General features: G+C 39.8%; 2 protein-coding genes across 5 annotated transcripts; both read right to left on the bottom strand.

The window, feature by feature from the left end:
• Positions 1 to 19905: 19905 nt before the first annotated feature.
• Positions 19906 to 23839, bottom strand: nol12 (nucleolar protein 12). The gene is made up of 6 exons (XM_066673889.1): positions 23648 to 23839; positions 23379 to 23484; positions 23241 to 23289; positions 22222 to 22364; positions 21129 to 21205; positions 19906 to 20937 (listed from the first exon to the last, which is right to left on the bottom strand). The coding sequence occupies exons 1-6, from the start codon at positions 23752 to 23754 to the stop codon at positions 20739 to 20741; spliced, it is 681 nt and encodes a 226-aa protein (XP_066529986.1). The 5' UTR covers positions 23755 to 23839; the 3' UTR covers positions 19906 to 20738.
• A 12648-nt stretch (positions 23840 to 36487) lies between these two features.
• LOC136699292 (uncharacterized) lies at positions 36488 to 52024 on the bottom strand. 4 transcript variants are annotated; one of them, XM_066673884.1, is made up of 14 exons: positions 51881 to 52024; positions 51123 to 51196; positions 50912 to 50998; positions 44827 to 44965; positions 43497 to 43576; positions 42929 to 43040; positions 41927 to 42049; positions 40293 to 40436; positions 40122 to 40146; positions 39873 to 39908; positions 39657 to 39692; positions 39420 to 39519; positions 37943 to 38014; positions 36488 to 36977 (listed from the first exon to the last, which is right to left on the bottom strand). In XM_066673884.1, the coding sequence occupies exons 5-14, from the start codon at positions 43574 to 43576 to the stop codon at positions 36875 to 36877; spliced, it is 831 nt and encodes a 276-aa protein (XP_066529981.1). In that variant the 5' UTR covers positions 44827 to 44965; positions 50912 to 50998; positions 51123 to 51196; positions 51881 to 52024; the 3' UTR covers positions 36488 to 36874. The 4 variants fall into 4 exon arrangements, with proteins under 4 accessions (XP_066529981.1, XP_066529985.1, XP_066529983.1 ...); XM_066673888.1 differs by having other exon boundaries at positions 37881 to 38014; XM_066673886.1 differs by lacking the exon at positions 51123 to 51196.
• Positions 52025 to 72089: the final 20065 nt, after the last annotated feature.

Raw genomic sequence — 72089 nt, forward strand, 5'->3', positions numbered from 1 at the left:
AAACTGATGCTTTCATTTGTGGGCCAGCCGTCCTGCACAGGTGCACTGCACGTGGAGATAAGATATGTTCTCACTTCAGTTGCTAGTTTCAGACTTAGTTTCAAAATGAGTTAAAACCACTAGTATTTGAATGTGTAATGTAATATGATCCATAGCAGCACATCTGTTACCTTTGCAACTAAAGAAAAAGTCTAGGAAAAAGTTCTGAAGGCATCTGAAATTCTGGTCAAAATATTATCACGTTATGATGCTGCCAATGAAGCTTAGAAATCTTATCTGTGAATTACTTTAAATCAATTTACTAACTGACTAACAGATCAATATCAGCACACCAAGCTGTTTATCTCCTTGTCATTAACATTCTTTCACAGAAGATAACACTGATACATAAATATTAATGTTTCATGGCACGGTGGCGCAGCAGGTTAGTGTCGCAGTCACACAGCTCCAGGGACCCGGAGGTTGTGGGTTCGATTCCCGCTCCAGGTGGCTGTGAGGTGTGAGGAGTGTGGTGTGTTCTCCCTGTGTCTGTGTAGGTTTCCTCCCGGTGCTTCGGTTTCCTCCCACAGTCTAAAAACACACGCTGGTAGGTGGATTTGTGACTCAAGGTGTCCATAGGTGTGTGTGTCTGTGTTGCCCTGTGAAGGACTGGCGCCCCCTCCAGGGTGTATTCCCGCCTTGCGCCCAATGATTCCAGGTAGGCTCTACCATGACCCTGAACTGGATAAGGGTTACAGATAATGAATTAATGTTTTATGGTTTGGTTGAAGAATTTTGTTCCCAGAAGTTGAGTCAATGGCAGTGAAACATATTATGAATTGACCTAAGAGGCTTAATAGATTTAAAGTGCACTGCTTTTGCCAGTGGGAAATGTAAGTTATAGTACACAGAATACTATAACTACATGACAGTACAATGGCTTCACCTAATCTAACTGAATTTTTAAGCCATGTATTACAAACATAAAATCCTGGAAGTAATGGTATGTGTGTGTTAAGACTTATTGGCTTATTCCCCTCAATGTGATTCTTAAAGCAACACTAGATAAGGTTTGGTCATTTTGCTCCTGGGCTCCCCCATTCTTGAAGAGTGTAATTCACATTCATAGCATTATATCAAGGGCGAGCGTGAGGGGAGGTGTGGTTTCCTACCTGCCTCCAAATTTGTGGACTGTTGTCCATTGTTTGAAAGTATAAAAACTGCTTTCTTTAAGGATTAATGCTAGAAGATCTTGAAAAAGGAGCATGATTATGAACAACAGTGGAGTGAAAGTAACAGCTGGGTAGCATTGCATGTGTGCCACATAAGAGAGTTCCCTTTTTCACCTTTGAGCCAAAGAGCCCAAAAATGTCTGCGCAGTGTCATAATTATGCAACATATTTGCCACCAAAATAAATAATTTGGTGGTGCAGCAGGAGGTGTCGCAATCACACAGCTCCAGGGACCTGGAGGTTGTGGGTTTGAGTCCCGCTCCGAGTGACTGTCTGTGAAGAGTTTGTTGTGTGTCCGCATGGTTTTCTCCCACAGTCCGAAAACACACATTGGTAGGTGGATTGGTGACTCAAAGGTGTTCACAGGTGTGAGTGAATGTGAATGTGTGTGTGTCGCCCTGTGAAGGACTGGCGCCCCCACTAGGGTGAGTTCCTGCCTTGCACCCAATTATTCTGGGTAATTTCCAGACCCACCGCAACCCTGAATTGGAAAAGCAGTTACAGATAATGAATGAATACATAATTTGATTGAAGTAGTTCAACTTAATCATATGGATCATGTGTTTTAGTTTACTTTACAGTTACAGAATAACATTCAGTACTGCAGCTCTTATTGTATCTGTGCTGGTTCCTGCACCCCCCTACATTCTTTTCATTTCTTGTGCTTAGCTGTGTTCCTTTTCTTTAGAATGAATTGTAACTATATTAGCAGTTTGCTTATCAAATGCCTTAAAGGAATATAATAAACAGAATAAAGGGGCATGTAAAAAAAGTACTGATAAGCAGTGTAGAAAAAATTGACTAACGTTTATTTTGCTAACAGTCTAAGATGATGACTATTTTTAAACCCTTTGGAGGAAGAGAAACAGACTTCTCTAAAAATATGGGTCAATGAGTCTGGCTTAGTTCACAATTGAAAATGATCAAAACTGCAGCAAGGCTGTAGTACTGAAAACTCAGGGTTAAAAATAAACCTTTCTGTCGTTTAGGTTGTTTAGTTGCTTCACAACATTTAGCATGTGACCGTGACACAACACCTGCTGCTTTCTGCTGTTTCAACGCTGTGCAGGTCATCAACTGTAAACTGCTTAAACAAATCCCTTATTTTAGCACAATTTGAGGCATCAGCCAGCAAAGCATTTTAGCTCTTAACAGCTGGCTATGTGGGCGGCATGGTGGCGCAGCAGGTAGGTGTCGCAGTCACACAGCTCCAGGGGAGGTTGTGGGTTCAGTTCCCGCTCCGGGTGACTGTCTGTGAGGAGTGTGGTGTGTTCTCCCTGTGTCTGCATGGGTTTCCTTCGGGTGCTCCGGTTTCCTCTCACATTCCAAAAGCACACGTTGGTAGGTGGATTGGCGACTCAAAAATGTCCATAGGTGTGAGTGAATGTGTGTATGTCTGTGTTGCCCTGTGAAGGACTGGCGCCCCCTCTGGGGTTAGTTCCCGCCTTGCGCCCAAGGATTCCAGGTATGCTCTGGACCCACCGGTTACAGGTGATGAATGAATGAGCTGGCTATGTGTCTTCTTTGTGTGATGCTGCGATAGCAACTGCTAAATGCTAAATACTGAACATCTGTACAGTATGGATGTCAAGGTCAATGCTTTAATAACACATTAAATCAAAAATTTTAACTGCATTATTTAATTAATTAATTTATATTTAGATGACATTAAACACATTTTTTATGTTTTGTCTTGTTATGGTTTAACTGTATCTTTAAGAGGTTTGTATGTAGTGTGCATGTGTGTGTGGCTCTGTTTGTTGGAGAGCTTGGGGTGTAACATTATGGAGATCACCCTCTTGGTCTTTTATTTACTTGTTTGTATGTAATGCAAAGTTGTTGCTTTGGCTGGTCATAATTTGTGTATAAAGGAAACACTGAGAGCCCTGAGACCTGTTTTATATGGTCACTAGTTAATGAATGTGCTAGCCACATATATCCTTAACCATTAGTCTAAAGCAAAACAAAAGGGACAGTGTTCTAAAATGGCGGGTCTGTTTCTCTGTTAGAGAACTGCCTATGCCTTGGAGATGTTATACGTCCACAAAAAAGAGGCAAGTTAAAAATAATATAAAATGTAATAAATGCATTATGATAAAACCCATTATGTCCACATTTATGTTTATATCTAAATGCATTTATTTTAAATAGGAAATATGGGCAAATTAACTGTGTGATTATCACTGTTAACTACATGAATTGGTTAATTGTAACCTCTCTCAATTCTCTAATTTCAAAATAGGAAAAATTACAGAATAATCCAATGTATATAACAAACAAGCCATAATAACTTTAATAACTGAATAATGTGTATGTATGAGAGTTAAGTCTGTGCAGATGATTTACAGGTGTGTTACCTGTGGGTGTGGATTAGATGAGAATGAAGCTTTTGGTTCCCCCGACTCATCCCACACACTATGGACAGCTTTAGTTTGCGAGTGGCTGAGGAACAAAGAGATATAATTCAACATAAGTTGTTTACCCTTACAAATGTTTATTCTTTAGTTTAACACTGGAGCCGCTGTGCTAAGGTAGCTAAAATTCAGTTAAAGCTTCAAATCAAAATTAGGCATGGATCATCACACATGGCTCTTAAACCATGCTGAATTTTTAAATAATCTTGGACTTAAACTTGCATTTCTCATCTCAAAAATACTTTGAGTAAATACTTAATTGGATATATTTGCATATATCTAGAATTTACTTTCATTGTTTTCTTATTTTATTTCAGCTGCTACCAAGTTGTACAGCATTCAAATCCTTTAGTATTTTGCTTGGGTTCAAGTCCCATCTGGGTGGAGTTTCCATGTCCTCTCTGTGTCTGCGTGGGTTTCCTCCGGGGTCTCCGGTTTCCTCCCACAGTCCAAAAACATGGAGGGTAGGTGAATTGTCCTCTCTAATAAAATGTCCTGGTGTGTGAGTGAATGTGTGAGTATGTGAATGAATGTCTGTATGTGTGAGTGAATGTGTGTGTGCCCAGATATGTATTGGCGCTCTGTCTCTGGGTGAAATCCTAGTGCCCAATGCAGTCCTCCAGGTGGACCGTCGTTCCTGGTTGAGAGTACGCTGTGTGTGTTTGGCTGCCGCTTCTCGCCAGTGTGTGTGTGGATTGAGTATTCTGAGCGTTCTGAGCAGTGTGGATTGTAAAGCGTCTTTGGGTGTCTAGAAAGGCGCTATGTAAGTGTAAGTATAGATAGATAGAAAAATGGACTAAAATTAAGGTGAAAATACATTTGTAGGAGTATAAATTAGCCATCAACTCAAGTTGGATGATATTTTAAATCATGGAGGCATTGATTAATACATGTGTGTGATGCATGTAGCATTGAAAGTAGATTTTCCTATGTAGTAGTAACATGGGAATTTATTCAATCGGAAGTAATGCTCTGAATATTAGATAATACATTCTGGACTGATAAATGTACTAATAAAGTAAACAGACTTAACAGCAGAAAGGCTACATGCCACTTGCAGTTTGCAGTTGATTCCTATCATTATTCATCTTTTCGTGGAATTGGAAGGCATATGTGTGAGCTTATTTTTTTTTGAGTTTTGTGTCATTTTATGTAGGAATATATTGTCATTCCTGTCACGGTTAAGGAAATATTGCATTATTATCAGGGTTATGACCTGTTTAAGTTTCTTGGCCAATAATAAGTATGCTGTAGGTTTTGCATTTAGTGATTTCTGCCAGAATTTGTTGTGCATGTGTACTCATATTGATATCATAGCTGTACAGCTATTTATGGCAATAGATTTATTTGTAAAGTTCATATACATATAAAGTTGGTTCAAGAATACTGGCAATTTGGCAAGAGTTAATGTGCAATAAATGTTTCGGTAGAATACTAATAAAGCAAAGTCCTTTAAAGTGAGATCTGATTACATTCATACAATAGTTCTAATTAACATTGTATTAACATTCTTAGGGCAAAATCCTGTCTTGAGCTGAATCCCATGGTCTTTTAAGACTATGTATGCCTCTGCAAGCAAATTGAATATAAGGGCCTTGAATAAAGTTTAAATATTAAATTGTTGTAATGGTATGTATTAGAATAGTGATATTCTACTTTGTAATTTCCAAAAAGCACTGAAAATAATGACTCTTTGAAGTTACCTATATTTCATATCATAGGGGTGCATGGAATTAAATCATCTACATCCAGATATAAAATTTGAGAATGAGTACATGTTGCTCAAATGATATATTTGGATTTTTTAATTTTATGCAACAATTTGTCTTAAAATCTAAGTAAATTCAGAGTCATTTTTCAGTCTGTTCTCATCATATTATTATGGATGTAATGTTAATTATCTAACAATATTGCTAATACTAAAAATATATATTTTGTTTGTCAGAACAGTATAAAAGTATAGTGTAGTATAGAAGATACAGTACAGATTATATATTGCCAAGCTTATGTATTTGTTCCAGTGTGATGTGTTACCTAGCAGGTTTGTAAAGTGAAGGTTCATCTCTGTTTCTGCTTTCGAGTCGCTCAGTCTGGCTTGGCCCCTCCCTCTGTAAGACCGTCTTGACCCTCGGAAGATCAGCCATGATGGCATACTCCTCCCGGTTCAGACCAGATGAGCCGGCCGACAAGTGGCCGGACTCGGAAGAGTCCATGGAGCTCTGAGAGGAGGTGTGTCTTAGAATTTGAGGCGAGGGACTTCTGTTTGGATTTGACAGTCTCCTCGAGTCAGGTGGGGGGCTGTGAGACTCATGACTCCGCCTACTGTGACTACTACTTCTGCTTCCTGTCTGACTGTTTTCCCATGCAACACGGGTAGGTCTCTGAGTGTAATTCATAGGCTTGTTTACCTCGCCTTTTTGGGATGGGGAGGAGCTACGTGAGATTGGCGGGCTGTAAACAGAAGGGGTGGAGCCTCTCCATGAATCAGCACTACTATTGGTTGATTTCCTTGTGTAAGTGGGCATCTCAGATCGGTTACTTTGCAAAATTGACTGTCCAGCTGGCTCATGCCTTCCTTTAGATGGAGAGGAACTCTGATAATCTCGACCACCCTTATAACTGCTGGTCTCAGATTTGTGATGAGGGAATTGGCTAGAACTATTATAACCCTGCCTTGAAGGGGAGGGACTGTGGCGATCAAGCTCATGGACATAAGAGGTCCTGCTTGATTCAGTGTTGCGCAGCACTGAATGGCTTGGTGCATCATAGCTCCTTCTTGAGGGAGAAGAGTGTCGACTGTCACGGCTATGGCTGCGAGTGGAGCTGGTGGTTTCAGATTTGGAGGTTCTGTTTGCTTCAGTGTTGCGCAGCATTGAATGGCTTGGTGTATCATAGCTCTTTCTAGAGGGTGAAGAGTGCCGACTGTCACGGCTGTAGTTGCGAGTGGAGTTGGTGGTTTCAGATTTGGAGGTTCTGTTTGCTTCGGTGTTGCGCAGCATTGAATGGCTTGGTGTATCATAGCTCTTTCTAGAGGGTGAAGAGTGCCGACTGTCACGGCTGTAGTTGCGAGTGGAGTTGGTGGTTTCAGATTTGGAGGTTCTGTTTGCTTCGGTGTTGCGCAGCATTGAATGGCTTGGTGTATCATAGCTCTTTCTAGAGGGTGAAGAGTGCCGACTGTCACGGCTGTAGTTGCGAGTGGAGTTGGTGGTTTCAGATTTGGAGGTTCTGTTTGCTTCAGTGTTGCGCAGCACTGAATGGCTTGGTGTATCATAGCTCCTTCTTGAGGGGGAAGAGTGTCGACTGTCACGGCTATGGCTGCGAGTGGTGCTGGTTGTTTCAGTTTTGGAAGTTCTGTTTGCTTCAGTGTTGCGCAGCACTGAATGGCTTGGTGTATCATAGCTCCTTCTTGAGGGGGAAGAGTGTCGACTGTCATGGCTATGGCTGCGAGTGGTGCTGGTTGTTTCAGATTTGGAGGTCCCCTTTGCTTCAGTGTTGCGCAGCGCTGAATAACTTGTTGTATCATAGCTTCTTCTTGAGGGGGAAGAGGGTCGACTGTCAATGCTATGTCTGTGAGTGGAGCTGGGGGTCTCAGGTTTGTTCAGTGATTGACTCATTGTCTCAAAGCTCCTCCTTGATGGGGAGAAGCTAGTGCTGTTATTACCTTTTACAGTCAACGTTTTACTAGTCTCTGGTGGGCTTGGTGTTCCATAGCCCTTCCTGACAGGGGATGCACAGCGCCGACCTTCAACCCCCTTGCGTAAATACGACTGGCTTTCCTCAGTGACTCTTCTGGATGGGGAGGTGCTACGACTTTCACGGATGTGGCTTTCACGACCATGAGCATTTGAAGAGTTGTTTGCATCAGTCTTCCGCAGAAGTGATTGTCCTGGTGAGTCATTGGTCCTCCATCTTGATGGAGAGCTGTTCTGAGGGTTACTGCTACGTCCACTGTTGTGCTCAGCCTTGCGTAAACCTGCTTTTAGATCTGTGTATGAGTTTGAAAGAGATTTAGAAATGGTATTGACAGTACCCACAGAGCTTGCGAAGGACCTGAAGTTTTTCTGTTGGCCTGTGGACTCAGAATGACGGCTGTAGGTACTCTGAGTGGGGCTTCTGGACCTCTGGTCATGTCTCTGTGACAAACTGCCTGAAATAAATCCTCCAACTGACCCAAATCCCCTGCCTGATCCAAATCCTCCACCAGACCCAACCTCCCGAGAGGCCAGGGAGGAGACAGACTCAGTCCGTTTGAAAGGGGAAGAACTTCGAGCAGGAGAGGAGGAGCGTGAAGGGCTGGAACCTTTTTGGGAAGAAAAGACATTTCCAGACTGTTGGTAGGAAGATCTCAAACCCCTTCGACTAGAGGCCAGCGATTCTGCTTGTTTGAATGGTGTGGGGCTTGGAGACCTGGGGCCTACCTGAGCCTCCACCTCAATGGTGAGGTCCAGAAGTTCTGGAGAGTGGCTTGTTGGTGGTTCTAGATCTGTGTCTAATTCAGTGGTTCTTCTCTGGGAAGGGACGCCCAAGTCTGGGTTACGAAATGGGATGGCAGCTTTGGGTTCTGGTATGCGGTTGTTGGGCAGAGGATGTCCACGTTCAGAATGCCGATGTGGAGGTGGGGGGCTTTTTTCCCGTAACATTCTAGAACCCGCTGCCCGTCCCAGAGAGAAATATCCACTCTCTCTGTCCTGGTCTAACTTTGGGCCCACTAAAAAAAAGAAAAGAAAAAAAAAAGAAAAAGAAAACAGAGATAACCTTAGACAAAGTTTCCAAATATCTGTAATGACATTCCCATGACATTCCCATTTGTGACCTCAGGGATATCCAACCGGTTTTCAGTTGAAATATAATTAAATTATATGATATTAATATAATAATAACAATAATAATAATAATATTTTATATATCGCTCTTCAAGAACTCAGATGGTCACAATCATCAGGTCATAGAAACATTCATTCATTCATTATCTGTAACCGCTTGGTGCAGGGTCACGGTGGGTCCAGAGCCTACCTGGAATCATTGGGCGCAAGGCAGGAATACACCCTGGAGGGGGCGCCAGTCCTTCACAGGGCAACACAGACACACACATTCACTCACACCTACAGACACTTTTTTTTTTTTTTCTCTCTCACAGGGAGAACACACCACACTCTTCACAGTCACCCGGCGGAAACCCACGCAGACACAGGGAGAACACACCACACTCCTCACAGACAGTCAATGTGTGACTGCGACACCTACCTGCTGCGCCAACGTGCCGCCCTTGTAACAAAACTACACAGTTGAATTTCTAGTGCATTTCAGAGGTCTCTTTTGGTATTAGTATAAACCCTTGCTCATGAGGACTGTTCTGTAATTAGTATTGACCACCACTCACTGTGGACAGTTCTATGATTAGTACTGACACCCCCCCACACACACACACAAACCTTTATCCCTGTCAGACTAAGGGTACCATGCAGAGAAACCCAGCACTGAGGAAAACAGAGTAGAATCATTAGAATCGTGTAAACAACACCCATACTTCATCACCCGGTAACTGGAGCTGCTGGAGTGCAGCTTGAAGTCTTCTCACCGTGAGAGCGCAAGGAATGGCGTCCAAAGCTTTCACGACTCCTTGTATCCTCCATCCATGCCCGGGGGTTTGGGCGGTGAGGTGGAGGATCCAAACGTGTCATCTTCAGTTGTTGAAAGGGAAGAAAATCTTCCTCTGGCGTGGCAGAACCACTGGAGTCGTCTTCTCCCTGACTAAATTGATTAAGAAAAAGCAAACTCTGTATGAAGTAAGGTTATGTTAGAGTCAGAACCAAACTATAATCATTTTTAAAGACGTACAGGGCTTTGCTTTAAATTAACAAGTATATACACTGAACGACACACCTACCTTGTATCTTCAGTCATTGTCAATTTGAACTCCTCTGACCATACAGGAGGACTTTGTAGCACTATAATTACCGACTGTAGATCACATGTTTCTCTGCATATTTTCTTGTCCTCATTTCACCCTGCTCTTTAATGGTCACTGGATACTGATGTTGTGGTGATGTTAGTGTGTCCACTCGCTGTCCACACTGTTAGACACACCTATTTCATTAGTCCACCTTGTAGATGTAAAGTCAGAGAAAGTAGTTCATTTTTTGCTGCACAGTTTGTGTTGCCCATCCTCTAGTCCTCCATCAGTGGACACAGGATGCTGTTGGCTGGATCATTTTGATTGGTGAACTATTCTCAGACCAGCTGTGACACTGAGGACTTTAAAAACTCTAGAAGCACTGCTGTGTCTGAGCCACTTGTACCAGCACAACACACACTACCACATCAGTGTCGCTGCAGTTCTGATGCTCCACCACCTAAATCATACCTGCTCTGTGGTGGTCCTGACCATTGAAGAGCAGGGTGAAATGGGGATAAGAAAGTATGCAGAGAAACAGATGGACTGCAGTCTGTAGTAGTAGAACTACAAAGTGCTCCTGAAAAAGGGATAATGAGTGTAGATACAAAGCAGGTGTTCCTACTGCAGTGATCGTTCAGTGTAGACTATTTTGAAAAGTTTAGTAGTATATATTAGTAGTAGTATTTAGGTTTTCAAAATGAATACAATAATTAATAAATACATAAATAACATAAAAAAAGAAAACAGCAATAATGATAACAAATAATAAATTATTATTATAAATACATTATTTCAATATTATTAATTAATTAAACACGGAGAGAACACACCAACTCCTCACACACAGTCACCCTGAGGAAACCCACGCAGACACAGGGAGAACACACCAACTCCTCACAGACAGTCACCCGGAGGAAACCCACGCAGACACAGGGAGAACACACCACACTCCTCACAGACAGTCACCCAGAGGAAACTCACGCGGACACAAGGATAACACACCAACTCCTCACAGACAGTCACCCGGAGGAAACCCACGCAGACACGGAGAACACACCACATTCCTCACAGACAGTCACTCGGAACGGGAATCGAACTGACAAACTCCAGGCCCTTGGAGCTGTGTGACTGCGACAACTAGAAGTTGTTTCTGAACACAGTTGGGAAGTAAATTGTATTGTGCTTTGTACATTATTTGTGCGGTATTAAAGTTAACCAGATCACTAAATTTTAAAGTATGTAAATTAATAAATAGTTTGTTAGTTGGTTCATAATAATCCTTTCGATTTACAATTCTTAAAGCTTTCTTTTGTAGCAAGAAAATTGGTTTAGTTATAGTTTTACAGGTGTTTCCCCATACCTCCACACAGTAGGTAATGTATGGAACTATGAAAGAACAGTACACTATATTATATTTTGTTTTTACATGATTCATATGTGGTTTCCAACCTAATTTATGATCGATTATCACACCCAGAAATTTGTTTTCATACACTTTTTCTATTTCCACATTATTGATCGTACTTTTGACTTCATTCTTGATTTGTTTATTTCTGAATATTATAAACTTTGATTTATTTAAATTCAGTGATAACTTTTTAATATTAAAAAGTATACTAGGACATTGTGACATCAGATAATAATTAGATGCATAATTAGTTTCATGCGCATATGTGTATTTATAAATGTAGATTTACCAACAAACTCTCCAGAACATTTACCAATTTGCAAGAAGCTTTCAATATCAGCTTGTTCACAATAACAACGACAACAAAAAAATATATCCACTATCCTGTGGTGGAGACAGAAAAAACACCACACATTCCGTCAATGTTTCACTCTCAGCAGACAAAAACCAAGATGTCTTTCAATCAAATCAATGTCTTAAGTTTGCAGTCAGTAATGATAGCTACTATTTTAGCCCTGCAGCTGAGAAAACAGGTGAGTGTTACCTGCACGAGCTCTGGTCGTCGTCTCCGTCGCACAGATAGAGGTCACAGCCAGGGCTGAGGATGCAGAAAGAGCCTCCACTCACATCACAGTAACTGCTCACCACTGACAATTCATCAGAGTCCTCCTGATAGGCCGGCAAACGTCAGTCAGCCAATCACAACACAGAACAAGTCATCCAATGTCAGCTGCTATATTTGGATTAACATGCTTAGACAGAAACTTCATTTGATCTGTGTACTTTGACGTATGCAACTCAGGTGAGAAGGTTAAAAATGTAATAGCAGCTTTTACACTCTTTGAAATACAATTACATCAGTACTTTTATATTCAGTTGAAGATATCAGGCCTATATACTCACACAATAAAGAGAACGTAAATCAAGGACTGCTTGAATGCCAGAAATCTCAACAGCCACGATTTTCTGATTGGTTTTCTGAATATAATCTTGATTAGCAGGTTCTCCAGGGCAAGATAGGTATGTCTCAACACTGATCTAGCAGGAGTGCTTACAGAAATAACCTTTATCATAGAACAAAGAAACTGAACACAAGACAGTTTAGCTCCTTTCGTTTAGCTAATTCATATAAGCCTGTGTCTTTCCCTCTATATCTTACACACTTCTTGTGTTGCTAGTGTGCAGCTCGGTTTGCATTACACTGTTGTAATACTAGCAGGGTGCTGCTCTGCTTCATCATTATTTAATCTACCTGGTGTTTCTCTCTCTCTCTCTCTCTCTCTCTCTGCCTACTGTAACATAAATAATAACCAATGTTTAGACATGAGCATCAAACCCAATACTCCTCCTATCAGCCAAAAGCAGCTAAATGAACCTGTTCAACTCAAACTGACATTGAACCTAGGTCACTTTCATTTATATTGCCTCCATGTGGTTGGTGGTCAACACTAAAAAAAATATATAAGCCCATAAATGATAGTTATACACCATCACCATAGTCCAGTATAAGCAGCATATTTCTCTTTATCTCTCTCTCTCTCTCTCTCTCTCTCTGTGTATCTTTGTATAAATGTGTATTGTATTACTTAGGATCCTCAAAAGGGCAGCAAATGATCTACCTTCATTAATTTGTAATTTAAGCACACACACACATGCACATATATACACAAGTGTGCACACACACACACACACACACATGCACATTCTCCATCACTGTAATTTTTTCCTCTCCATCCCCCATAAAATCCTCTGCTTTTTTCAGTATTGATTTTTAGGGAAGCTACACGATATACAGGGGACATTTATGATGGTCTAATCTCATCTAGACCCTGTTAGATTTCCATGAAGAAATTAAGCAACCTTATTTATTATTTTCTTTGTTAAATTAATTCCCCGCAAATATATCAGAATTTTAGTTCATATAGTTTTTAGCTTATTTGTAAAATTTGCCAAATCCAGATCTATATTGCTTTGTATGAATTGGTGTTAATGCTTATACATGCTAAATTTAATGCTAAATACTTACTTACTTAGCTAAGATATATACAATGTAAAAAAATTAAACAAAACACATAGACACTAAGAGGACCCCCCACATATTGGGTAAATATTTGGCATTAAATATCCATATACATCTTGCAAACATACTTTCTGGTATCCTACAACAATATTTTTCATAGTTTCTAGATTTTTTCTAGTTTAAATATTAGAAAACTCCCTTATGTTGTTACTGAATGTTATTGTTATCCTCCGTTTGAGGTAGGTTTTGGAAACTGGGTGTTCCCTGGTGAAAGCAACTGTATAAAAAGATACTGTTCAAAGAAATTGACAGAAATTGAACCTATTTAGTTAACTGACTTTACTTTGGGTTGTTTTTCTGACAGAAGAGGAACGCACAAACAATATGGCACTTAAGAAAGCATGTTACTTTATCATTTTACATTAATGCTCTGATTATATTAACTAACTTAGCTTCAAATGCTAGCCTAGTTCAGATGCTAGATTAGCACTTAGTGCTAGCTGACAACACAGGGTCTCTCAATGGTTGATGCCTGCTGAGCATTAAAGAGAGAGAACACTGATCAATGAAAACATGGAAATGCTAAAAAACATCAGCTATGTCAAATTGACATCAAGCTGAAGGATACAGCATTATTCTACAGTTCTAGTTTTAGACTGGAATACCCTTCAGTGAAGATTCTCAAGCTGTTGGTTATTTTCCAAGCCTGGAAAAAACCTAAGAGTCCTGTTTATCTATAATATATGAGAGGGAGTGTTAAACACTTCCATCTAATTAGAATCAAACATCTGAGCAGCAGAATGACAAAGGCAAAAAAAAAAAAAACTGCACACAAAGCCTTTGAAATCATTGGATGTAATGTGTTTTTATAGTTTTAGATAAGATTGATTTAAATATATTTAAAAAAAAAGATATGTGTGGTTAGTGTTGGTGATACCCAGCACATGAAAGGCTCAAGTCTTTATAAATACCAGAGAGTCTTGGCTGTAATTTCTCTGAATTTCTCTGTAAAATTAGTTTTCAGTTTAAACAAGACCTTTCAGAGATTTAAAACAACTCAGTTGTAGCGATAGGAATCCGATTGGAGAAGTGTTTAATAATTTTCATAGGAAGTAATTATATATTACATATAATCTTACATTTAGTGTAAAATGTAATGTTTAAACATATGCCACAGAGGTAAGTTAAGAGGTTGTTTTAATTAGCCACTATTATCTACATGGCACAATTTCTTATTTATTTAGAAAATAATAAAAATGTTTTGGTCTTTTCTGGTAGTAAATATCGTGACCCCGGGTGGTATAATATCACAAGATCCCTCTTCGAAGTTCTGGAGAAATGTCCATCTTCAGTTAGTTGTATAACAATAAATTACTGGTAGTTTTTCATTCAGTCACTATCCACATATAATGAATTATTTATAGTTTCTTGTTCACCACGTTCTGATAATCCTAATTCTAACATTCCCTGTTACATCTGAATAACAGAAATGCTGCTGCCCAGTCTCAAAATGGCACATTAATTGCTGCAGTCTTAAATTGCGTGTGCATGTGAGGGCTGTGAGGTGTCTCCTTTTTCATCTTGGCTTTCCAAGTGTGTTCATTGGCGCCCCCTATGTACCGTCAGTGTCTTTAGGACAATGTGGACATTATCCCAAATGCATGCATTTAAACTAAGCACCCTGAAAGTGTCTTGCCCTATAGGTCTGCAGGTTGTTGACTCCCCCCCAAAAAGAGGCCAGAGGGCTAACTAAGTGTACCATTCAGGACTGGGCTGGCTATTTCTGGTTCATTCTGACACTATTCTGATTCTGTTCATTCTGGTGTCGATACTGATTCTCTATTTCAGTGCTGAGTTTCTCAGTCATTCAACAACATTTAATCACCTCTTCCTTTCTCTCTCTCTCTCTCTCTCTCTCTCTCTCTCTCTGTCACACAGACACACACACACCTTGTTGCTGGTTTCTTTCTCCTCTTCTCTTGATACCTGAGTTGTGCTGGAGCTGCCGTTTTTCTCCACAGGGAGGTTTACCTGCTCAGGTTGGTGTACGAGAGCATGAGGTGTGTGTGAAGGTGTGTGTGCCTGTTTGAGACGCAGGCAGTCGTGGCAGCGGGATGAATTGAAGATGTTTGGCTGAAATTTAGGGCACACGAGTTCTTCACCGCTGAGTGGCATCATGGGTAGGCAAGCGCACACACACACTCATGACACACTGCGGAGATACAAAAAGAGGACAATTAATAACATTAATATGAGAGACGGGGAGAGGGGGTTAGTTACTAAGGTGTTACATCAACTTTCTGTTTAACTACACTTTTTAATTATTTAAAAACTGAGGATATTGATTGTTCCAAGTGGAATTTTTGTCCATTCTGTGTGCATGGCCTCGTTGTCTGATTCTCCTCCTCATGATGCACAGGAGACAAATCTGGACTGCAGACAGGCTACTGAAGTACGCACAAATCTGTGTCCGAAAAGGTCTGCTGTTATAGCACATGCAGTAAGACCAGTAATTGTCTTGCTGAATTAACCATGGATTTATAAGTTTACAGATGTGTTTATACAGAATAACAAAAATGGTGCCATCTATTTCTGATGGTCCTTGTGTTTATACATTAACAGTAAATTAAATATAAAATATGTCAAATATAATTCATTAATTCATTCATTATCTGTAACCCTTATCCAGTTCAGGGTCGTGGTGGGTCCAGAGCCTACCTGGAATCATTGGGCGCAAGGTGGGAATACACCCTGGAGGGGGCGCCAGTCCTACACAGGGCAACACACAGAAACACACGCATTCACCCACCTACACTTACGGACACTTTTGAGTCACCAATCCACCTACCAACGTGAGTTTTTGGACTGTGGGAGGAAACTGGAGCATCCGGAGGAAACCCACACCGACACAGGGAGAACACACCACACTCCTCACAGACAGTCACCCGGAGGAAACCCACGCAGACACAGAGAGAACACACCACACTCCTCACAGACAGTCACCCGGAGGAAACCCACGCAGACACAGAGAGAACACACCAACTCCTCACAGACAGTCACCCGGAGGAAACCCACGCAGACACAGAGAGAACACACCAACTCGTCACAGACAGTCACCCGAACCCACAACCTCCAGGTCCCTGGAGCTGTTTGACTGCGACACCTACCTGCTGCGCCATCGTGCCCCCCCTGTCAAATATAATAATATCTTTAAATCATCTTTGTACTTTTTAAGTATAAACTAAATGTGTTTAGTCAGCCATATTGTTATGTTTTTGCCCCGTTTTGTGTCTTTTCTGAGTTTCCTTGTTTGTTGTGTGCTTCTTTATAGTTTTATAGTTCTTGTCTCCTCCCTTTTCTCCGCCTTAGCCCTGCCTTGTCATTAGTGTTCCCACCTGTGCCACCTATGTGGTCCTGCTCTCTCGTTTATCTTTTCCAGGTATTCCTTGTCTGTGTTCATGTATTTCAACGCCCTTGGTTTCAGTGTGTAAGCCTGGATGTATTAATAATCTTACCTGCTACAGATCTTTCCATGCTATGTGTGTGCATGTGTAAGTGTGTTTGGAGTGCAGGAGGACAGCAGTTGTGTCTCTTCTCCACTGTTACTCATACTCAAACACGTCCTGTTGGCTGCCAATACAATAGCTGCTTCAGAAACCATCACTGTAAATATAAATATAGTCACATGAGCTCTGGAGGAGTTTAGACCGTTGTTACTTAACAAAGTCTCCTGCTGTATTAAGAAAGGGAACCTGAAAATCGACAACACCAGGAGAAAGCAAGTTCCCTGGGTCTGAGCTCATCTCAGAGGCATCACTTGCCAGTTTCTCTGTGCCAGAGGTGATGGAACATACAGAGTATTATCACCTAAAGATGTAATAGTCATTTGTCTTGGCATGGACAGCATTATCGTGGTGGTGTGTATTGAGATTTAAGGGACATATGTAACCAGCAGCCCTGTGAAGGACTGGCGCCCCCTCCAGGGTGTGTTCCTGCCTTGCGCTCAGTGATTCCGGGTAGGCTCTGGACCCACCGTGACCCTGAACTTGATAAGCAGTTAGAGACAATGAATGAAGGTGGTGTGTTTAGTGGTGAGTTTATGGTTATTTCAGCAAGACAAAGCCAGACTTTAATAAGCGTGTGGCTTCACATGCACATAGTGGCTTGCCTGCATCCAGATTTGTCTCTTATATCGCACCATGAAGTAAAGAATCAGAAAATGGCATCTGCTAAGCAGCTAAAACTTGCATCATGCCAGAATGGGCAAAACTTGTACTTGTAAACATTCAACAATTAGCATCCTAAGCTCCTAAACAATTGTATGGGGTGATATTACACCATGATCACATGCACCTGCCCCTATTCTGTGAGTGTATTGCATGCATGACTTTATTTTATAAAATAAAATCGATTTTCTCAGTGAAAACATTGAAAATATATTAGTTTATACTTTTGTCCATTAAATAAAATAAAAATACTTTTCTCAAATAAATATTTCTCATAATTATTACTACTTACTCTCTCATAATAATGAAGTAATATGTTATAATTATGAGGTGCTAAAATACAAATCTTTAATTTTGTTTAAATTTGATAGCGACTTCTAATAAAATATGAGGGGATACAAAGTCATTATTATGAGACCATAAGTTATAATGAGGAGGAACAATCTTAGTGTTATTTATTATTATTAAAATGAATAATTGTAAATTGTATTTTTTGTAATTTTCAAATTGCAGAAGCAGGCTTACATAGGTGTGAGAGTGAGATGTGTCTGAGATGCTTTAAGAGTGAAAACTAAACACTGAAACACTATACACTTACGAGCCCTGTTACACCACACACAGTATCAACACACACATGCTCAGTTACACATGCTCAAGTACCTACAACACTCATAACTGGTGTACAGTCAAATGTACAAAATATTAATAGTTATTGATAATCTTACCTGCTACAGCTCTTTCCATGCCATGTGTGTGCATGTGTAAGTGTGTTTGGAGTGCAGGAGGACAGCAGTTGTGTCCACAGTTACTCATACTCAAACACATCCTATTGGCTGCCACTACAATAGCTGCTTCAGACGGTTCATCCATACGAACTCTGAGGCCTGAGGGACAGATTAAATATCAGCCACTGTAGAAAGAGAAACCAGTCACCGGGCAGATGGCACACACACACACGCCTCAATTAATTAATCAATCGACTGATCCAACAATCCCCCCATAACAAGATGTTGATTTGTTTTTTAACATAGTCACTTCATTAAGATGTTGCTGTCATGTCCATATCTTTCTTTTTTGTTTATGAATAGGCTATTTTACATCATTTGAATTCTGTTTGCCAATGGATTTACTCAGAAAATATGCTTAGCTAGTTTGTATAGGCTAGAATTTCTGAGATACCTCAAGCTAAAACCCTGCCAAGTTTAAAAATCTGTATGGATACATACGGGGAGCGGCATGGTGGCGCAGCAGGTTAGTGTCGCAGTCATACAGCTCCAGGGACCTGGAGTGTTGGGTTTGATTCCCGCTCCGGGTGACTGTCTGTGAGGAGTATGGTGTGTTCTCCCTGTGTCTGCGTGAGTTTCCTCCGGGTGACTGTCTGTGAGGAGTGTGGTGTGTTCTCTCTGTGTCTGCATGGGTTTCCTCCGGGTGACTGTCTGTGAGGAGTGTGGTGTGTTCTCTCTGTGTCTGCGTGGGTTTCCTTCGTGTGACTGTCTGTGAGGAGTGTGGTGTGTTCTCCCTGTGTCTGCGTGGGTTTCCTCCGGGTGACTGTCTGTGAGGAGTGTGGTGTGTTCTCCCTGTGTCTGTGTGGGTTTCCTCCGGGTGCTCCGGTTTCCTCCCACAGTCCAAAAACACACATTGGTAGGTGGATTAGCGACTCAAAAGTGTTTGTAGGTGTGGGTGAATGTGTGTGTTGCCCTGTGAAGTACTGGCGCCCCCTCCAGGGTGTATTCCCGCCTTGCGCCCAATGATTCCTTGTAGGCTCTGGACCCACCACGACCCTGAACAGGAAAGGGTTACAGATAATGAATGAATGAAACACCTGGTTTTAGACCACAATCATTTATTAGTGTGGTGTAGGGCCTCCTTTTGCGGCCGATACAGCGTCAGTTCGTCTTGGGAATGACATATACAGGTCCTGCACAGTGGTCAGAGGGATGTTAAGCCATTCTTCTTGCAGGATAGTGGCCAGGTCGCTCACTAAAACGACAGGTGTTTCAGTTTCATTGTCTAACCCCTGTAGTTTCACACTGCTCACATACTAGTTTTCTTGAATATAAAATAAAATATGAGCATAAATACAAGTGCTGATTTAAGTAGTCTGGAAAGAGATGGGTCTTCAGTCTGCATCTGAAGACAGCAAATGACTCTGTTTGAACCTGCAGGAGATATTTGTTCTACCTCTAAGGTGCCAGGATAGAATTCTGGATGCTTGTGTTCCATACATCTTGAAGCATGGGTCAAGCCGAGCTGTGCCTGAAGCTCAAAGTGCTCTTGGTCCTGATAATTTGTTGACCATAGCCATCAAGTACAGAGGGGGTTGGCAGTTATGGCTTTGTGGGCCAGTGTTTCAATTCTGATGTGGACAGCTACCGGAAGCCAGTGTAGAGAATTGTATTGTATTGGAATTAATACCACTTGGCAGTAAATTTACTGATTATATCTTAATCTAGGAGTGCACAATGATGTTGGATCATTACTGGGCGGGGGTAACCCTTTTAACACAGTTCCATGTGGTAACTATGACGCACTTTGGTCAAAATACCACAATGATCAAGCACCACAGCCCAGTTCTGAACTTATTTCAACAGTCCTTTGAAGAACAGTTGATTTGATCACCTTCATTCATTTAAATAAATTTGCCACTGTTAACCAGAGTGCACAGCAATAAGAAGCTAGTTTTAAGGTATTTTTGCTTGGTTCTCTTTATTCTTCACTCTTGTATTCACTGTTTTTTCACAGATGATCCTGGACTGTGGCAGCACTACACCACCACCATGAAGCACCAATGTACCAACCCCAGCTTCAGAAAACTGAACAAATGTAACACTGTGATACATCAGGGTATACCTTTTACTTTGAGTTTAAAATATAGAGAAAAAGGAAAGCTGTTTTTAAAACCCCGCTGCCAAAGCAGTTTAAATACAGCACTTGACAAAGCTTGCTGGTTCACATGGGAGATTTTAATGAGACGGCTAATTTCCTCAGGTCAATTCAATGTGCATTAGTCATCTGTAGGAGGCCAAGAGAGAATTACTGGCCTCCCTTTCTTCCCAACACAGAGCACAATTCTATCCAATGCAGATTCATAATAGAAGTGTTCTCCTCCAAGCATATCAAGTTCTCTAGTGGCAGTGTATCAGCAGTTGTTCGAAAAACAAAAAGTAGTGTCCCGAACACAAAATGATTAGCTGGTCTATAAAAAAGCATCAAATGGTGAAATAAAATCAACTCATTGGTGGTTTACATGTCTAAGAAGTACATAAGCCACATGAGAAATTGATACACAGTTGAAAAACAGTCACAAATTATAGCTGTTCTGTATAAAAAATTGGAAAACAAATTATGAATTTTCTACAAAGGATCCTACAAACACATTCATTATAAACACTGGAGACTGACAAGTCGAGACGACTGCTGAACGGCAGTTCTCCCCCAAACTGAGCGTTGATGCCCTGGAGCCACATTGCGCCAGGTAAAACTCCCCTAGTGGAGACGAATTCCAGCTCAAATGTTCTGTCGACTCCTGTGGTGTATCCGCCTGTATTGATTTATCCACTTCCTCAGTCCAAACTCTGCCACTTCCTGCCAGTACGTCTGCGCCGCTCCTTCTTCGTGGTTCGTCCCAGGCGCCGCTTGTTGCCAGAAGCAGTTGCTGAATTCCTGTCAGTCTGATGACCCCGACCCCTGATGTCCTGTTTACCTTTCCTCTTCTTCTTCTGTTGGTTAAAAACTTGGATTGAGGCTGAAAGGGACTTAATTCTGAAAGAGAGAGAGAGAATATGTCTGAGCAAGAAACTAGAAACTTATCCTAAGAGTATTGTTCTGCTTCTTTGTCACGTCATGCACACCCTTTGTCAGTAATGTAACTTGACACAAGTAAAGCACAGCTGTGCAAGAGAGAGACAGAGACAGAGGTTTATATATAAAGACTGTAGGAGAATGTTACATACTTTTTGGATAGCAGGGGATGTCCAGCTTTTTTTGGTAGCGCTTGTACTTTTTCCTCTTCTACATCCTCCTCTATTTCCTGCAGCACAACAGAGATGTATAATCAATTTAAGGCTATGACAGAGAGAGAGAGAGACAACAAGAAAATGGCAGGCATGATCTGACCCATTTCCCTCAGAAAACTAGTGAGCGTGAAGTGGCCCAGCAGTATGCTGTATGAATGAAATCTAGCTGCGTACCACACCGTTTCTGCAGTCATCAATATAAAAGGACAAGCTGCTAACTGAAAGCACAGCTATATCATGCAGTGCAAAAGTCATTTTTAATGTAATAGCAAAGTTTTCTTCAGCCCAGAAACTAACAAGCCATAGTCTCTAAGGAAGAAAGAAGTCTCTTCTTTTTCTGAAGCAGAAACACAGCAGAACACACAAGACAAGGTGCACTCCCCAAAGAAGGTGAGTTATAAGTGTTTCAGTGCCTAAGATCTGTTATTTGGACAGTTCAGTAGAAAGACATTTAATATATTAAAGGGAAATGCAGTTTGTTCCAAAACTCTTTTAAGGTGAAACCGTTTATTTGAGAAGAAAAATGACATTGTTTGTACATGTCTGAGTTTCTTTAAGTTTTTATTCACTGTTTAAATTACCACAGAAAGTCTCCCAAATTCTGAGATATTTTTGCTCTTTTTGGATGTTTTGTGGTGGAAATAAGTCAATATTATGCACCTATCGAGCAGGAACAGGGCAATATAGACATCTTGGTTTGTGCTTTTAAATGTTTGGAGTCAGTTTGTTGTCTAAAAGTATGACAGATGCCTTTTCTGTGCCATGAACTGAGAGAGAGAGAGAGAGACTAGCATACCTAACAGAGACAGCTTCTTTCTTAACTCCTTTACTGACACCGGGTTTTAGTAAACACTTTAGACCGGTTTTGAGTGCACACACACAGACATAAGAGCTAGCAAATGATGAAGAAATATCTTCTGAATTGTGACTACATGACCTTGATGTCAGCTTCGTTTTCCTCCTAGCTTCAGTGCGAAAACAGAGAGACAATTTTGCTTTATCAACAAACTCTAATAAACTGACACTGTACCTGAGATTTCAGAGGCTCCAGCAGTCGAGCTCCAGTTAGGTCGAGGTCACTGATGGTGGTCACTGTTACCGTGTGATTCGGGTGATCATACTGGAAGCTCTCTGTGGTCCCTGTGATTGCATCTTCAAGTTCATCTGCCTCCTCTAAACAAAACCATTAGGTGGAGACAGACAAAAATTTAAACATAAGATGTACAGACTGTTAAAAATAATAAATAAATAAATAAAAGTAATAACTTAATTAAATTTACATTTAAAATTCCAGTTACTTTGTCATTTTCTTCAAGATTCTGCACTTAATTTCCTAATCTGCCTTTCCCTTCCCTTTAATTAAAGTAAATCAATTTCTGGGCAGTCTCTGAAGTTACACTCCTGTAAGGTAGTGGGTGGGTTATATACCAACAATATGATATCATATGACAAGGACAATTACATGATAAATTACATTTTCATTTATATTTTGACACAAAGAAAATTCACTAGCAGAGTCATAATAAACAGCCGCCATATTAAAACTCTGGATGCAATTATTTAAATTTAATATTTGCCATACTCTACTGCCCCAAATTAAATTAAACTGGAAAATTTGCTGTCTTTTTAATGCTACATACAAGATATATTCAAAATAATCCGAAAACCATACTGCTGAACACACACACACACATCTTTATCTGAGTTTATTTTTCTTCCAACTATTCCATTTCACTGGAGTAATAAGTCAAACACAATCAACAAAAAGGGGTGAAATATGCCCATATAAGTAATGATTTATAAATAGAATCAAACTGCAGTCCTCGAGCTACAGGACAGGTGTCTCACGTGGGACCAAACTTGTTTAAAAATGTATAGCACAGAACATGTTTCATAAAGTTTCATACAGTTTCATAAAGTGAAGTATCGTTATAGAAGGATATAGTTTTTGCAGCTTAATTTTTTTTCCTGGCACAAACCTCCTGAAATACACAAAGCACAAAAAACACCCTTCCTTTTTACTCTCACTCCCAAACACACCCCACTTACCTAGAGCCTCTCTCCTCTCTTTCAGCATCTTCAGATATTCTTTATGTCTCTGAAAACAATAACAGTGTTCACACTCTTGCTCATTTAAAATCTCTTTCCATTAACACTGTGGCTGTCTATGAGCTGTGAACCTCTCACCTCCTCTCGCACTTTTTTCTGTTCCTCCTTAAGTTTATTCTTCATCTCATGCAGGGCCGCCTTCCTCCTCTCGATCTTCCTCTTGTGGAAGCCGGTTAGAAAATCTCTGAGGAATAAAACCCAAACAGAGTCAACTACAATTTCATTTCCACATTAAATTGAACAGCGGTTTCATGGTCTGCGTCCTTATTCTCACACACTGACACAGTGTGGTGTTTATGACCGTAACCGCGGCTCATCTCTCTCTCTCGCATTCTCTCTTAACTTACTCCCGCTCCTTGTCGTCGAAGAGCACTACACGTTTATTTTGTCTCTTCTTTGCGCCGGGTTTTCCTTTAAATCCAGATTTCATCCCCTTATTTTTATTTTTCTTCATTTTCCTTCACTGTTTTCCTCCACACGTGAAAAACTTGGCAAGTGTGTATCCCCCTATCTGGTTCGTCTTACTCAGAGCCCTATGAAAACACGTTCCTACCTTAAATTATAAAAACGCTGGCAATTGTTATTTACACATTTTTATCTACAGTATTTAATTTATAACGGTCAACAACAACATCAATAATAATAATAATAATAATAATGATAGTAAAACATCCACAGAAATTTCTCGAAAACTACACCTTTGTTTATTACATTGAACTAGCTTAATTAGCTAGCACATATGCTAATAGGTAGCACTAAGTTAATGGTGTAAATCTATAAATGAGACAGATATAATTTGGGTTCGGTGGACTAACAAACAAACAAACAAAATTTACAACGCATCTATTTTGACCGCCAGAGGTCGACAAAGCTCTGCTTTATATTAAATAATCAACAATGAACGTTGTTCTCAGCGCCATTTTCTAGGTTTTGTGCGGCAAATATCTTCTGTTCTTTCGCTTCCTTTTACTGGTGAAATTATACGACAGTGTTGTGTAAATTACTGCAGTAGTAAGTCAAACGATGGAAAAAGCAAAAATAAGTCAGGCAAGATTGTAATCCTGTTACACACGTTGCTAAATTATAAGGCTGTAACTATAATTATGAGGAATATTTTACGGTTAACTTTAGTACTATGTGAAACATTGGGTTGTTTAATTGAGATGACATATTTTTTTAAAAATATTATTTTGGTTGAAGAACGTTTCTGGTTTATGTTCATGCCCAGCACACTTGATAAACACAGACCAGCCATTAAGATGACTTCCTTGCCTACACTCATCGTCTTTTTTTTTCCTTCTTTGGTTTCGCTGACCACATAGGTGCATTGTAGTTTTACATTTCTAGGATTTAGTTCACCTATGCTATGCAAATATGCAATGCATATTTTTAAACCCACTTTCACTGTGTTTTTCAATGGTCAGAACCCCCACAGGACAACCAAAGGGCATACCTTGGGTGGGCAATCCTTCTCAGCACTTCTGTGATACAGACATGGCAGTGCTGTTGAAGTTTTCAAACACCTCTGTGCCCCTGCTGGACTGAGAATAGCCAACCAATCTAAAACACCCAGCCAACAGAATCCTCTGTCCATTTTTGAATAACTAGAGAATGACTGTCTCTGGCTTAACATAGATGGGCCAAGAAATGTGTTTGAATATAAGATAAGGATTCTGTTTAAAGCACATGTTTCCTTAATTACAGCCAGCTCACATTGCGGTTTGGACTGGGTTATAAAGAAATCCTGCACCTGGCTGAGGATTTTTAAGGGATTTATAGTGTAAGAACTGTTCACAGGTTGATAAAAACATGGATCTAAGGGAATAAAGTGAATTAAAATATAAACCAGATAATTAACCTGAGACAGTGTGGGTTCGAAACAAGCTCTGCTGCTGGACATGACCTCAGTGACGTCACATCCTCCCGGGTTTGGATCACATCCTGATCTGTAGAGCAAAAAGCCATATTGTTCTTGCTCTTTTATATTTGTCCATTAACTATATATGAGAGTTGTTTTTTGTTTTTACCATTCATTTTTATTGATCATTCACTTTTATATTGATGTAAATCTTTTGCATCCCCTAGAATTAAAGGCTGTTGTTGATACTGTGCCTTCATTCCCTTTGATCCAATGTGTATATTTCTGTTTCACTTTAGTGTTTATAATTGTGTGTCAGCTGAATTAAATGAAGCAGTCCCCCTCTGTTTGCTCTTCTTTATTTAGACTGTAGACCTTAAAGCAGGAGGTCCAGTGCAGACTAGTAGTGAAACTATACTTCCACCTGCAGCTCCTGTGATTGGATCTGGTAAATATTATTATTTTTACATTAGAATTATAGATATTTGATTTTTTAAATGCCTACAATGTAAACTATGCCTGCCACTTTTAACATTTTGGGATCACATCCATTTCAGCAACAAATATTGATAGTTTGACAGATTTCTTTTACATTTGAAATAGAAATGTCTGTTTTCACTTTTCTTTGCCTGACATTAAATGATCTGCATTTTACACAAAAACATCACAGTGAATTAATTCCAAGGATTAGTATTGTATAATTATACACAAATTAGGATAAATCATATAATTTTTTTAGAACACTGAAATGGGAAAGGAAAATGCCTTATATTTGTCTTTGGTTTTTAGATAATAGAGTGAAGCATGTTGTTGTCACAGCTGCCTCCTTAACTCTTCCCCTTTCATATAACAAGACTAAAACTTTGCCTGATCTTGAGTCTGCTTTTACAGAGAGCACAGAGACACTGTCTCATCATCCGAATGTCATCACTAAGGTTGAACTTTCTCCATCTCCTTCACCACCTGTTCTGACATTACCTCTTCTAGAGGAATTCTTCACCTCTCAAACCGAGGACCAAATCACTGTCACTCTAGCAACCAGTGGAAGCGAGGAGGTACTCGAGGCCACGTCCACTGCCCAAACGAAGGTAAACATGGGGTGGGGAAAATTAAGGGAACACTTAAACAACACAATGTAACTTCAAGTCAACCACACTTATGTAAAACACACCTGTCCTGTTCGGAAGCAACAATGACTGGGAGACAGTCCAGTACACCAGGAGACGTGAAGGGGGCTGTAGGAGGGCAACAACCCAGCAGGACCGCTACCTTCTCCTTTGTGCAAGGAGGAACAGGAGGAGCAGTGGCAGAGCCCTGCAAAATGACCTCATGTGGGTGAAGTGTGTCAACAGTTCCTGCATGATGAAGTCATTGATGCTATGGAATGGCCTGCCTGTTCCCCAAACCTGAATCCATTTGAGCACATTTGGGACATCATGTCTTGTTCCATCCACCAACGCCACATTGCACCACAGACTGTCCAGGCCATCCCTCAAGAGAACATCCACCACCACATCAGAAACATGCCCAGGCATGGTAGGGAGGTCATACAGGCACGTGAAGGCCACAAACTCACTACTGAGTATGGAAGCAAATCTGTCTCATCAGACCTTGAAATATTACCACCTTTGAATTTGTAGCACTGAATTTGTTTGCACTGAAATTATGCATTTGAATTTTGTTGCTTTTGAATTTAAGTCTTCAGATTTACATGAATATTTTGCTTCGCAATTATGCATCTGAATACAATTGCTCTTTAATTGAACTCGTGAAATTTCAAGAACATGTTTTCACTTTTATTATTGAAGGTTAATAAATTCACATAAAAATTATTCAAGCTCAAAAGAAATCAAACAATATATTTTGAAGTTGATCAGATTTGACAGATGAAATTCAGATGCCAAAATACAAGTGAAAAATTTCAGAGTACACATTCTTGACACAAAGAATAAGCAATTGATTCAGTCTGCATTCTGCACGTGTTGCAACAGCATGGCTTCGTAGTAAGAGAGTGCAGGTACTAGACTGACCTGCCTGTAGTCCAGACCTGTCTCCCACTGAATATGTGTGGCGCATTATAAAGCGTAAAAAATACGACAATGGAAACTGTCGTAATGCAGACTGTTGAGCAACTGAAGTTGTACATCAAGCAAGAATGGGAAAAAAGTCCACCTACAAAGCTTCAACAATTAGTATCCTCAGTTCCCAAATGTTTACTGAGTGTTGTTAAAAGGAAAGGTGATGTAACACAGTGGTAAACTTGTGTTCAGTGTATTGTTCATTTTTAGGTGCATTGCAGTTATAGCTCTAGCTCTGATTTTAAGACTGCCCCGTAATGGATACATTGATTATATTTACTCATTTTAAAGTTAATGTTTCTCATTAAAAATTCTTTAAAGTGATTAGCTCATAAAAGGTTAAAATCTTGTTCAAATCCTATATTTCATGTAAATTGTCAATAATTTAACATCTTTTAAACTTATCCTTTCTGAACTAGTTGTGCACGCTAGTAAAGAAGATTCAGACCATAGGATGGGAAAGTTTTAACATTTTTATTGATCTCACCATAACATCATCATCATCATCATCATTTTCTTTTCCACTTCTCCATTTCAGGGTCGCGGTCTCACCATAACATTTCTGCTGAATTCTTTGTCTATTTCCCAAGAGCCATGTCTGCAGCATGGGTGCAGAGGAAGTGGTTTAGAGGAAGTGCGGGCTTACTGAGCATATCTTTATAGAGGTGCCTGGAATTCTTGGTAATCTGGACTGTACTACTTGGAACCTTTCTAGGGGGTAAACCATGTTTGTACAACGAGCTAAGTGGGTTCATTATCTGTAACCACTTATACAGTTCAGGGTCGCGGTGGGTCCAGAGCCTACCTGGAATCATTGAGCGCAAGGCAGGAATACACCCTGGAGGGGGCGCCAGTCCTTCACAGGGCAACACACACACTCACACATATGGACACTTGAGTCGCCAATCCACCTACCAACGTGTGTTTTTGGACTGTGGGAGGAAACCGGATCACCCGGAGGAAACCCACGCAGACACAGGAAGAACACACCACACTCCTCACAGACAGTCACCCGGAGGAAACCCACGCAGACACAGGGAGAACACACCACACTCCTCACAGACAGTCACCCGGAGGAAACCCACGCAGACACAGGGAGAACACACCACACTCCTCACAGACAGTCACCCGGAGGAATTCCACGCAGACACAGAGAGAACACACCACACTCCTCACAGACAGTCACCCGGAGGAAACCCACGCAGACACAGGGAGAACACACCACACTCCTCACAGACAGTCACCCGGAGGAAACCCACGCAGACACAGGGAGAACACACCACACTCCTCACAGACAGTCACCCGGAGGAAACCCACGCAGACACAGAGAGAACACACCACACTCCTCACAGACAGTCACCCGGAGGAATTCCACGCAGACACAGAGAGAACACACCACACTCCTCACAGACAGTCACCCGGAGGAATTCCACGCAGACACAGAGAGAACACACCACACTCCTCACAGACAGTCACCCGGAGCAGGACTCGAACCCACCACCTCCAGGTCCCTGGAGCTGTGTGTCTGTGCCACTGTACTGGGTTAAAATTATTTACTAATCTAATTAATAAAGAATAACAGAAGAACCTAATGAAGGAAAAATTAGTAAATTAGATTGTGGATGGATGTATGCTAAAATGTGGCATTTTGTCCAAAAAAATTCTGTTCAATCACAGACAGTCCACCCAGAAAACACTGTGCAAAACACAAGTGAACCTCCAACTTTGCCTTTAGTGGATCTAATGTTGTCCGCTGCCCCCTTGCTATTAGGGGTGTCTGGTAAATCTAAAAAAGTAGTATATTTAAAATCATAGCTTCATAAAGAATACAAAACATCAGAGTCATTTTTTTAACTCTTAAGTATATTGCAGTAGGGGCCTCATTTACAATACAGCCGAGCTATAATCTAATGACTCCAAGTCTGTGTAATTCACTTTAAATGATCAATTCTTTAGAAAATCTTACCTAAATAAATATTGGCTTGTTTTGCCTGTGTGAGATTATCTCAGAGATACACATTGACTTTAAGCTGAACTCATGCAGAGATTTATTGAAGCGCGTATTTATTTTGTTACTTATTGCATAACCACATTTATTAATTTGACCAACTCCTACAGCAACAGCGCTTAACACCGTTTAAAGCTCAATATTTTCTCACTCTGTACCTGGGTAGTGCCTGCCTGCACAAACGTCAGAGCTGGATATTTTTGTTTGCAAGTTATACGATTTATGGTTCCACGCCTGCAGCATCAAATAACCCCGCCAGAGAGCGAAGAGAACAGAGCTGGAATAGCTCCACACATGACCCCATTTACGCTCTGCCATTGTCTCTGTCTTCAGACTGAGTGATTGACTGCCACTGTGCTTACACATTACGCACTTACCCAGGCGGAAGAAAAAGTAGTTCCCACCAACCGCGTATCATTTAGACAAGATCTCTATAGTTTATCTAGTTGTTTTCCATTGTGTTCCTGTTATTGATGCACATTATCTCATATGACGAAGTAACAAAAGTATCGATGTATTGATTTGAGAATCAATTTTAGAGCATAAAGATCTGGTATCGGAGGTATCCATATTTCAGTATCGATCCGCACATCACTAAAATCTACAAACTTTTAAGAACGAAGCGATAGTTTTGGGCGAGACTGAAATGTATGCAATTTGGCGAATGATATTTCGTTTTTATATGTGTGCACTTTTTAAACCCATGTCGGTGTACAGTCGTTACCCAGAGGCGGGAGCAGCGACAAGCCGTTTTGAGACCGTTGGTGACTACGTTAGCTGTTTCCCAGCGGCGGAGAAGCTCTGGAGGCCCTTTGGTGAGTGAATTGGAAATTTGACGAAAATATGTATTGTTTGAAAAATTCGGATTTAACACACAATAAAATTGTATATGCTACCTGTATTTTGATTAAAGTGCCTTACGTTTCATTTTTGGGTGTTAAAAAAAATATTTGAATAAATTTGCACATTTTTTCACCTTTACAACATTTCACCACACTTTGAAGTGTTGAAAATGGCAATATCGGCCTGTTATGAAAATCATAAAAATATTTAAATAATATCACCGTAATAATGTTTAGCTAACTCTACAGGTCTGAAGCTCATAGGGCTAACTGATTGCTAGTGTTTATTTCAAATTGGCTGAAGTTCCCGCGCGCGGGCTGTAGCTATGCTAGCGTAATTACCCCAACTTCCGGCCACTTTAATTACAATATTGGAAATCTTAGCTAACTGTAAATAAATAGAAGTACTTTACTCTCTCAAATCAACATTTTTCAGGAGTCAAATATGTGTAGATTAATGTCCAAGTCTTGCTTGAATTTGAAAGAAAACATGTTTTTAGATAAAGACGCTTTTGTTTAAGTAGGTGCTAATACTGCTAAGATTATTAGCGCCCCCTAACTTCGGCCACCTCCCCTGCTTGTGACAGTCAAACGAGACCGTTACTACCACATTCAGTGGTTTTGAGAGGTTCACAATGAGATTACGTTTGTCCTGTGTTGGTATCCGTACTCTACATGTAAGGATTAAAATGGCGGTAGATTTTCCCCTCAGAGAAAAGGAAGCTAGCCGGTAAGCTAACTTTTACACTGAGGGAAATATCTGTCGTGAAATGGAAATGAGTTGTGTTCTACATGCAGTTTTGCACACAAAGAATTACAACACTGTTAGAGATACTTAAATATTGTTTAGATGTGTGATTTCTTGCAAGACTGATGTTTAATGCCCTACTTAGGCTTGATCTTATGTTTTATTGTTTTACCCAATGCGATTGGTGAAGAGAGAGAGAGAGCGGAATTGCACCATATACGGCAGTGGCCGGAATTAGGGGACTGATAAGGGCATTGTTATGTATGCCAGAACTGGTTAGCTCCAACGCATGAGTAGCGCTCATCATAAAACCTTAACCTGTAAATTTTACTTGTAACCTAAATAGTAGGTATCCAGTAGTGGACGTATTTAGCAATGAATTTATCTGATAGCTATTACTCATAGCTATGAGTAATTAATACCTAGCTAGCTAAATCTGTGCATATATCTCCTAGCTGGGATATTTTAGCTGCATGGTTCAGGTAGATAGTTTATACAAGTGATTTTCAAACTGTGGCTATGCCTAGAACCAAGTTGCTTCATTGTGAATACTTTTAAATATTTTCCTCTGGAACTGAGCAGTTTTGTACAACAGAGTTTTAGGGCCATGGCACTGGGGGGAAAAAAATCTCAGAATTCTGAGAAAAATACCGGAATAATTTTCTGCATATAATGGTGTAGACAACCACAGTGTAATTGAGGAATGCAGTGTTGCTTAAGTCATACGGTCACATTTTTTTGGAATAAATACTCAGGGATAAATAGTCAGGGGCTGCACTGATGGGGTTTAGTCGATATGTCGTGTGGATGCATTTAATAAATCAATTCACTTCACTGACTGCTTCTTTCACAACTCACTATATGGCGCACACACTGTGAGTCTGTCTGCCTACATATTATAATAAATAATAATAACCCAAAAACAGTGTTTCTCTAAATATTCTGACTTTATTCCTGGAATTATATTGAGCTTTTTTTCTCAGAAATATTCTGAGATTATTCTCAGAATTCTGATTTTACTCTCTGAATCATTCATTCATCCATTATCTGTAACCCTTATCCAGTTCAGGGTCGCGGTGGGTCCAGAGTCTACCTGGAATCATTGGGCGCAAGGCGGGAATACACCCTGGAGGGGGCACCAGTCCTTCACAGGTTTTAAATAGTTTGAAAATGTTTAACGAGAAAAATATTGGTCACTGAATTTTTTATTATTTAAATAATGGGAAGGTCACTGAAAAATCATGTGCGTCAAATTTTTTTCTGTTTTTGGGTATAATAGATATATTTAATTCAAGCAGCCACTTGAATTCATGCTAACTAAAATACAGACTTATGCACACTGTGGAAATTGATGGAGTTTATCCCATCTATTCCTATCTGTTTATCCCACCAGCTAGCTTTGGGGTCATTATATAAAGTATTTCTGCACAAATATCTACATATATTTTGTACTGAGCAGAGCAAAGGAGAGAAGTTACGCCATCGTACAAAATTTCTCATTCTAATTTTTCGATTGGGGAGTGTTTAATTGATAAATGTTCTTTGCACAAATATTTTCATTATTTGTCAGTGTTGTGCTGATCTGTGTAATTGATATATATATATATATATATATTTTTTTACATTTACATAATTTGAAGTCAGGTGTAGGGACTGTTGTTTCACTTGTGTCCTACATATGACCTTATTCAGGTGCATATGTGACCATCATCTGGCAACGCCCACATCAGAGCAGTCACTGAGGCACTGAACATCCTCGTGGACCAGCTCAGACCCCTGAAAGACCACCCTCTGAGTGAGTAAATTACTGTGTAATTCTTTACATTTCACCACAGGAAGAGAGAGAGAAACGTACTGACTAACAGTTCTTGTTGTTGAGTTGTTCTTAGTTGGTTGCTGTGGTATTTAAGGAGATTGCTAGGGTGTAGTACTCAGTGGCGGGTGATACTCAGGGTTTCAGAGTCAGTATTGGTCGACCACAGACTGCTGTATTGACCGACAGTGACACTGTTAATATTTACTCGTATGAATCAGTTGGAATCATGATGGACCTGATGAGTGTGACTGAAGAGGATGGGAAAGTTGTGAATTTGCTGGAGAACCTCCTGAAGGAACCAAGCACCGACACCCAACCTCTGAGTAAGTAGCCGAAATTATCAGCATCATCAGCATCATGATAACACTACATTTCTCAATAGAAATGATGATAAATAGCAGCTAATAAATAAGAAATAACATGTAGAAGAAGAGCAGGTTCAATAAAGTGCTGCTTAAGTCCTTAGATTTATAAGAAATTTCAGGTCTGAGCTGGACTTCTCTGTGGTGGGAATGAATGTGACGATCCAAAATTGTTTGTTGTATTGAGTTGTGATATATCACCAGCCATGGCAACTTAGTGAACAGGCCTGGTATTGGTCCATTCCTGCAGCTTAATTCATTCAATCAGTGGTTCCAAACTTTTTCTGCAGTGCCATCTTTTCACTTCTAATCACCACAGGATATTAACCATTTAATTCACACAAAACTACAACTTACTATTGAACAAAACAATATAAAGATTAATCACCATTAGTATCTCATTATTTTGCTTCGCTATCCCTCACATAAACTCACTAAAGTCAGAGGTACAATGTGGAGACACAACAGTTTGATCAAAACAAACACTATGTGGCCAAAACTCTGTAGACACCTCTCAGCCAACATTTCTTCTGGTGTGAAGAGTATTAATGAAGACGTTTACCTCCCCTGACCCTTTTGGGAAAGCTGTACACTAGATGTTGAAAAGTTCCTGTGAAGATTTGATGGCATTCACATACAATATATTTTATTTTGAGGTCACAAACACTGCACCAACTGATTCTATAGATATTGAATGGAGCACCACCTCTCCAATGAATCGTCACCCAGCTACAGCCCAGTGCTGGGGGGCTTTAATACTCTTTTTGCTCTGATTTATCGTTTGCCTTGGTGACGTGCTCAATTCCTCAATTGAAAATGTGTCCACACACTTTTGGACGTGAAGTGTAGCTGAGCCTCTGCTGATTCTTTCAGAGCATGACTCAGGAATGGAGCCGGAGGCAAATACTGCCTCTGTTCATGGTGAATTCATCGGTGAGTGGTGGAAACAGTGTGAAAACATGAGGAATGAATAGGGATTGAAAAACTGACTGCGTTTATTGATGTTAAAGGAGAGGTCTTGACAAGAATGTACGAGGTAATGCTGAGGGTGAAGTGACTGAAGGATGAGGCGGTGAAGAAGAGAATTGATTGAAGCAAAAACAACTTGTGGGGCAGAAGGGGAAAGAGCAGGGAAACATTAGTACACTGTCCAGTGATTGTTAGATGGTTGGAAGGGCATTGGTAGGTAGTTGCCATAGTGAATTGTGTTGTTGCTATGGGCAAAGAGGTCAAAGTGTTTAACCCCTCATCAGGAGATAATGAGTTGGGACCTGGAAAAATAACCCAGACAACAGTGGTGCATCTTCAATAATTAATAACACTTCTAGCAGAGAGAGCAGAGGAGTATGAGACAGAAAAGAGGGATGAGGGAAGTGAGAAAGGAACAACAGTAGAGGAGATTGAAACAGGATAAAAGGGAAGGAGGGTGAGACAGGAGCAGAAGAAGAACAGGGTGAGACAGGCAACAAGAAAGAGGAGGATGAGACAGGAGGAAAGGAAGATGAGAGAGATGGAAGCAGAAGAAGAGGGTGAGACAGGCAACAAGGAAGAGGAGGATTAGACAGGAGGAAAGGAAGATGAGAGAGATGGAAGCAGAAGAAGAGGGTGAGACAGGCAACAAGGAAGAGGAGGATTAGACAGGAGCAAAGGAAGATGAGAGTGAGATGGAAGCAGAAGAAGAGGGTGAGACAGACAACAAGGAAGAGCAGGATGAGACAGGAGCAAAGGAAGATGAGAGTGAGATGGAAACAGAAGAAGAGGGTGAGACAGACATCAAGGAAGGAGGGTGAGACTGGAGCAAATGAAGAGGAGAATCAGAAAGGAAAAGAAAGTGAGAAAGAACAGACAAGTGGAAAGGCTGGGAGCAGTTAGAAAACAGCAGGGTGAGCGAGTGAGGACTAAGGAGGGCAGAGTGAACCGAAGACAAAGTGGACAGCAGAGATATGGAGGACAGAGTGCACAGGAGAGAGATGGAGGAATGAGTGCACACGAGACAGTGAGAGGACAGAATGCACAGCAGAGAGTCAGAGGATGGAGTGGACAGCAGAGATTTGGAGGACGTAGTGTACAGGAGACAGGAAAGATGGAGTGAGAAGGAGGCAGTGAGAGGACAGAGTGGACAGCAGAGAGGAGGAGGCAGTGAAAGGACAGAGTGAGGAGGAGGCAGTGAGAGGACAGAGTGAACAGCAGAGAGGAAGAAGACGGCGTGAGGAGGAGGCAGTGGGAGGACAGAGTGGACAGCAGAAAGAGGACGGAGTGTGGAGGAGGCGGCAGTGGAAGAAGAGAAACACACGAGGACAAGAGAAAATTCAAACTTAAAGAAAAACAAACAAACACGCGTATGTTAATAATGAAATGTAATTGTAGAGCTGTTATTAAACCTGTCTAATGCATCCTCCTGGTGGGCTGTGTTTAAAGTACTAACACACCTACAGCCCTCTTCTCGCACATCAAATGATCTAATTACATTTCTAATTAATAATGGGAGATAACCAGGTAATTAAATAGTGACAGAGGACTGGATTTAAAGGCTAATGAATGGTTTAAATGTATTCAGTAATTGAGCAGTCTTTACTTGTCTAGGACAGCTTTACAGTGTACTCTGGAACATCCCTGTGAGGATTTGATGGCACCAGCCATGAGAATGTTAGTGAGGTCAGACACTGATGATGGATGTTTGGTTTTGAATCACAAACTCCACTGTAGTTCATCACAAAGGGATTGGGTGCAGTTTATGGAATATCCACTTGTAACCAGGGGGTCCTATGTTCTACTATGGGATGCTTCAAGGTGATGTTCATGATTCTAATTAAAAAAAAACATTTAATACAATTCTGATGATGTTTCCTTACTATTTGCTGCTCTGTAGTTTGTAAGTAAATTTCACTCGGATGTGGACATGAACAACACATGTACTGTACGTAAGAAATACTTGTAAATGATATGTTTTGTCACCTACAGGCCTAGTCTAATACGTGTAAATAATAAAAAAAAATATTTTGGCTGTTCATCTTTCACGGTTTTCCTAGATTTTCCCTCAATATCGTGATATAGCGGTCATAAGCCCTTTTGAAAAAAATGAGAAGTAGCGAATCCGCAAAAGATGAACCACAAAGTAGCGAGGGATTACAGTAATCAGAAACACACAACTAAAGGTCAGACAGATCCACCTTTTGTCAAGCTGAGATGTAAATACTCTGCTGATCCAAGAGATCATATATATTGTTTGAAACCTCTTATCCAGTTCAGGATCACGGTGGGTCCAGAGCCTACCTTGAATCATTGGGCGCAAGGCAGGAATACACCCTGGAAGGTGCGCCAGTCCTTCACAGGGTCATACTATATATAGTCTGTGTCTAATTAAAAATATGTATCTCCTAAATTAGTAAATTTCTGGGAGATTGAAAAAACGTTCATTTTCAGTGGAAGTGAATGTATACAGATTTTATTCAAATTATTTTAATTAACTGTCAATTAATTTAGAGCATTTCTGTTGGTTCATACAGTGAGAAATTTTCACACATAGTGAAAGATAGCTGTTGGTGTGGGGTGTGCTCTCCCTGTGTCTGCAGGGGTTTCCTCCAACTATTTTTTAAATTATTATTATTTTTTTTTGCCACAATCCTTAAACCCATGCTGGTAAGTAGACTGTCCATTCAAAAGTGAAGAGTTAAAACTGACTTTCAGTTTGGTTGGTTACAATAATGAACAGTATAACACTCAAATAACCTTTAGTGCTCAGAGACTATGACATCATCAGTAGTCCTTGAGAATATGATGCTGATTCAGCATTGATCTGTAGTTGAAATTTAACAAACAGCACAGAAATAAATATCAGATAATTCACATCTATGATGGAATGTCAGGGAATAATCTCAGTGCAGGCGTTGCTTTGTGTCAGTGCTGGTGTGGAGTTGGGGTTCACTGCCACAGAATTCCTCTTGTTCTCCAGGACCACACCATAGCTAAAACAACACAGAAAAAAACACAGTGGTCTATGACAGGAGGAGTGTTTAATGAAAATTCAGTGAGGCCCAGGTGCTAAAATATGCTCTCAGTCAGTGTCCTTAAAAAGCCCTTAAACCTGATTTCTAACTGACTTCAGGACGAATGTACATTACATACAATGTGCATACAGTACATTAGCTTACAAGCTAATTGGTTTGATCAATTTATGTGAATAATGATTCCTAGCTAGGAACTTTAGTTTGGCTCCTGAATTTAATATAGCTGATGATATTATGGTAATGTAACCCAGTGAGATCAATTAAAAAGGAGAAAGTCTACATTCATTCATTCATATGTTTTGGGATTGTCCCAAATATTTTAATTTCTGGAAATCAAAATTAGGCATGCACTCTAACACTACTGATCAATACAGATGATCGTTTAGATTCATCAGCCTCTCTTGCACTGTTTGGAGTGGTAACACAAAAACAAATGTAGTAACACACACAAAAAAGAACAGATGTTTATTAAACTATGCTGAGAGATAGATGGTTAGATGGAAAGCTCGCAGTCCTCTAATAGTAGCACAGTGGGATAGGAATATGTTTAAACTGGAAATACATGGTTAGAGGGTCTGCATAAAGATTTACATTAATGTGGCAGTCTTGTCACTAGGGAGCTGAGGAATGGAGAGAGGTATCTCACAGCTTGAATATTTATTTGTAGTAGTTATTACAGTCGTATTAACAAATGGACACAAACTTTGTTCAATAAAAGGGAAAAAAATTGTGATGCTGTATTACTAAATGGTGTGTAAAAACTATACATTTCTACTGTGGTTAATTTTAATATTAAAATGCTGTATAGAGAAACAGAAATATTTACAGTTGGGTAGCTGTGACTATAACGGTTACTGTCACCTTTAACTGGGTGCAATTATGTAAAAATAAGTAGCCCATCTTATTCTTTGACACCAAGGCACCTTGCACTCTGATCAACGTCCTGAGGATGTTCTGTTGGTGCGACATATGATATCCTGTTGGTTTCATCACCTCTAGGAAAACAAAATAATTTGAAATCTCAGATGTGTGTTAGCTTCAACAAACGTGGAAGTAAGCACTGGGAATACCAAGGCCTGGCTCCCAAGACATGTCAGTTAACTTCATTTAAATTCTGAATAAATATCAGCTTCACAAAACCAAAAAAAAGCAGTTGTTGGTGTTTAACAGTGTTCTTTGTTGACACAAGATACTCAGTCTAATATCAGTCCCTGTTCACACATACATTCACACAGTCAAATAAATAACCTTATCATTCAATAGCTGACTTACAGCAATCCTATGACTTGAAAAGGACTTTAAAATATTACAGTCACAGGACTCTGATCCCAATTAAGTGTGGCCTTAATATTTAGAAAACTGGCCTGATTAAAAAAAAAAAAAATTCTCGCTTTGGTTATTTGGAGGTGTGTTCTCCCCGTGTCAACGTAGTTTTCCTCCGGGTGCTCCGGTTTCCTCCCACAGTCCAAAAACACACGGTGGTAGGTGGATTGGCAACTCAAAAGTGTCCGTAGGTGTGAGTGAATGTGTGTGTGTTGCCCTGTGAAGGACTGGCGCGCCCTCCAGGGTGTATTCCGGCCTTGCGCCCAATCATTCCAGGTAGGCCCTTGACCCACCGCGACCATGTACTGGATAAACGCTTATAGATAATGGATGATGATTGAATGGTTATTTGGCGGGCGGAACCATGGTGCAGCAGGTAGTGTCGCAGTCACACAGCTCCAGGGACCTGGAGGTTGTCGGCTCCCTCCGGGTGACTTGTCTGTGAGGAGTGTGGTTTGTTCTCCCTGTGTCTGCATGGGTTTCCTCTGGGTGACTGTCTGTGAGGAGTGTGGTGTGTTCTCCCTGTGTCCGCGTGTGTTTCCTCCAGGTGCTCTGGTTTCCTCCCACAGTCCAAAAACAGACGTTAGTAGGTGGATTGGCGACTCAAAAGTGTTTGTAGGTATGAGTGTGTGAGTGAATGTGTGTGTTTGTGTGTCTGTGTTGCCCTGTGAAGGACTGGCGCCTCCTCCAGGGTGTATTCCCGCCTTGTGCTCAATGATTCCAGGTAGGCTCTGGACCCACCTCGACCCTGAACTGGATAAGTGCTTACAGATGGTTACAAATGAATGAATGGCTATTTGGAAGATAGGCCCTGATTGGCCAAACATTGGCTTTGGTACATTAGAAGATTGACCCATACAGACCAAAAGTTGGCTTTGATTATCCAGAAAGTTGAGTTATTTAAGGAATTATTAACAATCTGTCTTTCCAAATCTTAGCACCTGTGACAGATGGCATATGTTGCAGGCCATGACAATCTACTAGGCTGGTAAAAATTCATCCACTGTTATTAGACATCCAAATATGTCAGCTGACTAAGCACCAAATTCTGCTTCATGTAACAGGTTTTAGATGTACCTGAGCTTTGGTTTGATATAGAAGAGATAAATGATGAAGATGATGATGATGATGGTGAGTACTGGAATCACAAGGAGGGACCACAGCCGATGATCCTGACCTTGAAATACACATCATCACAAAATCCCATCAGAGTTTCAGCAATTTCCTTTTAATTCTCCAGTTTACACATTTTACACACATTAGTGAGAACACATGTAAACACAGTACACATGTAAAGACTGATTGGATACTCACTGGATCTGATGTTTCCCAGAATAGTCTGATTACCAGCTAAAAAATATACAAAAAAGTATAATTTATAATACTGTATAATAATAAAAAGTATAATAAATTAATACTGACATAGCACTAAAGTCTAAACTTCTCTCAGTGTTTCAGTTATTTATGTCAAATCTGTGGGTTTAAGCTCCAGTTGAGGAAATAAAACAAGAACTACACTGAATTACTCACCATAGTTTGAGGGGGGTGGACTCGTGTTGTTAATGGCTAAAGAATAATATAGAAAATGTCAAAAACAAAAAACAACATAATAACTGGTAAACACTTGACTGTTTTTGACTGCAGCTGCAGAACTGAATTACAAACTACAGTCTTTTTGGCTAAACTCATTTATTCAGCATCTGCGATTAAAAACAAGTTCCCTGTTCTTACAAAACAGTATTTTAAAGAAATTAAACACAAGAAAATGCAGGTACATACCAAGATACACAATCTGGAACTGAAACTGGGAATGAGAGAAATCAATAATTAATAACAAAAAAGATACAGTTATAAGAACATACCACTGCTCTTGATGTACTATAGAACAGAATGCCTATGGTTTAAAAAGTGGTCCAAAGACAGATGATTTATTGTTGGAAATGAACGTACACCAGTGCCGTGGCAGGTCATCTTATACTCAAGTCCAGTGATGCAGTATTTGGTGGTCAGATTGTATGGAGACACAGCAAGGACTAATGAGGGCAGGGTCTTATTTGGTGAAGAAGGGCCACTGTCAATCAAGAAGTTTCTGTCCTAAACAGCAGCAGAAAAGAGGAACATTAGTCCAGTTATTTAGTTAAAAGGAGTTAATAACGTGAGTTCACTCTAGCATCTTACGAAAATACTACACTATTTGTTAGAACATTGCTAAAGGTACTGGGCTGGGCTCTAGCACTTCAGAGAATGGTGTTGTACTGCTCATTAAAAGAATTGTTTGGACGTGTTTTGCATATTTAGTACTACTCTGGTTAGTGCTGCTTTCTTCATATCCTCACCAAAAATCAGCTCACCAAATTCCCCTGGCTCCACATCTCTGCATGTAAACACCTGACACTTCCAGGCACATACCCTACATGACAAAAGATATGAAGTCTCCTGCTCTAATAAGTGGGCTGGGCTGACCTTTGGTGTGAATGAAGACTCAATTCTTTTCTTTTTGCCGCAATCAATTATGGAAAGACCTTTTTCTGCTTCAGCATGAAAATGTATTGATTTGACCTCTATAAAGAATTGGCTTGGAGAGTTTGCCAAGTCAAGTCATGTTTATTTATATAGCACATTTAAAAGACAGTGAATGTCAGCCAAAGTGCTGCACAATAAAAATCAACTAACAAACAAACCAGTTAAAATTATAAAACATATATATAAAAGAAATCAAACAAGTAAAAGAATCTAACAATAAAATGTGGAGAAAATACTGATGGCAAAACAACGTAAACCAAGGCAGAAACAAATGGCTACAATAATTTAAAAGGACCTAATGGCCAGAGAAAATAAATAGGTTTTCAAATTGGACTTAAAAATTACTGTTGTATGGGATTGCTTTATAAAGAGTGGGAGACTGTTCCAAATTCTTGGAGCGGCTACAGCAAATGCCCGATCTCCTTTGAACTTCAACCAAGAGGGGTTTGATGTCGGAGAACTTGACTGACCTGAACTTATACCTTAGCTAAAACTGATGAAACACCTTTGGTATGAACTGAATCTTCAATATCTCCCACTATCAGTATCCAAACTCACTAATGGTAGCGTAGCAGAATGAAAGTGTATTTCCAATCTTCAAAAATCCCCCCAAAATCCCTTTCCATGTGAGTTAAAAGGCTACAACAAAGAAAGAAATTAGCCCCTTATTTATGCTCAACAAGGACATAATAGAGAAAAAAAAGGTCTTACTTTAATTTTTAAAGTACCTGCTGCTTTTTTACACCATAAATGTCTTGTGTTGAGCAAATAATTAGAAATGAACCTGAATAAGACTTATTACGATTTATTTAACTGGAGGTCCTTCTCTGACAGGAATGGAATGAATTGATTGTTTGGTCAGCCACATACTTTTTTTATTCATTGCCAAAATGCTGCACAGTGAGCCAAGAAATAGAGTTTCTCATGGGAGAAAGCAGTCTTATCTTCACCAAAATCTAAAGCCTTCTCAGAAGAGTAGAGAATGACACACTACACATTGCTCGTATTAAATGTATTCATGTTGGGTTATATATCAGAGGTAGAATATATAGAGGTCTCACCTTTGTAAACCACTCCTGTTCACAGTCTTTGTCCTTCTGGTATCTGAGTGGTTCGGCTGGAACTGGATAACTGCATTCATCAGAACAAATCTCCTCACAGTTCAAGGTAGGGGCCAGCGGTTCCTGAAATTGTGTTCAAAACCCAGTTTGTCAATTTAAATATAAAAACAAAGATTTGATTGTCTGATTCATGAATGTGAATTATGAATTTCCACAAAATTTCTGCAGATAACAGATACATTTTTGGCATTTGTGTTTATGAAATTGTTTGGTTATTTGAGCATAGAGACAAGTTACTTTTTAACAGTATAATTAAAATTTTTGGGCAACTTATAGGAGGCCTTCACGTTGATTTATTAGAAAATGATTTAAAATTTCAATCAATTGTCGATGATTAATTGTTTTTGATTTTCTGTCCTCTAAATGAAAAAATTCAACTGCTTCCTTGGTAGATATTATTTGGATGCAATATAAAAGGAAACAGTGGAGAGCACTCTGTGCCCACAGAAGAAAGACTAGAGGACGACCAACACAAATTGTCCAGCAACAGAAGAGCCACTCCCTCCGGCTTACATCTACAAGAACTACAGGGTATGTGTGTCTGTTTAAAAATGCATCTGCACTGCTGTGTCAGATTTAGTGTTACCAAGCCAACAGCAACACACACTAACACAGCACCACATCAGTGTCCTGACCGTTTAAGAACCGTGTGAAAGTGGGGCAAACAGAATTACACAACTACAGATGGACTACAGCCTGTAATTGTTGGTCTACATAGTGCACATATTTGGTAAAACACCACTCTCCTCACAGACAGTGACTTGAGTTGTGGTTTGAACAAGAATCTGTCACACTTTTTCCTTAAACAGACATATGAAAAATTCTGATCCAATTACATGTTTTATGTAAAAAAGCCCAACAGCGTATGTTCTACACCATGAAGCTACTGGAAAACTTAATGATCTGCACTCAGTAACATTTGTTTGTTAAATATCTGCTTACATTTGGTGGTGGTCCTGCAGGAAATGTTGTTGCTGTTGTTAGAAGAAAAAGCAGTATCACTGCAGCTCTGATGATAAAGCTGATAAAGCTCCAAACTCCATTCATTTTCAACCTGTAGATAAAAACATATCCTGAATGAACTTAGATGAAGGCCATGTTACTGTCAGTGTTCCCCTCTGTGGTTTGGGTCAGATTAGTGTAAGCCACTGATGCTCTGCCCAGAAGTTGGAGGAGAGTTTGATACTTTCAGTGCACTAATCTGGCCCAGGGCCCCAGGTTTTGCCTTCCACCACGTGCCACACGAAATGAGCAGAAACTCTAGGAGAAGACCTTCATTCCCATTCATTTCGGGGTGTCTTTGAACCAGTAATGATGGTATTCCCTAGATGTGTCTGATTACAATATACCCTTCTGTAGAGAATGGACTTCTGTCATTTTTACCTTGAATTAAATTTAGGATCATGTATTTATGTACATCTACTCGAGTAAAAAACCTCAGTAACGATTAAACTTTAACAGTTCTTGACTACATTAATAGTACTTTTACTGAAGTAAGGGACTTCTGTACCTCTGTGCCACCATGTCATCCATAGAAATGAATGAAGCTATGCATAAATTGTCCAAAGATCTGTGCTGTTCTATAGTCATCTGAAACAAGAAAATCACAGTGTAAATCTTGTGTAGAGCTCACTATGCTTCACTTTAAATGACAGAAGAGGAGCTGCCCTTTGTACATACTCTAAAAAATAAAGGTGCTATAAAAGGTTCTTTAAGCGATGCTGTAGAAAACACAGGTTTGGTTCCATAAATAACCATTGTTGCTGATATGTTTAAATGGGTAAAGAACCTTAAGACTGAGTGATGAATTTTAAACCTTTAAAAGTTTCTTCACACTCACATTTCTTAAACAAATGTTCTTTATGGAACCAAAAGTAGTTCTTCTATGGCATCACTCAAATAACCTTTTGTAGCACATTTATTTTTAAGAGTGTAGCACAACTGCACACAGGAAAAATTCTCACACCTTTTAATGATGTACTGTAATGTAGTAATATAATTTATGTCTAAAATAATTGTATACTTCCAAAAGTATTTATAAAAGAAAAAAATATTTCATTGTAAAAACTGTTTAATTCTTCACTTTAAACAATTTCTGAAGATTTTACAGTAAGTTCTTTGCAATAGTTTCCAGTGTGTGGTTTCAGATTAGCTCAAGGCATGAATTGCTGGGTGTTGTCCATCAAGCAACAAAACATAAGTGCTTGTGGGTTCTGAGCACTCAGCGTCCTCTGCCTTTAACTTCTTCCACTCTCAGACACAGCTTGTTAAACAAACAAGCAAATAAACAGAAAAGAAAAGTTGCCTAAACTTTAGAGGAACCAAGCTATATCACTGGACCTGGCCAATTAACTAGTGTCTTGCCCCTACCAACTCCTAAAGAATAAATGACCCCCCAGCTCCATGGGCCTCCTCATTATAAAGCCTAGCCCCTTCTCTAGAGTAATCCAACTAAATCAATCCAATCTACAAATTAACCATAAAGTCTACACCCAAATAGTATAAATACTAACCCATATTATAAACACTAAGCCTAAACAAATGATTTACTTAGCAAAACATAAGGCTATGGGCAATAATATCAAAAACTATGCCGTAGTTTCAAGTGTGTTACTGTGATTCTGGTGTGTGTGTGTTTTCTGGGAACAATTTAGAAATTGCTCTATGTGCAAATCTGCCATGTGCAGCAAATGGAGGTTATATGATTTTTCTATTTTGATTCTAATATTATTGCTATTTTTGTTTAGTTAATTTCTCATTTTCTTGAATATTGTGTGCACAACAGTAATGTACTAGTTGTTCAGCAGTCTATATATTAAACAAACTGGAAAAGCTCCTACCTGTTTTACTTCCAGCAGAGGTTAGATGCAGAGTGATGAAGTGTTGCCTGCAGAGAGTGTGCTTCGGGGAGACTCTGTGTTCAGCTTTGTTTCTAATTGCAGCACTTATTGCCTCGTAAGGTTTCACTTCCTGAAAATTCTGAACATCTCAAGCAGAAGGTATTTTCCATAAGACCTTACCTTAAAATATGGTCAATTGAAAAAAACGCTTCTGTAGTTTACTGAAAGTGTATCTTCAAATTGCAATGTGTTTGACTCATTACACATTTGATGTCCTGTTGAAACCTGAAATCTTTATTCAGTTTGTGTCACTAGCTGAAGTTTTATTCTCTGTAGAGGGCATGTTAACGTAAGACAATTGCAGTGAAAATGGGTAAAATGCAAATAAATCAGGAGGAACAGTCAATGTGTGTAATCTTTCAGTTACAGCAAAAAATACACACAAATTCTGGCCATACACACATACAGATGGAACTAAAAGAGAGACCATGGGCAGTAGTATCAACAACTTTGCATTAGTTTCAAGTGTGTTACTCTTATGTGGATGTGTGTGTTCAGGGAACGATGTTCTCTGGGTCCTGGATCCTCTGAGCTCTATTTAGGTTTTAGCTATGCTCAGCCATGACTCAGCAAAAGTGACAGTCTGAGTTGCTGTGTTCTGTGGCATTCCTGAGCAGATCTCCTGGGCAAACTGCAACAATGTCTGTTACTCTAAACACACTTTTAGATACAATATTCATATGGCCAGTCATCAGTTACATTTTTTAATTTATTATTTTCAGTACTTTTAAACTATGCAAACTACAAAAAAGAAGGAAACAAGCTCCTAAGGCTGACTTTTGAATCTTTTGTAATTAAATAAGGAAGGAAGGAATAGGAACTTGAGTTTCCAGGCAAAATGCAAATGACAAATAACAGCGAGAAACTGTATGAGTCAACACTAAACAGCTGAGTTCAATACCTTGACTGAGATAAATATAACTTTACAGTGTGTAGGTAAATGTGTTTTTCTAGTTCATAGTTGTGGTTTACCAGTGGAAGTGTATCAGTGTGAGTTCAGAGCAATTTGGATCAGATACAGGACTAAACGGGAATGAAACTAAAAAGAAGGTTCATGCATGTACAGGAAAAAACCAAGTGTGCTAACATCAGAGGATATGAGCAGGTTATCACTGCTATATTATATTTAGAGCCCAGTGCTTTTAGAATAATGTGAGTCCTTAAGGTCAAAGTTAGGACCAACCTGAACCGTAAATGAAACAGAGCTTCCTCCTCACTGTGTTTTTAACTCCAAAGTGCAGACATTCACAAAGATGAGGGAGGAATGTGTGCACTACGCTAATGAACAAAGGCTAATGAGCGGTCCAGAGCTGAAACAAACTGGAAAAAAAAAACATCAAATCATTTTAATAAATCCAGCAAAAGTACTTTTACATCCAGTTTTTCCAGCGTCAGTTTAGATCAAGTGTTTCTTCAGAGAGTGTGCATGGAGAATAATGAGATGATATACTTCCTTCCGCTAACAATGATCCAAAAAAGGGCCGACTAATAACACTGACATGACGCTCACGTCACCAAAATAATGGAGCAACTCGGAATTCCATTCATGAGAAAGGGAAACTCATGAAGGGCGTGTCATGACTGAGGCTCTTTTTGCTCCCTCTGCAGTTGTGTGGAATGTTATTGTTAGAAAGGTGTGTAAACAATGATTGTGACAAATACATGGGTGTGGTTCATTCAACTGCTCTGGGATCTGAGTGTTGGATATGAAATTATTCCAGGAGATAGTTATTGTTTAAGCCCTTAGACAAATTACATGTTTTGTTAATTTTATAAGAGGAAATTAGTTAATGCATTGTCTACAGAGAACACACTCTACACAGTTAATGGTAATTTGCAGAATAAATTTTTTATGTTAGAAAATAAACATAAAATGCGTACTATGTGTAAATTGACTAAAAAAGCAGAAAATAATATATTTGTCCTTGTTCCTTGTAGAGGGTGTCACTTTAACCCAGTTCTATAAAGTTGGTAAAATGCAAATATGAACAGAAAGCAATGATTTTTAAGTCCACTTCACCTGTATTTAAACAGACTTATTCTTTAATATTTAACTTTCTGCTTTATAGTTTTAATGTAAACATTCTCTCTCATGAGCTATGGGTGTCCTAATCCTGTGTTTTTTATGGTGTGGGTCTTGTTCTGTCATGGGCTTCAATTATATATTGTGTCATGTGCTTTGATCGGTTCCCTGATGTGTTTTCTAATTGTGCCCTGTCCTTATGAGCTAGGTGGTCATGTGACAGAGATCACAGGTGTTTACTATTCTGCCAAATGAAGATTAGACTGATAAAATGTGTCCTCTGAAAGCATTTGCCCGTTTGCTTCTATTAGAAGTGCATTTACTGTTAGTAGGTTTTGTGCATTTTTCTGTTTTCCGTTCAGAAATATATTAATATTAAAACAATAATATTCTGAAATGTGCTGAAACTATTGTTCATAGAAACTGCCCACATGCTATTAGAAAGAGCAGACAGATATTAGATTGAACAACACACACGGATTGTCCCTTACCCTGACACATTCTGAGTCACGGCCTTGGACAAGAAAAACAAACATGTGACCATTCAACCAAAGCCAACCACATACCATGGCTGCTCTAGCAGTTTTTCCTATATTTGGACAGTTCTTATGAGAGAAAAATATGAAATGAATCCATATTTAATAGTGTGCACTAATCAAAAGGTAAATAAGATACACTATTGGCAGAGGTGTCACTGTCATCTTTGGATTATTTGGATGGGCAATGAAAAAATTAGACTTTTTCTGAAAAGAGGGAATATGTTAACGTCACTTTCCAGCCAGGACACACCCCACTGCATTTACTATACTCTTTAAAAAAAGTTTTAAGGGTTCTATAATCAAGACAATGGTTCTATATAGAACCATGAGCACTCAAAATCAATCTGCATGCTTGAAATGCATTCCTCATGTCCATGAAAAATGTTATATGATTCAATACAGCACAGGGTTGTAGAGTACCAATGTTCTGCTGTTGTTATGATGTAAAGTGTGTAATAAAACAAGAACCAATTTTGGTGCTATTTAGAATCATTAAACAAAAATATGACACATACAGTATATTTTCCATTTCACAATGTAGAAAATCCTGTAAACCAAGGGTTCTTTTAGTGTTTGTGGTTCTATAGATCCATTGTCATTACTGAAAGACCCTTGGAGAACCATTGTTTTAAATGAAACACAGTGTGAAACTAGAACTACAACAAATGATGACCTGATTAAATGCAGTTAGACTCAACAGTGATCCACCACACCCACTGAGTAAGGACAGATACTTGTGGACGTAAATGTGTGGTGTGTTCTCCCTGTGTCCGCGTGGGTTTCCTCCAGGTGACTCTCAGTGAGGAGTGTGGTGTGTTCTCTCTGTGTCTGCGTGGGTTTCCTCCGGGTGACTATCTGTGAGGAGTGTGGTGTGTTCTCCCTGTGTCTGCGTGGGTTTCCTCCGGGTGACTGTCTGTGAGGAGTGTGGTGTGTTCTCCCTGTGTCTGCGTGGGTTTCCTCTGGGTGCTCCAGTTTCCTCCCATGTTTCAAAAACATATTTTGGTATGGTGGATTGGGGACTTTAGTGTCCGTGTGTTTGTCTTTCACCCTGTGAGGGACTGGCGCCCCAATAGCTTCCCTATTCATAAATCTCTAGTGACATCACAGTTTATAAATAACAATGTATCAGAAATCACAAAGCTAGAGAACTCTTTACTGTGGATCACGTTTCAAGGCTACATAACACACACCTACCTTGTGCCCAGTGATTCTGGGTAGGTTCACTTGATTTGATGCCGCCTCAGAATGAGCACCAGGTTCAGAATGAGCGCAGGGTTTACTTGGTTAAGCCTCAGAATGAGTGCTGGTTTTTACTTGTATCTCTGCAGTCATTCAGTAGACCTACAGAGCATCTTCAATAATTAAGTGTCTATCTACATATATTTCATGACCAGAACATCTGTATCTCTGCAGTCATCCAGTGTAAATATACTCAAACATTTAATGATCAGAACATCTGTATATCGTCGCCGTCCAAATGAAAAAAACATGGATCATTTGAACATGCCATGGATCTCCGTTTTTGTTGATCTTTAGTTTACTACGTCATTTGAACACAGCAGCTGTCCTTCACATTGTGTGACAATTTCATGATGAATGAACAAATAGAAGTGCTCCAAAATTACTTTTTACACTGACTTCCATTGAAAGTTTGGAAGGTTTTTTCCTTTTGCTGTAAAGTTACTACAAACCGGATTCCAAAAAAGTTGGGACACTGAACAAATTGTGAATAAAAACTGAATGCAATGATGTGGAGGAGCCACCATCTAGTATTTTATTCAGAATAGAACACAAATCACAGATCAAAAGTTTAAACTGAGAGAATGTATCATTTTAAGGGAAAAATATGTTGTTTCAAAATTTCATGGCGTCAACAAATCCCAAAAAGGCCATTTTTTACCACTGTGTGGCATCCCCCCCTTCTTCTTACAACACTCAACAGACGTCTGGGGACAGAGGAGACCAGTTTCTCAAGTTTAGAAATAGGAACGCTCTCCCATTCATGTCTAATACAGGCCTCTAACTGTTCAATCGTCTTGGGCCTTCTTTGTCGCACCTTCCTCTTTATGATGCGCCAAATGTTCTCTATAGGTGAAAGATCTGGACTGCAGGCTGCCATTTCAGTCCCCGGATCCTTCTCCTACGTAGCCATGATGTTGAGATTGCTGCAGAATGTGGTCTGGCATTATCTTGTTGAAAAAAGCAGGGTCTTCCCTGAAAGAGATGACGTCTAGATGGGAGCATATGTTGTTGTAGAACCTGAACATAGTTCTCTGCATTAATGGTGCCTTTCCAGACATGCAAGCTGCCCATGCCACAAGCACTCATGCAACCCCATCGGGAGGAAACCCATGCAGACACAGGGAGAACACACCACACTCCTCACAGACAGTCACCCGGAGGAAACCCACGCAGACACAGGGAGAACACACCAACTCCTCACAGACAGTCACGCGGAGGAAACCCACGCAGACAGAGAGAACACACCACGCTCCTCACAGACAGTCACCCGGAGGAAACCCACGCAGACACAGATACAGTCTGTGTATTTTGATGTGGACATCTTAAATACAGCTGTTCTCCATCAGAGTTTCAACACATGACACATTGCCTCTCGGGTCAGTCACATGTGACTGACCGCTGTTTGACCTTTGGTTGGATGACTGTTTAAGTTCACCAGGGACACTGGTATGGGAAACGTCCACAAGTTTATCTGCTGCTGAAACACTGGCACCACACCTCTGGGCTCCAACAGTCTGTGGTCATGCCACTTGCCATATGTTTCTAATCCAGTGATCATTCCATATATAACCAAGAATTTGGAGAACACCATTCCTTCCATGTTAGACAACAAGGTACTGTTAAGTACTTAAATACTGCTAAGTACTCCTGCAATGAAACAAACTGCCTGAAAGTTAGAGTGTAATTGGTGGGGAGGAAACCCACGCAGACACAGGGAGAACACACCACACTCCTCACAGACAGTCACCCGGAGGAAACCCACACAGAACACACCACACTCCTCACAGACAGTCACCTGGAGCGGGACTTGAACCCACAACCTCCAGGTCCCAGGAACTGTGTCACTGTGACACTACCTGCTGCACCACCGTGCCGCCCCAATTTTTGATCATTTTCAGAAAATGTTCCTCAATGTAAAAAACTGAATATCCCACTAACTATAATAAATAATATCATCAAAAATATAACAAGGAAAATTATTTTCAAATATTTAGATATGTACAGACACATCTAAAAAAGGGAGAGATAGCAGTCTGTGGTCGACTGATACTCTGAAACCTTGAGTATCTGCTACTGAGTACTACACCCTAGCAACCTCCTTAAATACCGCAGCAGCCAACTAAGAACAACTCAACAACAAGAACTGTTAGTCAGTACGTTTCTCTCTCTCTCTCTCTCTTCCTGTGGTGAAATGTAAAGAATTACACGGTAATTTACTCACTCAGAGGGTGGTCTCTCAGGGGTCTGAGCTGGTTCACGAGGATGTTCTGTACCTCAGTGACTGCTCTGATGTGGGCGCTGATGTTCACTGAATTATGTTAAACATATTAATGAATACATATTAATGCTGATAATAAACAGAATTCATACATTTTCATGAATGTTATTATAATGACGTCTTCTGTCCCCCTCCACCTCCAGCTGCTGCTTACAGAGGTTAAGGTTCTGATCACATCCCCCGCCATCAACATCATCATCACTGTGAGCGTCCTCCTTGTGCTCTCCTCTGTTTAATATCAACAAACACAGCTAATATTAAGAAAATATTTAAATAGTTTTTCCTCAAAAGGAACATTTTTACTTTATTTTTTGTTCAAACCCCAAGTTAGAAACTGTTCTGATCAATAGGAATATAAACATTTTCATAACACATCACACCTGTGAGGTCCCTATCATTTACTACCATTATTATTATGATTTATTAAATTATTAATTGATGCTGCTTTATATTTCATGAGGAGCACATCCCACAAAGATATCTCAAGTTTGCTTTTGATCAAAGATTAGACATAAAACTCACGAGGAAGCAACCAGTTAATAACACACTCTCGGGTGACACCTAGTGGCCTGTATGTGTCATTGATTGTTTAATAAACTGATTTAGTACTGCGGATACTTTAAAAAACACCTAGCAACAACTTAGCAACCTTTTCAAACATAGTGAACTGGCTTTGACTGGAAAACTTAAAAATTATGAACGTTACCTTTCCCTTCTGTGATATTTCTCAGACATTCATAAATAATTAAAACTCTTAGTAAATAAATATACAGCTTTAGCACTTACATTTCAGTATCTAAAATACATTATTTAAAAGCTATTATAAATTTGTCTGTAACTGCACTAAATATTCAGTATTAGAGTGATTCAGGAAATAAATAAAATATTAATATTTTTAAAAGGTTTACTCACTCATAACCGAGGGCTTAGTCTCTTCCTCCATCTTGGAGGTCTGTTGATGTTCTTCTCACTCCTTCTGTTTTGTTCTCATCTCCTGTGCTTTTCTCTGTCACCTCACTCTGTCTCTTGATGCTACTCCTTCTGCTCCGTAACTCATTCTGACCTGGAACTGCAGAGGAACACTCTTCACTCCCTTTCATCTCCTGGAGAGGATTGTGGGAAAAAAAACATTAAAAAATGTGGGGGAGATTCACAAAGACTGGACAGCGTCAGAAGTCCAGGAACACACCCTGGAGGGGCGCCAATCCTTCACAGGGTAAATATATTCATTTGAATGTTAAAATAACAGTATAAATTTCCCTGTGGAGCAGCACGGTGGCAGTACATTTAGTGTCACATATTAGATATTTATTGTTGTAATGTAAATATAATGTAATGCACTAATTGAACTCTATATTACAACACAACTATGAAAGCAGGGGCCACGGCAAATCATTTGAACACAGCAGCTGTTTTTCACTTTCTGTGAAAATTACATGATGAATCATGGACCAATAGAAACGCTCCAAAATTACTCTGAATAACACCTTTTTACATTGAACTCCATTGAAAATTAAGTTTTTTCCTTCCACTATTAAGTTACTTTAGTTATTTTAGAAATTCATGTTTTTTGGGGGACACCTGTGTAAATATATCGATGAATATATAAGAGACACTGGTCTTCTGGTCTTCCATGTTAAATATCTTTCAGGTTAGGTCTAAAAAACTGCTGTGACAAGGAGACACAAACTAACAGTTCTTGTTGTTGAGTTGTTCTTAGTTGGTTGCTGTGGTATTTAAGGAGGTTGCTAGGGTGTAGTACACAGTGGCGGGTGATACTCGAGGCTTCAGAGTCAGTATCGGTCGACCACAGACTGCTGTATTGACCGACAGTGACACTGTTAATATTTACTCATATGAAACAGTTGGAATCATGATGGACCTGATGAGTGTGACTGAAGAGGATGGGGAAGTTGTGAATCTGCTGGAGAACCTCCTGAAGGCACCGACACCCAACCTCTGAGTAAGTAGCTGAAATTATCAGCATCATCAGCATCATGATAACACTACATTTCTCAATAGAAATGATGATAAATAGCTGCTAATAAATAAGAAATAACATGTAGAAGAAGAGCAGGTTCAATAAAGTGCTGCTTAAGTCCTTAGATTTATAAGAAATTTCAGGTTTGAGCTGGACTTCTCTGTGGTGGGAAACCAAATCAAATCAAATTTATTTGTATAGCGCCTTTTACAACTGATGTTGTCACAAAGCAGCTTCACAGTTTTAAAACAGAACATATAAATCAAAGCCCAATGCAAGCAAGCCGAAGGCGACAGTGGCAAGGAAAAACTCCCTCGAGGCTGGAGGAAGAAACCTTGGGAGGAACCAAGACTCACAAAGGGGACCCATCCTCCTCTGATCAAACTATAGATTGAATTTTTAAATGATCACCAATGAAGTGTCATTATGCTATATAATAATAATAATAATAATAAGGTGAGCAGCTGGTGTGGTCTGGTCTGGTCTGCAGGAGAATCCAGCAAACAATCTTCCATCAGTGGGCCACCATTCTCTCAGAAAACAGTAAAAGGGAAGCAGTTAGTTTAGTTGAGTGCAGCAGAGAATAAGAGCATGTGAATATTTTCTTTAGTGTAGTGACGGATCTGACTGTAACAGACTGGGAGTAGGGAAACCAGAAGGAGCTCAGGCAAAGACATCCTTTCGTTCCAAGCAAGAGAAATTGTGAGCACATCATCCAGGTTTACCCTGATTCTCCATGTCCATGAGTTCCTGAAATGACAACCTTAAACTAGACAGAGGTTAGTTGCCAAAGGCTAAACTGAAAAAGTGTGTTTTGAGCCTAGACTTAAACATAGTGACTGTGTCTGCGTCCCGAACACTAGCTGGAAGATTGTTCCAGAGCTGAGGGGCTTTGTAGGAGAAGGCTTTCCCCCCCGCTGACGTCTTATGAATTCTGGGTACTCGTAAGAGGCCGGCGCCCTGAGATCTGAGTAATCTTGGTGGTTCATAGTGTGTGATGAGGTCTTGCAAGTATTCAGGGGCAAGACCATATAAGGATTTATACGTGAGTAAAAGAATTTTGTAATCAATACGGAATTTAACTGGAAGCCAGTGAAGGGCCGATAAGACTGGACTGATATGATCAAATTTTCTAGTTTTAGTGAGGACCCTGGCTGCAGCATTTTGAATTAACTGGAGTTTACTCAAGTTTCTGCTGGAGCATCCTGATAAAAGTGCATTGCAATAATCTAATCTTGATGAAATAAAAGCGTGAACTAATTTTTCCGCATCTGGGAGGGATAAGGAATTTCTTAACTTAGCGAGGTTCCGAAGATGTAGGAAAGCTATTCTTGTAATGTTACCTATATGCTGATCAAATGATAGATCTGAATCAATTATAACACCCAGATTTTTAGCTGATGAGCTAGGGAGAACAGGTAAGTCAAAATTATGTATTAAATCTGATACCTTATTTATCGCAGGTTTTGGACCTAGAAGGAGAATCTCGGTTTTGTCGCTGTTTAGCAGAAGGAAATTGTATGACATCCAATGCTTCACTTCTTTAACACAGTCCTCCATTTTCTTTAATGTAGGTTTGTCATCTGGTTTGGCTGATATGTATAACTGTGTGTCATCTGCATAACTGTGGAAGGTAATGCCATGCCTGCTAATAACTCTGCCCAGTGGCAGCATGTATAATATGAATAGTAAAGGTCCTAAAATGGAGCCTTGGGGAACTCCAAATCTCATTTTTGTATGAGTAGAAGAAACATTATTTACGTTTACAAACTGATAGCGATCTGTGAGGTAAGACTTAAACCATGATAGGGCTGTTCCTGTTATTCCAACCATGTTTTTTAATCTTTCTAGCAGAATAGTATGATCAATTGTATCGAAAGCTGCACTGAGGTCTAGTAGAACTAGCATGGATACACAGCCTCGATCAGAGGCTAGAAGAAGGTCGTTTGTTATCTTAACTAAAGCTGTTTCGGGGCTATGGTGTGGCCTAAAACCAGATTGAAATTTTTCATATATGTTATTCTTATGCAAGTATGACCTAAGTTGTTGGGCCACAACTTTTTCTAAGATCTTTGATATGAAGGGAAGGTTAGAGATGGGTCTGTAATTGGATAGTACACTAGGATCAAGATTCGGTTTTTTGATCAGGGGCTTAATAACTGCTAGTTTAAATGCTTTGGGTATGTGACCTAGTCTAAGGGACGAATTTATGATTGTTAAAATGGGATTGATTATGACTGGTAATACTTCTTTAAATAGTTTTGTTGGTATTGCATCAAGTGTGCAGGTCGTACAATTTGACGAGTAGATGATTTTCTCCAGTTCTAGCTGTGGTAGTGGGTCAAAGTCCTCTAATCTTTCTTCTATGTTTTGTTCTATATCATCCACACCAGATGACAGACAGGCTGGATTTAGTAATATGGTATTTATTGTTTGTCTAATATTTTCAATCTTATTGTTAAAAAAGTCCATAAAAGCATTGCTGGTGTGAATGGCTGGGATCTGTGGATCAGTAGCTGCCCGATTGTTTGTAAGTTTAGAGATTACATTAAAGAGTGCTCTAGGATTGTGTTTATTATTTTCAATAAGTGAGGACAGATGTGCTGAACGTGCATTGACGAGTGCCCTTCTATATTGGATAAGGCTGTCTTTCCAGGCACAGTGAAATACTTCCAGTTTAGTCGACCGCCATTCCCGCTCTAATTTCCTTACGGTTTGTTTTAGGGTGAGTGTTTCTTCATTATACCAGGGAGCGAGTTTTTTCTGTTGTAGCTTTTTACGCTTAAGCGGTGCTACACTATCTAAAGTTGATCGAAGAGTGTTATCTAAGTAGTCCGTTAGTCTGTCCAGCTCCAGTGGGTCCGCTGGACTACTGACTGAGGTCAATAAATCAGTGATGTTTTCAGTAAATTTAGGGGCTGTAGATGGGGTTAGTGAGCGCTTTAGATAGTAATGTGGGCATGTACATTTTTTAATATCTAAACTCAGTTCATATGAAATTAGGTAGTGTTCTGAGACCATGGAAGACTGAGGGTCAAAACCAAGTCTAGTGTGTGATTACAATAATGAGTAGGACCTGATACATTTTGTGTGAAACCAACAGAATCTATGATTGATGTGAACACCTTTTTTAGGGGATCATCACTTTTCTCAAAATGAATGTTAAAGTCTCCTACAATTATTAACTTATCACATGACACTGCTAAATTAGCAGCTAGTTCACCAAATTCTTTTATAAATTCTGAATAGGGCCCTGGTGGTCTATAAATGTTTAATAAGGAGATAGTGTTCTTATTTGTGGCGGGGTTAATTATGTTAATGTACATAATTTTAAAGGAAGTACAGTTATAACCATGTTTTTGGTTAATAATTAAATTATTTTTGTAAATTATACATAATCCACCCCCTTTGCCCATCAGTCTGGGGCTTTGTACATATTTATAGACTGTAGGAGTGGCTTGATTTAGTGCTAAATATTCATCATTTCTGACCCAAGTTTCACTAAGGCATAAAACATCAAGTTTCTGATCCATTATTATTTCATGTATAATGACTGCTTTAGAGTTAAGTGCTCTTATATTGAGTAGGCCAAACTTTAGGTCTGTGGGGATGATACTACCCTCTGTTTCTGATGGTTTAATAGTGATTAGGTTATTGGGGCACGCTGTTTGATATTTTCTGGGTTTAAGTTTTATTCGGGGGACAGACACAGTCTTGATACTGTAACAAATGTTTATATTCCTTACAGCAAGCTTTGTAGTTATACCCTTACTATGGGCAAAAAATGGCCATTACCTGTAAGAGTATCCTTAAAATCACTTACCTGTTCCCTGTGTAATCTACTTGCCTGGTTTGTGCTGGTGGGTGGGGTTAGTCAAGCCTGGCGAAGAACATCCTCGATGTTCCCAGAGAGAACTGCAGAACCTAGATGACTAGGGTGAAGCCCATCCCGGCGGTAGAGGGCAGGACGTTCTCGAAAACACTCCCAGTGGTCAACGTAGTCCACGCCGACAGTGCCACACCAAACCCGGAGCCAGGAATGGAGTGCGAAGAGCCTGCTGTACGCCTCACATCCTCGTCTGTAGGTGGGTAGGGGGCCGGAGACGACGATCCTGGCGTCCGTCTTCTTCTGAGCAATATCCAGAAGCGAACGGTAGTGCTCCTTCAGGACCTCGCTGAGGCGGGCGGAAGTGTCGTTTGTCCCCACGTGGAGAACGACGGTGCCGAGATCCTCACGCTGCCGCAGCGCCGAGGGAAGTCGCCTGGCAACATCCAGGACACGAGCACCTGGAAGACAGGACACAGTAGCGTTACTCTTTGTGCCTGAGACTCTTAAATGTCTGACTATAGAGTCGCCGATGATAAGAATACCGCCCTGTTTAGTTCTTGGTGCCGGTTCCGGAGCAGGTGAGGGACAGGTGCTGAGCACCTCAAACCGGTTAGTAGAGGTGAAGACTGGCTGCGGTAGAGGGGGAGACGACCTCGACTTCCCACGCTGACGCTCCCAGCTCGGGGCTGGAGTGAAGATGGCCGTCCCGGGGAGCCGCCGCGATGAAGGAGCTGGCGTGCCAACGGCCGCGTAGGAGGCATCGCGGGCGGCCTCGAGCCTCGTCTTCTCCCGCTGGAGCTCCGTCTGCTTCTCCAGGAGACGCTGAATTCGGCGGCCCAACTGCTCGAGCTCCGTGCTGAGCCTGGAGAGAGATCGCTCCTCCGCGGTCGCCATAATCAGGAGAGAAGGAGTTATTAATTGAGAGAAGTTATTAATATGAAAACAACAATAATAAAATGGTAGTGGTATTAACAGTGTACAACTAACACTAAGCACAACTAATAAGGATAAGTTAACAAGGTATTAACAGTAAAGACTTAAAGAGCTTAGGAAAAGTACTAAACAGCAGCAAGCAAACAAACAAACTGAGCGCGCGAACTGTCAGCCGGAAATGACGACACCGATATGGGAATGAATGAATGTGACGATCCAAAGTTGTTTGTTGTATTGAGTTGTGATATATCACCAGCCTGAACACTATCTGTTACCATGGCAACTGAGTGAACTGGGCTGGTATTGGTCCATTCCTGCAGCTTAATTCATTCATTCAGTGCCATCTTTTCACTTCTGAACACCACAGGATATAAACCATTTAATTCACACAAAACTACAACTTATTATTGAACAAAACAATATAAAGATTAATCACCATTAGTATCTCATTATTTTGAATTCCTCAATTGAAAATGTGTCCACACACTTTTGGACGTGAAGTGTAGCTGAGCCTCTGCTGATTCTTTCAGAGCATGACTCAGGAATGGAGCCGGAGGCAAATACTGGCTCTGTTCATGGTGAATTCATCGGTGAGTGGTGGAAACAGTGTGAAAACATGAGGAATGAATAGGGATTGAAAAACGGACTGTGTTTATTGATGTTAAAGGAGAGGTCTTGACAAGAATGGACGAGGTAATGCTGAGGGTGAAGCGACTCAAGGATGAGGCGATGAAGAAGAGAATTGATTGAAGCAAAACCAACTTGTGGGAGAGAAGGGGAAAGAGCAGGGAAACACTAGTACACTGTCCAGTGATTGTTAGATGGTTGTTAGGGCATTGGTAGGTAGTTGCCATAGTGAATTGTGTTGTTGTTATGGGCAAAGAGGTCAAAGTGTTTAACCCCTCATCAGGAGATAATGAGTTGGGACCTGGAAAAATAACCCAGACAACAGTGGTGCATCTTCAATAAATAATAACACTTCTAGCAGAGGAGTATGAGACAGAAAGGAGGGATGAGGGAAGTGAGAAAGGAACAAAAGGAAAGGAGGGTGAGACAGGAGCAGAAGAAGAACAGGGTGAGACGGGCAACAAGAAAGAGGATGAAGAGACAGGAGCAAAGGAAGATGAGAGTGAGATGGAAGCAGAAGAAGAGGGTGAGACAGGCAACAAGAAAGAGGAGGATGAGACAGGAGCAAAGGAAGATGAGAGAGATAGAAGCAGAACAAGAGGGTGAGACATGAGCAACGGAAGAAGAGAGTGAGATGGAAGCAGAAGAAGAGGGTGAGACAGACAACAAGGAAGAGAAGGATGAGACAGGAGCAAAGGAAGAGGAGAATCAGAAAAGAAAAGATAGTGAGAAAGAACAGAGACAACAATAAAGGCTGGGAGAAGTTAGAAAACAGCAGGGGGAGCGAGTGAGGACAGTGGGAACAAGAGAGGGAAGGAGGACAGAGTGAACCGAGGACAAAGTGGACAGCAGAGACATGGAGGACGGAGTGCACAGGAGAGATATGGAGGAATGAGTGCACACGAGACAGTGAGAGGACAGAATGAACAGCAGAGAGGAGGAGGCAGTGAGAGGACAGAGTGGACAGCAGAGAGGAGGATGGAGTGAGGAGGAGGAGGCAGTGGAAGAAGAGGAACACACGAGGACAAAAGAGAAAATTCAAACTTAAAAAATAAAAAAACCACGCATATGTTAATAATGAAATGTAATTGTAGAGCTGTTATTAAACCTGTCCATTGCATCCTCCTGGTGGGCTGTGTTTAAAGTACTAACACACCTACAGCCCTTTTCTCGCACATCAAATGATCTAATTACATTTCTAATTAATAATGGGAGATAACCAGGTAATTAAATAGTGACAGAGGACTGGATTTAAAGGCTAATGAATGGTTTAAATGTATTCAGTAATTGAGCAGTCTTTACTTCTCTAGGGCAGCTTTACAGTGTACTCTGGAACATCCCTGTGAGGATTTGATGGCATCAGCCATGAGAATGTTAGTGAGGTCAGACACTGATGGATGTTTGGTTTTGAATCACAAACTCCACTGTAGTTCATCACAAAGGGATTGGGTGCAGTTTATAGAATATCCACTTGTAATCAGGGGGTCCTATGTTCTACTATGGGACGCTTCAAGGTGATGTTCATGATTCTAATTAAAAAAAAAAAAATACAATTCTGATGATGTTTCCTTACTATTTGCTGCTCTGTAGTGTGTAAGTAAATTTCACTCGGATGTGGACATGAACAACACATGTACTGTACGTAAGAAATACTTGTAAATGATATTTTTTGTCACCTACAGGCCTAGTGTAATACATGGAAATAATAAAAAATATATTTTGGCTATTCATCTTTCACGGTTTTCCTAGATTTTCCCTCAATATCTCGATATAGCGGCCATAAGCCCTTTTGAAAAAACCCGAGAAGTAGTGAATCCGCGAAAGATGAACAACGAAGTAGCGAGGGATTACAGTAATCAGAAACACACAACTAAAGGTCAGACAGATCCACCTTTTGTCAAACTGAGATGTAAATACTCTTCTGATCCAAGAGACATTTATTTTTTTTTATTTATTACCTACCTAACAAAAAACATGTGTAATTAAAAACTGCATAATGAATGATTAATTGCATATACACACTATATATATTCATTCATTCATTGTCTATAACCTCTTATCCAGTTCAGGGTCACGGTGGGTCCAGAGCCTACCTGGAGTCATTGGGCGCATGGCAGGAACACACCCTGAAGGGGGCACCAGTCCTTCACAGGGTAATACTATATATAGTCTGTGTCTAATTAAAAATATGTATCTCCTAAATTAGTAACTTTCCGGGAGATTGAAAAAACCTTGTTCATTTTCAGTGGAAGTGAATGTATACAGATTTTATTCAAAGTTAATTTAGAGTATTTCTGTTGGTTCATTCAGTGAGAAATTTTCACACATAGTGAAAGATAGCTATTGGTGTGGGGTGTGCTCTCCCTGTGTCTGCAGGGGTTTCCTCCAAGTATTTTTTAAATTAATATTATTTTTATTTTTTTTTGCCACAATCCTTAAACCCATGCTGGTAAGTAGACCATTCAAAAGTGAAAAGTTAAAACTGACTTTCATTTTGGTTGGTTACAATAATGAACAGTATAACACTCAAATAACCTTTAGTGCTCAGAGACTATGACATCATCAGTAGTCCTTGAGAATATGATGCTGATTCAGCATTGATCTGTAGTTTAAATGTAACACAAAAAAAACACCACTAACAACAAGAAACAATATCTAACATTTCTTTCAGAATTAATTTAATTTAGCATTCAGAATAATAGCACAGAAATATCAGATAATTCACATCTATGATGGAATGTCAGGGAATAATCTCAGTGCAGGCGTTGCTTTGTGTCAGTGCTGGTGTGGAGTTGGGGTTCACTTCCACAGAATTCCTCTTGTTCTCCAGGACCACACCATAGCTAAAACAACACAGAAAAAACATAATGGTCTATGACAGGAGGAGTATTTAATGAAAATTCAGTGAGGCCCAGGTGCTAAAATATGCTCTCAGTCAGTGTCCTTAAAAAGCCCTTAAATCTGATTTCTAACTGATTTCAGGACGAATGTACATTACATACAATGTGCATACAGTACATTAGCTTACAAGCTAATTGTTTTGATAATTTTATGTGAACAATGATTCCTAGCTAGGAACTTTAGTTTGGCTCCTGAATTTAATATAGCTGATGATATTATGGTAATGTAACACAGTGAGATCAATTAAAAAGGAGAAAGTCTACATTCATTCATATGTTTTGAGATTGTCCCAAATATTTTAATTTCAGGAAATCAAAATTAGGTATGCGCTCTAATACTACTGATCAATACAGATGATCGTTTAGATTCATGAGCCTCTCTTGCACTGTTTGGAGTGGTAACACAAAAACAAATGTAACACACACACAAAAAAGAACAGATGTTTATTAAACTATGCTGAGAAATAGATGGTTAGATGGAAAGCCCGCAGTCCTCTAATAGTAGCACAGTGGGATAGGAATATGTTTAAACTGGAAAAACATGGTTAGAGGGTCTGCATTAAGATTTACATTAATGTGGCAGTCTTGTCACTAGGGAGCTGAGGAATGGAGAGAGGTGTCTCACAGCTTGAATATTTATTTGTAGTAGTTATTACAGTCGTATTAACAAATGGACACAAACTTTGTTCAATAAAAGGGAAAAAAAATGTGTGATGCTGTATTACTAAATGGTGTGTAAAAACTATACATTTCTATTGTGGTTAATTTTAATATTAAAAATGCTGTATAGAGAAACAGAAATATTTACAGTTGGGTAGCTGTGACTATAACGGTTACTGTCACCTTTAACTGGGTGCAATTATGTAAAAATAAGTAGCCCACCTTATTTCAGATCTTATTCTTTCACACCAAGGCACCTTGCACTCTAATCAACGTCCTGAGGATGTTCTGTTGGTGTGTGATATGATATCCTGTTGGTTTCATCACCTCTAGGAAAAGAAAAACATTTGAAGTCTCAGATGTGTGTTAGCTTCAACAAACGTGGAAGTAAGCACTGGGAATACCAAGGCCTGACTCCCAAGACATGTCAGTTAACTTCATTTAAATTCTGAATAAATATCAGCTTCACAAAACCAAAAAAAAAGCAGTTGTTGGTGTTTAACAGTGTTCTTTGTTGACACAAGATACTCAGTCTAATATCAGTCCCTGTGCACACATACATTCACACAGTCAAATAAATAACCTTATCATTCAACAGCTGACTTACAGCAGTCCTTAAAACCTATGACTTGAAAAGGACTTTAAAATATTACAGTCACAGGACTCTGATCCCAATTAAGTGTGGCCTTAATATTTAGAAAACTGGCCTGATTAAAAAAAAATATTCTCGCTTTGGTTATTTGGAGGTGTGTTCTCCCCGTGTCCACATGGGTTTCCTCCGGGTGCTCCGGTTTCCTCCCACAGTCCAAAAACACACGGTGGTAGGTGGACTGGCAACTCAAAAATGTCCGTAGGTGTGAGTGAATGTGTGTGTGTTGCCCTGTGAAGGACTGGCGCCCCCTCCAGGGTGTATTCCGGCCTTGCGCCCAATCATTCCAGGTAGGCCCTTGACCCACTGCGACCCTGAACTGGATAAACGCTTACAGATAATGGATGATGATTGAATGGTTATTTGGAGGGCGGAACCATGGTGCAGCAGGTAGTGTAGCAGTCACACAGCTCCAGGGACCTGGAGGTTGTCGGCTCCCTCTGGGTTACTTGTCTGTGAGGAGTGTGGTGTGTTCTCCCTGTGTCTGCGTGGGTTTCCTCCAGGTGACCAAAAACACGTTGGTAGGTGGATTGGCGACTCAAAAGTGTTTGTAGGTATGAGTGTGTGAGTGAATGTGTGTGTCTGTGTTGCCCTGTGAAGGACTGGCGCCCCCTCCAGGGTGTATTCCCGCCTTGTGCTCAATGATTCCAGGTAGGCTCTGGACCCACCTCGACCCTGAACTGGATAAGTACTTACAGATGGTTACAAATGAATGAATGGCTATTTGGAAGATTGGCCCTGATTGGCCAAACATTGGCTTTGGTACATTAGAAGATTGACCCATACAGAGCAAAAGTTGGCTTTGATTATCCAGAAAGTTGAGTTATTTAAGGAATTATTAACAATCTGTCTTTCCAAATCTTGACAAAGCTGGTAAATATTCATCCACTGTTATTAGACATCCAAATATGTCAGCTGGCTAAGCACCAAATTCTGCTTCATGTAACAGGTTTTTAGATGTACCTGAGCTTTGGATTGATATAGAAGAGATAAATGATGAAGATGATGATGATGATGAGTACTGGAATCACAAGGAGGGACCACAGCCGATGATCCTGACCTTGAAATACACATCATCACAAAATCCCATCAGAGTTTCAGCAATTTCCTTTTAATTCTCCAGTTTACACATTTTACACACATTAGTGAGAACACATGTAAACACAGTACACATGTAAAGACTGATTGGATACTCACTGGATCTGATGTTTCCCAGAATAGTCTGATTACCAGCTAAAAAATATACAAAAAAGTATAATTTATAATAAATATATAATGTATAATAATAAAAAGTATAATAAATTAATACTGACATAGCACTAAAGTCTAAACTTCTCTGTGTTTCAGTTATTTATGTCAAATCTGTGGGTTTAAGCTCCAGCTGAAGAAATAAAACAAGAACTACACTGAATTACTCACCATAGTTTGAGGGCGGTGTACTTGTGTTGTTAATGGCTAAAGAATAATATAGAAAATGTCAAAAACAAAAAACAACATAATAACTGGTGAACACTTGACTGTTTTTGACTGCAGCTGCAGAACTGAATTACAGACTACACTCTTTTTGGCTAAACTCATTTTTTCAGCATCTGCGATTAAAAACAAGTTCCCTGTTCTTACAAAACAGTATTTTAAAGAAATTAAACACAAGAAAATGCAGGTACATACCAAGATACACGATCTGGAACTGAAACTGGAAAAGAGAGAAATCAATAATTAATAACAAAGATACAGTTATAAGAACATACCACTGCTCATGATGTACTATAGAACAGAATGCCTAGGGTTTAAAAAGTGGTCCAAAGACAGATGATTTATTGTTGGAAATGAACGTACACCAGTGCCGTGGCAGGTCATCTTATACTCAAGTCCAGTGATGCAGTATTTGGTGGTCAGACTGTCTGGAGACACAGCAAGGACTAATGAGGGCAGGGTCTTATTTGGTGAAGAAGGGCCAATGTCCATCAGGTAGTGTCCATCCTAAACAGCAGCAGAAAAGAGGAACATTAGTCCAGTTATTTAGTTAAAAAGAGTTAATTACGTGAGTTCACTCTACCATTTTAAGAAAATACTACACTATTTGTTAGAACATTGCTAAAGGTACTGGGCTGGGCTCTAGCACTTCAGAGAATGGTGTTGCACTGCTCATTAAAAGCATTTGAGGTCATTGTTTGGACATGTTTTGCATATTTAGTACTACTCTGGTTAGTGCTGCTTTCTTCATATCCTCACCAAAAATCAGCTCACCAAATTCCCCTGGCTCCACAGCTCTGCATGTAAACACCTGCCACTCCCAGGCACATACCCTACATGACAAAAGGTATGAAGGCTCCTGTTCTAATAAGTGGGCTGGGCTGACCTTTGGTGGGGGTGAATGAAGACTCAATTTTTTCCTTGTGCCGCCATCAACTATGAAAAGACCCTTTTCTGTTTCAGCATGAAAATGTATTGATTTGACCTCCATTAAGAATTGGCTTGGAGAGTTTGATGTCGGAGAACTTGACTGACCTTAACTGGCCTTCTCAGAGGAGTAGAGAATGACACACTACCCATTGCTTGTATTAAATGTATTCATGTTGGTTTATATATCAGAGGTAGAATAAATAGAGGTCTCACCTTTGTAAACCACTCCTGTTCACAGTCTTTGTCCTTCTGGTATCTGAGTGGTTCGGCTGGAACTGGATAACTGCATCCATCAGAACAAATCTCCTCACAGTTCAAGGTAAAGGAAGAATCCTGAAATTGTGTTCAAAAACCCAGTTTGTCAATTAAGATATAAAAACAAAGATTTGATCGTCTGATTCATGAATGTGAATTATGAATTTCCACAAAATTTCTGCAGATAACAGATACATTTTTGGCATTTGTGTTTATGAAATTGTTTGGTTATTTGAGCATAGAGACAAGTTACTTTTTAACAGTATAAATAAAATTTTTGGGCAACTTATAGGAGGCCTTCACGTTGATTTATTAGAAAATGATTTAAAATTTCAATCGATTGTCAGTGATTAATTGTTTTTGATTGTCTGTCCTCTAAATGAAAAAATTCAACTGCTTCCTTGGTAGGTATTATTTGGATGCAATATAAAAGGAAACAGTGGAGAGCACTCTGTGCCCACAGAAGAAAGACTAGAGGACGACCAACACAAACTGTGCAGCAACAGATGAGCTACTCCCTCTGGCTTACATCTACAAGAACTACAGGGTATGTGTGTCTGTTTTAAAAATGCATCTGCAATGCTGTGTCAGATTCAGTGTTACCAAGCCAACAGCACCACATCAGTGTCCTGACCGTTTAAGAACCGTGTGAAAGTGGGCAAACAGAATTACACAACTACAGATGGACTACAGCCTGTAATTGTTGGTCTACATAATGCACATATTTGGTAAAACACCACTCTCCTCACAGACAGTGACCTGAGTTGTGGTTTGAACAAGAATCTGTCACACTTTTTCCTTAAACAGACACATGAAAAACTCTTAGTTCTTCTGATCCAATTACATGTTTTATGTAAAAAAGCACAACAGCGTATGTTCTACACCATGAAGCTACTGGAAAACTTAATGATCTGCACTCAGCAATCAGAAAGAAAGGAGTAACATTTGTTTGTTAAATATCTGCTTACATTTTGTGGTGGAAAAGACAGTCCTGCAGGAAATGTTGTTGCTGTTGTTAGACAAGACAGGATCAGTGCAGCTCCGATGATAACTCTATTCATTTTCAACCTGTAAATAAAGACAAATCCTGAATGAACTTAGACATGTTACTGTCAGTGTTCCCCTCTGTTGTTTGGGTCAGATTAGTCTTAGCCACAGACGTTCTGCCCAGCAGTTGGCAGAGAGTATGATACTTTCCGTGCACTAATCTGGCCCAGGACGATTAAACTTTAACAGTTCTTGACTAGATAAATAGTACTTTTACTGAAGTAAGGGACTTCTGTATTTCTGTGCCACCATGTCATCCATAGAAATGAATGAAGCTATGCATAAATTGTCCAAAGATCTGTGCTGTTTTATAGTCTTCTGAAACAGGAAACACAGTGTAGAGCTTGTGTAAATCTTTTGCAGAGCTCACTAAGAATCACTCATTCTCCTAAATAACTGTCCCAGAATGCCCTACAGTCTCAACAGAACAAAGTTAGAAAAACTCAAAGTATTTCACATATACTTTCCAACGTTTATACAAGGTTTACACAATGAGCTAAATTGTAAACGTTAGAAAATAACAGTGAGATAGTACCCATGATGAGTAATGAGTTTCAGTATCATTGAGTTTTTCATGAGGGAGATTGAACAAATCAGTTGCTATTTTTGTAGTTGGAGCTATAGCTACAGTATCTATAGAGTGAGGCTGAAGTTATGACAGACGTCAGACAGAAGTCACTGCTGACATTTACTCTTATCATAGTGTTATAGAATTACAGTAAACTTTTGTAAAATGTTGTACATTGATTATATATTAATAGTATTTTACTGGTAGCTGAGCTGTATGTTTGTTCCCTGCAAATGTCACACATTCATTCATATTCCTTGGCTCATTTGACATGAATCCCTTATCAGTTTTAATATTCCAGTTACAGAAGAAATAACACAAAGATGCTGCCCTCCCCCGCCCACACACACACACGTGGGATTTGAAGAAAGGCTATGGGCAATAATATCAAAAACTATGCCTTAGTTTCAAGTGTGTTACTGTTATTCTGGTGTGTGTGTGTGTGTGTGTGTGTGTTTTCTGGGAACAATTTTGAAATTCCTCAATGTGCAAATCTGCCATGTGCCGCAAATGGAGGTTATATGATTCTTCTATTTTGATTCTATTAATTATTTACATTTTTGTTTAGTTAATTTCTTATTTTCTTGAATATTGTGTGTGCACTACAGTAATGTACTAGTTGTTCAGCAGTCTAAATATTAAACAAACTGGAAAAGCTCTTACCTGCTATACTTCCAGCAGAGGTTAGATCCAGAGTGATGAAGTGATGCTTCAGAGAGTGAGGGGATGAAAGATGAACAAAGAGCCTCTCCACTCATGTAAGGGCCACACCTCCAAGAAACTTCAGCAGCTAATTGTGTCACTTTGATATCTAACAGAAACCTGTTTGTTCAGTTTGTGTCAGTAGCTGAAGTCTTATTCTCTGGAGAGGGCATGTTAACATAAGCCAGTTGCAATGAAAGTGGGTAAAATGCAAATAAATCAGGAGGCATAGTCAATGTGTTTAATCTTTCTGTTACAGCAAAAAAAATACACATAAATTCTGGCCATACACAACATACAGATGGAACTAAGAGAGACCATGGGCAGTAGTATCAACAACTTTGCATTAGTTTCAAGTGTGTTACTGTTATGTGGTTTTGTGTGTTCAGGAAAAAAAGTTGAAATTGCTCAGTGTGCTAATCTGCCATGTGCAGCAAACTGAGGTTGGACTCAAAAATACAAGAGTCCTGCTGTAATGAGCTGCTTAATTTCTTTTACTGTAAACATTAACATGAGTCAGGTGGGCTATGTCTCAGTCAGGTGGGCTCTCTGTAAAAGGTGTCTGTTGTAAAGACATTAGAACACAATAAGATTAGTCTAAAAGTGAAATTTCAACTAACCACTAAAATGTATCCGTTATGTCCCTTTTTTATTTTCCTAAATTTTGCATCATGCAGTACATTTAAATACATGTGACATTTTATTTTTTTTTTTTGTTGGTGTTGAACTGGTAGTTTATTTCCATTTCCATGCCCCACTGCATTAGTGTTTCAACTGATGACATTCTGCACATTCCTCATGCTTCAAGCTGATTGGCTGAGGTGGAGGTAGACTGGCCAATCAGGAGTTAATAATCTGAATAACAGGTTCCTCTGGGCTCTATTTAGGATTTAGCTATGCTAAGCCATGACTCAGTAAAAGTGACGGAGCTGCTGTGTTCTGTGGCTTTCCAAAGCACATCTGGGAAAACCACCACAATGTCTGTTAGTCTAAACACACTTTTAGTTACAATATTCATATGGCCAGTTATCAGTTAAATTTTTTTTATTTATTATTTTTAGCACTTTTAAACTATGCAAACTACAACAAAGAAGGAAACAAGTTCCTAAGGCTGACTTTTAACGATGTAATTAAATAAGCGCTGAAGGAATAGGAACTTGAGTTTCCAGGCAAAATGGAAATGACAAATAACAGCGAGAAACTGTGAGTCAACACTAAACAGCTGAGTTCAATACCTTGACTGAGATTAATATAACTTTACAGTGTGTAGGTAAATATGTTTTTCTAGTTCATAGTTGTGGTTTACCAGTGGAAGTGTATCAGTGTGGGTTCAGAGCAATTTGGATCAGATACAGGACTAAACGGGAATGAAACTAAAAAGAAGGTTCATGCATGTACAGGAAAAAAACAAGTGTGCTAACATCAGAGGATATGAGCAGGTTATCACTGCTATTTTATATTTAGAGCCCAATGCTTTTAGAATAATGTGAGTCCTTAGGGTCAAAGTTAGGACCAATGTGCACCGTAAATGAAACAGAGCTTTCTCCTCACTGTGTTTTTAACTCCAAAGTGCAGACATTCACAAAGATGAGGGAGGAATGTGTGCACTATGCTAATGAACAAAGGCTAATGAGCGGTCCAGAGCTGAAACAAACTGGAAAAAAAAAACATCAAATCATTTTAATAAATCCAGCAAAAGTACTTTTACATCCAGTTTAGCAGCGTCAGTTTAGATCAAGTGTTTCTTCAGAGAGTGTGCATGGAGAATAATGAGATGATATACTTCCTTCCGCTAACAATGATCCAAAAAAGGGCCGACTAATAACACTGACGTGACGCTCACGTCACCAAAATAACGGAGCAACTCGGACTTCTATTGCTGCGTAAACAGAAACTCATGAGTCAGGCTCTTTTTGCTCCCTCTGCAGTTGTGTGGAAAGTTATTGTCAGAAAGGTGTGTAAACAATGATTGTGACAAATACATGGGTGTGGTTCATTCAACTGCCCTGGGATCTGAGTGTTGGATATGAAATTATTCCAGGAGATGGTTATTGTTTAAGCCCTTAGACAAATTACATGTTTTGTTAATTTCATAAGAGGAAATTAGTTAATGCATTGTCTACAGAGAACACACTGCACCAGAGGCGTTTGCTGTAAGACTGCAAGGGAAGCTCAGCTTCCCCTAAAATGTAAAAAAAAAAAAAAAGTAAGTGATCAAATATATACTGTTGTGTGTACATGTCAGTGAATAAATATGCACTACAACGCGCTCAACTTTTGTTCAGAATCAGCTTCTTATCACTGGTAAAGACGCGGCTTTCCTCTCAATCATTCCTGCAGCTTCACAGTGCTTTAAACAGTAGTCCAATAGCGAAGCAGCGAAGTGCAGTGAAACGAGACGAGTCATTGGATAAATGCTGGACTTGGTCCCGCCCATCGGACGCTCAGCGTCTCTGGGGGTCTATGGGGCAGTGGGCTGGCCTCGGCTGGCCCGGACGCTCAGCTTCTGCATGATGATTGGATGATCTGTCTGAGGCTGAATCCCTTTTTGATTGTCAGCGAAATGAGCGAATCAGCGATCCTTTGGTGTAAAGATCCGTGGGAGCATTACAGTTTCATTCTGTTCTGTGTTGAACCGGAGACTTTCTTAATCCTCTTAGCGGCATTCTCTTTGTTAAAAATGACTAGTGACAAATCGAGCTTCTATTTCTGGTGGGTTTTTTGTAGCTGCTTGTGTTTGGAGACTGACTTCTATCACTCTTTCTGACTTCTATCTCAGTTTCTGTCCAGCGGGTGCTGCTGAGCCCTTCCACCATCACAAAGCACTCACAGGCGGACACACTTCACATGGGCCAAGGCCGTTTAAGCCTAGCTCTGCTGGCCATTGAGAGGACACTAGTCAAGTCCCTGGAAAAGAGAATTTACGTATAAATAAAATGACACATTTTATGATGTAGGCCGAAATTGAGTTTCCCCTCCTTGAAAGACCAGCATCCGCCACTGCTCTGCACAGTTAATGTTCATTTGTATGATAGAAAATAAATATAAAATGTGTACTATGTGTAAATTGACTACTAAAGCAGAAAATAACATATTTGTCCTTGTTCCTTGTAGAGGGTGTCACTTTAACCCAGTTCTATAAAGTTGGTAAAATGCAAATAAGAACAGAATGCAATGATTTTTAAGTCCACTTCACCTGTATTTAAACAGACCTATTCTTTTATATTTAACTTTCTGCTTTATAGTTTTAATGTAAACATTCTCTCTCATGAGCTATGGGTGTCCTAATCCTGTTTTTTATGGTGTGGGTCTTGTTCTGTTTCTGTCATGGGCTTCAGTTATATATTGTGTCATGTGCTTTGATCGGTTTGTGTTTTCTAATCGTGCCCTGTCCTTATGAGCTAGGTGGTCATGTGACAGAGATCACAGGTGTTTACTACTGGGTTTACTATTCTGCCAAATGAAGATTAGACTGATAAAATGTGTCCTCTGAAAGCATTTGCCCGTTTGCTTCTATTAGAAGTGCATTTACAGTTAGTAGGTTTTGTGCATTTTTCTGTTTTCCGTTCAGAAATATTCTGTAATGATTGATTTTGTGAAGTGACCGTGCTACAGATGAATCAAATTATACTGAACTGATTTGAAAAATGCAGAAATACATCTTTACAGCACCTGCCTCTTATCTTCAATTACAAAAGGTGTTTAGAATGATGGGGTGATCTGCTCTTTTCTAGATTTAGGAAAATGTACTTGAATATGGTCCACGGGACCTGGCCATACTCCACAGAAACAGCTTACGTTTATATAATTGAAAGATTGGTGTTTCTGATTTACGGCTGTAAACACAAACACAGTTATATACGTGACCATTCAAACTAAGGAAATCCCAAACAGTGGCAGCTGGCAGCATTTTAACATATTTTTATTGTAAAAGGTCTGTATTCAGGCCAAGAAAATGCAACTGCCCTTTAAAATATATAATTTTTATTTTACTGAAATTTGCATCATAGAATATGTTTGCAATATATGTGAAGTATGTGAAGCTGCTTTGTGACATCAGTTGTAAAAAGCGCTACACAAATAAATTTGATTTGAAGTTCCATACAAAACCAGTTCCAGTCTAGCCTTTCATGGCTGAACTCAAGTGTCCTTCAACACATTCTACATGCCTCCCGCTGACTGGATGAGGGTGGGTGGAGTTGTCCTGGACTCTCATGATTTAGGAAAACCCCTCAACTGACATCAGGCATAAATCATTTAAAGCATTTTAAAGTAAAGACATGATTTAAGGTCATGGTACGGATAAGAGTTAGTGTTAAGTCGAGTAGTAAAAGTTAACATTAAGGTAGGTCTCTACAAATTGAATGGAACCTTTAAAAAATGCAGACCTTTATTTGTTTATACTGATTGGAAGTGTGTGTGCATGTGACTCATGATGTGTTTTTATTCCTTCCTTTGCCTCATGATTGCGTAAGATTTAGATCATAAAAAACTGCTCGCTCTTAGAGATGCAGCTTCCATGTTAAAAAAGCATTTCATGGGCAGAGTTAGAAGCCATTACAGGACA

The sequence above is a fragment of the Hoplias malabaricus genome, chromosome 6, assembly GCF_029633855.1.
Source record: "Hoplias malabaricus isolate fHopMal1 chromosome 6, fHopMal1.hap1, whole genome shotgun sequence".
NCBI lineage: Eukaryota > Metazoa > Chordata > Actinopteri > Characiformes > Erythrinidae > Hoplias > Hoplias malabaricus.

Coding starts and splice junctions, on each gene's coding strand:
- nol12 (XM_066673889.1), bottom strand. CDS start 23,754: ATGAAGAAAAATAAAAATAAGGGGATGAAATCTGGATTTAAAGGAAAA. Junction 23,485..23,647: donor TTCGACGACAAGGAGCGGGA/GTAAGTTAAGAG, acceptor TTTATTCCTCAG/AGATTTTCTAACCGGCTTCC. Junction 20,938..21,128: donor CATCCCCTGCTATCCAAAAA/GTATGTAACATT, acceptor TCTCTCTTTCAG/AATTAAGTCCCTTTCAGCCT.
- LOC136699292 (XM_066673886.1), bottom strand. CDS start 43,576: ATGACTATAGAACAGCACAGATCTTTGGACAATTTATGCATAGCTTCA. Junction 40,437..41,926: donor AACAGGAGTGGTTTACAAAG/GTGAGACCTCTA, acceptor GCTGCTGTTTAG/GACAGAAACTTCTTGATTGA. Junction 39,693..39,872: donor TCCACCCCCCTCAAACTATG/GTGAGTAATTCA, acceptor TATATTTTTTAG/CTGGTAATCAGACTATTCTG.